General features: G+C 41.9%; 2 protein-coding genes and 1 pseudogene across 2 annotated transcripts; all 3 read left to right on the top strand.

Moving 5' to 3' along the window:
• Nucleotides 1–53,669: 53,669 nt before the first annotated feature.
• LOC131221427 (polyphenol oxidase, chloroplastic-like) lies at nucleotides 53,670–55,866 on the top strand. The gene is made up of 2 exons (XM_058216678.1): nucleotides 53,670–54,279; nucleotides 54,600–55,866. The coding sequence occupies exons 1-2, from the start codon at nucleotides 53,695–53,697 to the stop codon at nucleotides 55,752–55,754; spliced, it is 1,740 nt and encodes a 579-aa protein (XP_058072661.1). The 5' UTR covers nucleotides 53,670–53,694; the 3' UTR covers nucleotides 55,755–55,866.
• A 7,967-nt stretch (nucleotides 55,867–63,833) lies between these two features.
• On the top strand, nucleotides 63,834–66,039 carry LOC131221426 (polyphenol oxidase, chloroplastic-like; annotated as a pseudogene).
• A 3,194-nt stretch (nucleotides 66,040–69,233) lies between these two features.
• On the top strand, nucleotides 69,234–70,715 carry LOC131220091 (uncharacterized). The gene is made up of 3 exons (XM_058215061.1): nucleotides 69,234–69,419; nucleotides 69,525–69,830; nucleotides 69,930–70,715. Exons 1-3 carry the CDS (start codon nucleotides 69,234–69,236, stop codon nucleotides 70,713–70,715), a joined length of 1,278 nt encoding a protein of 425 aa, XP_058071044.1.
• The last annotated feature ends 1,374 nt before the right edge of the window (nucleotides 70,716–72,089 follow it).

Below are 72,089 nucleotides of genomic sequence, written 5' to 3'. Positions count from 1 at the left end.
GTGATGTTTATTTGTCATCCAACCTGTTCGTGAGATCACACAATATGGATGAAAGGAAAACACAAATATCAGATTGATCCAAAACTTGTGGACCCCAAGAAAATTTTCAACGGTTGACATTCAATTCACACTGTTTCCTGTGGTGTGGCCCACTCGAGCTTTGGATATACTTAATTTTTGAGCTTAAGCCTTAAAATTATCTGTTAAAATGGATGCAAGGAGTGGATGGAATATATAAACCACTGAGCCCCGCAGAGTTTACTCAGTACGTAGTCCGCTTCCCCGCACTGACGGGGTGAGAAGTGACGTCACCAAATTTTGTGGCCCCACCATGATATATGTTTTGTATCCACGCCATCCATCCATCTGGAGAGATCATTTTAAGGTAATACCCAAAGAATGAGTCACATCCAAAGCTCTAGTGGACCCCACCATAGAAAACAGTGGCGAGAGTGACGCCACCGTTAAAAAATTCTAAAGGCCACAAAAGTTTTCGATCAAGCTTATATTTGTATTTTCCCTTCTTTAATGTCTTTGTTAACTTTTGAACAGGTTGGATTTCGAAAAAACATCATGGTGGGCCTTAGAAAGGTTTCAACGGTGAGCATCAATCGTCCCACTGTTTTCTATGGTGGGGTCCACTAAAACTTTGGATCTGCCTCATTACCTGGCTCATGGCTTAAAATAATATCTCCAAATGGATGGACGTTGTAGATACAACACATACATCATAGTGGGGTCCACAGAACTTGGAAGCCTGCGGTGGGAATTGGACCGCGCCAAGGTATCCTCCGCGATTTGTACAACAGACACCGCTTTTCAATGACAACAAGTGAGACAGTTGTGTAATTCTCGTTTTTTACATTTCTTCCTTGCTGCTTGGCCAGTAGTAGGTGTTTGGTTCACTGCATGCTTTAGGTATCAAAACAAATAGTTTCAATCCGTAGTTGATAGTCGTGTTATTAACACTTGGGCTGAAATCTGATAACCTTGGTTTGAAAGTTATGGATGACGTAATTATCACTACTTCCCTCTAGACCTAGCTCAATCTATACCATTGGTCTGTTGTATAGCACAATGGACGGATTATCCCCCCAAAATCTCCTCAATATGACAATACTAACATTTTGATTTTGGCTCGTAGATAACAAGTAAGAGAAAAAAATAAAAAAAGGATTACACCAACAGAACATATTTAATTAAAAAAAAAGTCTTAATATTGGTCGTTGGACCTTTCAATTTGGAAGATTTTTGTGGCATGCTCCATCAACAGTTAGACTCAACAGATCGTTGGCCTGGATTCTTAAAAATGGCCCCACTTTCCACGATTCTGAGCCGGCAAATAGTGTAAACATACCGGTCAAGCATCATGTGATAGTGATTTTGTATGCCACCCGTTTTAAATTTCTCATCAAATCTGTAGGGGACTTGACTTTTGTGGCCAACTTTGATATTTCCACTTTCCCATAAGAAAAGAAAAATGCAGTAAACGATTAGACAGGTATTGCCGGTCACTCTTTTTCATGTATGCATGCCACGTGCTTGATGAAATTTCCATTATTTCATTCAATACGGCTAAAAGTTCTGGCCTGTTGTCAACTTCCGTGTGAGCATCTTTCAATGAAGTACTATAGCATTAACTCTACCATTGACCACACTTGCATACGTTCATGCATCTAATCTCTAAGTTTCAATGCTACGAAATAGTTGCTCCCACCAATAATCATGACTGTTGACTTAGAAACCCATATTGCTAAAATTTCTTGCATGTTATCCACTTCCATGAGAGAATCTTTCAATGAAAGTAGTATAGTATCAACTTTACCATTGACCACACTTGCATACGTTTATACATCCATCTCTAAGTTTCAATACTACGAAATAATTACTCCCACCAATAATCATGACTGTGTACTTAGAATTCCTGGTGTATCTTAAAATTAACATCAACTGATCGGATGGCCAAAAACCTTGTAAGATTTTGGGGCCAATGAATGTATCGGATGTGGATTGGCTAGTGAGATTTTTGTATCCCAACAGAAGCTTTTAATGACCAATCACCGCCAAATGAGATTTTTATCTGCTTATTTTTGGGCTAATGTCCTAAAATGAGCTGTCAAAACGGATAGATGGCGTGATATACAATACGTAAATCAATGATGGCCCACAGTAAGAGCTGCACTGTGTTGGGTGAGGCCGGTATCACGCTCCCTGGGTTAGGTGCAGGTCCCATCCCTAGAAAATCAAGTCAGCTGATGAAACCAGCCATGCAGACTCTGGAGAGTCTGCTGTCTCAACGACTTTGAATGCACTCACATGCAAGTGTAATTCAAACCAGCACATGTCCTCATTCACTGAGGCCTATATGAGCAGTCTAATGATCTGAACCATCCATACTTTGGGATATATGTTAATGGGGTATCCTAAGAAACAGGTTGAGTGGATGATCCCTACCATCAATATCTTCAGAAAAAATAGGACTAAGAAAAGAAATTTTCAGTAGTTTGCACTCAACTTTAAAAATCAAAAGCTAGAACCATCATTGAAGCTTGATTATATATGATAGTAGCATATTTACAATAGTGAAAATAAGATCGACGGTTCAGATCACTGGACTATCTCAGCTGGGTATGAGTCGGGACAGTTGCAAAGGACTCAATTTTGAAACCCATGGATGAAAAGTTCCCCATAAGGCACTTGTACACCATCGAGGACGTTCACAGCAAATGCTCCTTACCCAAAAATCTCCCGTCAATTTATCTTGACATACATCTGCAAAGAAAGGAACGGTTGAGAAACTATAACCAAATAGTATGAAACATGCACTAGGGTGAAGCCCTGATGAATCATTCAAGCATGTGCTAAGTTGGTACGTATGGTGTGTTTGCTTACCGTTTCCCTTGTAGATTATATATATTTATTTCTACTGTATATAGTGCCAATAGCTTTAGAGATTATTGCCCCCACAATCTGGCTTCATAACAGCGGTTAGAGGGTAAAGCAGTGGTAAAAATACAATTGATTGGCAATGAATCATTAACAATTTAAACATGTGCATTTCACATTACTTCTCTTCTCTACTGTGCCAGTAGCTCACCTGGAGGGCATGCAACTCTGGGGTACTGTCATGTTACATATATAAAATCCACTTTATTTATTGAGTGAGAACCATATAAAAGACAAGCCAAAATTAAAAATTCACATGGGCAATACCATTTAGAATAATGTATGAGCTGACATGGCTACACCATTTAGAATGTATGAGCTGACATGGGAAACTTGCTCTCCAAGCCGCTAAATTCAGGTCCACCTTGCATTTTCTATTAATCTTGGTGGGTTAGAGCTGATTAACAGGTTTGATGAAAGAAAAACTACTTGGTGTCTCACATACGAACCTATAGTTGGAATTCCATTCCCACTGATTCATGTGGTGTGGCCCATCTTAATTGCGGACCACCTTGTATCTTAGTTGATATGCGGCATAGAATGCATGGTGACCTTGTCACCACTGATGTCCGTGATGACCCAACTTGATAGGATTTCATTCAGCCATGTGTCGCTCACTATGTCAAATTGCGGAAAAAAAGGAATGACTGGAACATTCTACAATGTTTGCCGTTGAATGCTTTTTTAGTTATTCGATGGCAAATGCCGTCGATAATATGAAATTGGATTTAAAGAAAAAAGAAAAAAAGAATCGGGTGAGAAATCCATAATCATCTCTAGTTATTCGATGGCAAATGCCGTCGATAATATGAAATTGGATTTAAAGAAAAAAGAAAAAAAGAATCGGGCGAGAAATCCATAATCATCTCTCTCTCTCTCTCTCTCTCTCTCTCTCTCTCTCTCTCTCTATATATATATATATATATATATCAATTAGTCTAAAAGGCCAATCCTTAAGATATGAATTTATTGTCTTTTTCAAAATATGTTTAATTTTTCTATTTAAAACTTCGGCTTAACTACTTGTTTATGGGTAATTGGGTGCACTCATTTTATGCGTAATACCATATTTCTATATCAAAATTTCAAAAGGTCTATTATAAAAGTGTGTGCCCTCATTACTCATAATGGCACGAGGTGTTCCTAATCTAGACAAAATGTTTTCTTTTGAAAATCACAATATTATTTTGTAGTAATTGGTTTTACATGGAATAACCTCTACCCATTTGGAAACATAATCAACAACTATAAAAATATAAAAATATCCAAAAGAAGAGGAAAATGGTCCAATGAAATTGATGCCCACCAGTAAAAAAATTTAACAATCAAAATTAGATTCAAAGGCATCATATTTTTATGAGATATTCCACCTAACTTTTAATAACACTCACATGCTTTGCAAAATACATAGATGTCTTTAAACATTAAAGGCTAGTAAAAACCGCATTGAAGAATCTTGATAGTGGTTTTCTTAGCTGAAAAATGTCCACCACATACGTGAGAATGATAAAAGGAGACTCGTGTTCAGGAACACACTTCCTTATCATTTGATTTGGAAAATATTAAAACAAATATTTAATCATTCTAGAAAAAGTTGCGCACATCAGTGAAGAATTTCCTCTTATCATATAGAGTTCAATGGTTGAAAATTTTACCTATAACAAGATAATTAGCAATATTGGCAAACTAAGGTGATTGGGAAACTATAAATATAAATAATTATTTATCAGGAAAAGTATCTTTTATAGCTGTCATTTACATGAAATAAAAAAGTACAAGGCGAGATGAGTAATCAACCACTGCATTTTCTACTCCTTTCCTATATCAGATCTTAATGCCAAATTCTTGAAGTAGAAGGATCCATCTGAGCAAATGAGACTTAACATCTTTCGTAATAAGAATATATTTAAGAGACACATGATTGGTAAAAAATAATAATTTTGGATCCAATCAAGTATGATTAAACGTGTCAAGTGCAAAGACCTCAATAAGGAGTTCCTTTTCCTTAATAGAGTAGTTAACTTGTGTACAATTTATAGTTCTACTTGCATAGTAAATAATATAGAGCTTCTTCAAATATTTTTTAGTAAAACTGCCCCAATAACATAATCACTAGTATCACACATGATTTCAAAAGGAATACTCCAATTGGGTGGTTATATGATTGGTTCACCAATTAACACACCCTTTAAGCTTCATGAAAGATTCTCCGATGTAGTTGGATATTTATTAAATGGGTACCTTTTTCTTATAATAACATCTCAACGAGTTTAAGGAGAGTATAACGAAGTGCTTCACGTATGATATAAATTGCATTAGTGAAACAGTTTGGGTGTTCTAGTGATCTTAAAATTAATAGATACCTATTTGCCCGAAGGGTTGTGAAACAATATAATAAGGAATACTGAATACACTAACCTAGTTCAAATGGTGACCTTCTGGACTACCATATACCGATTCACCAGGAAATCCTTGTCTTGACCATCTATGGGCCTAAGTCGGACAATCCCATTGTTACAGCAACTATTTCATTGCTCCATAAGAATGGGCTATCCTTTTGAAGTAGATTACAGAGTGATTGAGAGATATGACTAAAATATTTTATGAATCTCCTATAAAATCCAATATGATATAGAAATGATCAGATATCATATATACTTTTAGTGGTAAAAAAATTTGAAATTAATTAAATTGATATTAGCCTTGTCCACTTCAATTTCATTGGACGAAATTATGTGTCTAAGAATAATTCACTTTCAAACCATGAAATAACAATTCTCTCAATTGAGAACTAGGTTGTTTTCTTCACAACAAGTTAAGACTAATCGTAAATGATTCAAACACTCATCAAACAAACAACTAAAAATAGAAAAATCATCCATGAAAACTTTCAGAAAATGACTAACCATATAAAAAAAAAAAATACTAAGTATGCATCTCTAAAAAATTGTAAGAGAATTACAAAGACCAAAAGGCATCCTTTTGTATGCAAAGGTACCAAAAGCACACGAAAATGTGGTTTTCTCCTGGTCTTCTAGAGCAATTTCTATCTAGTTGTATTCAGTGTAACCATGTAGGAAACAATAGTAGGAATGACTAGAGAAGCTTTCTAGAATATAATCAACGAATGGTAAGGGAAAGTGGCCTTTCTTAGCGATAATGTTTAATTTCCTATAGTCAAATCACATTTTCTAACCCGTAGTGACTCTAGTTGGCCCTAATTTGTTGTTGGCATTGGTAACTATGGTAATTCTAGATTTCTTAGGGACTACCTAAGTTGGACTCACCCCATTGGTTATCTAAAATAGGGTAGATGATACCCACATCTAGTAGCTTAAGGACCTCGGCTCCAACTACTTATTTCTATATGGATTTAATCGATGTTGTGGTTATCAAGAAAATTTAGCTTTCTCTTCGAGATGTATCCCGTGACTACAAATCAATGGGTCAATTACCTTAATATCTACAATTATCCAACCTATGACACCCTTCTGTTTTCAGATAATATTAATTAGTTTATTCTCTTGGCCTTTATCAAGGTGGTAAGAAATCACCACTGGAAAAATATCACCTTGAACCAAATATATATATTGAAGCTCTAAAGGCAATGATTTCAAGTCAAGCTTTGATTGAGGGAATCTTTTCAAAACAAGGCAATCACCGGTTAGTCTTAAGCACCAGAGTGGAATCAAGTAAGGCATTCACTACGTCCAAAATCATGTCATCATTAGAATCAACGAAGTACCAAGCATATTTCTAAGGGATAAAAAAAGAAGTTAGAAAGAGCTCATCCTCCACAACTATATCAACCATATTAACCTTGTGGACCTACTCATCAATCATTTATTGTTTAACAACTATATGTTGAAAACATTGAGCTTTAACATCATATTTTCAAAAGATAATTCCATGACCCCATTCTTACAATTAATCATGACATTTGAAGTTGATAAGAATTAACGTCTAAAAATAATCAGAATCTGTGTAACGCCCTGAAATTCGGGGGTCGAGCATAACTCAGCTCCCAAGTTCCAAAACATCACTTATGCAACATATTTAATGATGGATGTATGTTGTCTGTATTAGTGCATAAAACATGGAATTGATTAAGCCAAATAGCAAATATAATTCAGGGATAAGTGAAGAAAGCAAGCGGAAGACTTAAAGAAATATATGTGTTCATGTGCAAATCCCTGAAATACATATACATACCAGGTCGTACTGACAAGTGTTACTATCAAAATTACAAGTATCAAATTACATCATTTAATTCCTAAAAGACATCCCAGAATCCCGCGCATCAGAACGAAGCTCACTAGAACCCGTCTGAAAACTGCATAAAAGAAAAAACAACCTCATCATCATCGATCTCCGGCTCTGCCTCAAAGGTTGCATCAACATCTGCAACATCAGCAACTAAGACAGAGTCTGGTGGGTGTTTAAACACCGTCCTAGAACGTGGGAGTGAGTGATCAACTCAGTGGAACAATAAAGCAAAGGTTAACATATTATCAGTTCAATCAAGTAGTAATGATAAAGCAGAACAATCAAACATGTCCTAAGTACTCTTGTTAATGCAAAGATGTATGCAGAATGATGCGTGCCCTCGCGCGTACACCTTCAACATCTTCATCTTACGTTACGCATGACATCGCCTCAAAGTGCGCCACGTCTACAAAGCACATGCAAATGCGGTGCATGAATATGATTACCAAGTTGTTATTAGTCCTTTTCATGCAGCAGGATTGGGAAGATAAGGTACCTTCCTCATATCACCATCCAAACAGTGATCCATTCTAGGGTCGTCAGTCCTAGACATCTCATACGATCATATGGTTGTAGGTCGTTGCAAAGGGCTCGTCACCAATCAATACACGCCTATCATACCTTCGTTACCACAATAAGGCTCGTCACCTCAATGCGGTATCCCGGCATGCTCGAGGTCACTATAAAGGGCTCGTCACCAATCAATGTAGGCCGACAGCACGAATATAGTGTCCCATACCACCATAATCGGCTCATGAGTTTGGTTGCTCACTGGTCACTACGGGGAGGCTCGTCACCCCAGCGTAGGCCGACAGCTTGACCACGGTGTCCCATACCACCATGTCCGGCTCATGAGTCTTAGCGGATCAAGGTACCATGGTTAATAGGATTTCATCGGTAAGTTTGGTACCCTAGATTCAAACAGTAACGTCCATACATGGTGAACATACATCGGACAATCGGGTTACTTGACGAACTCAACTAGCACGAGCGCACGTTGGGTTGAACTACATAGAGTGAGCAAACACTCCGCGTGGCCAAACCACTGCCGACAACTCTAATACGACTCGGGTTCGTCTAATCATGTCCTACGTGGCGAAAGCAACCTCAGCCACGAATAAGGCTGATTACCGATTTCCTAGACTATTCATAGTCCCAAACACATTCCACTGTAACAGATATTGATATCAACAATTTAGAATAGTAATGGAACAACAACTCAAATCATATGGTACATGAGCATTTAAAGAATATCAACTTAACATGGAATTTCACATAAGTAATACTTGAAATTAAACAACAAGGAATGTAACTTGCATGAAGGAAATCATACACACAAGTGGGAGAGTTGAGAATCACTTCTCAACGCTCATACTAGGTTGATATATCATGCTTTAGATCATTCAGACATTTCTACAAATACTTAGAATACGTAATACAACATACATGATGTATGTTGAAATATACACATTTAGACAATTCCTTTTACCAAGGAGTTGCCACACATACAATTAGCATAAGTACACGACGAATAATCATGGCAAACACATGTTCATATTTTATACATATACGGTACTTTATACATACACGTAGAATACACAAATCTCAATATATCACATGCATATCAGGAACGCAAAATAAACATAACATTTGGCATGTGAAATCTCATCCATAGCAAGAATAAACCATTCACTGACATTGAAAGCCTTGAAAACCATAACCTATATGATTAAAGTCCGCACCTTAAACCAAAAAAGAACACCGAACTGATTTCAGACGATATGTCTTCGTCAACGGCGACAAGATAACCTAAAGCAAGAATAGAAATGAGCTACAACAACACAAAGACTATTCTAAGCTCTAAAACAGATTAGGGTTAGGTTAACTTACCCAAGGATGAACTCAGAATCGCCGGAATAACGATTCAAAGTGAAGGTTTAAGGATGAAGAAAAACACGAAAGAATCTAAGATGATTCACCAACTTCTCTCTCACTTTCTCTCTCTTTTCCTCTCTCTCTCTTTGCTAGGGTTAGGAAATTCGTATGGAAAAGAGAGCTAGGGTTTTAAGGTCTATATATAGGCCTAACATTGATGAGAATAACCCCAGGGCCAAGGTATACTTAGGGTATAACCAAAACAGGCCTCTCTCGATCCAACGAAGCACTTCCGGTGAGCCTATTACCACGAAAGGTCAGACTTAAGCTCACTGATTATGGATCTAGGTCAAGCTGAGTTTTCGTACCAACCGGATCTTCAGATCAGCCGTGGCGGACCACACTTAATTCAATGGTCACCGAATCTCGATCAGGTCCACAAGCACAAGGACATGCCTGGACCACCTTTCCTGATCAGAGGGTGAAATTGGGTCAGAATCCAACGGTCAGATTGCTTAAAATCGTCGCGCAAGCGACACGACTCAGATTTCATAAAATCTTAATTAATTTTCAACCGTTCACACACTCTTCACTCCGGACTTAATCAAATCGACCTAAAATATCATCTGGACTTGATTTTTGAGGTGATGGCCAAGCCCAACATGGTGACCACAACAGTCTAAGATCATCGCTATCGGACTTTCGACGCGCGGTCCAGGTCCGATCCAGAACTTTCAAAAATTCCCAAGAGCAACTGGATTTAGCGATGAATCCCATATTTCAGAATAACCTAGCGCTAATGATTCTACAGGTTTTGAGTCATGCAGATCCAATTTAAAGTGATTGATGCAAATTTCACAAGCAATCGAGTTCAGCGCTAATTACTCCAAAAAGTTACTAAGGAAAGAATAGAGGTAGTACTCGGGTCTTGGCACAAAATTTTTCGGGTCATTACAATCTGAGTGTTAGAATTCATCACAAGTTGAGTGTCCAAGACAATGAAGTCTACTAGGAAGTAAAATTTATCAACTTAGGCTAACACATCTTCCACTACCCGCCTCGATATCCTCATAGAATGATTAACAAGTTGTAAAGTTGTTTTGGTGGGTTTTAACTCACCAAGTCCTAGTTGTTAGTGAAATTTTTTAGTGGGAATAATAATAGTATATCACGGTGCATGCGAAAGCTTGGTGGAGTTATAAAATTATGGCTCAGTCTTAAAAGGGAGGGGGTGGGATTAAAACCGACTTAAAATTCTACAAATAAAACACATGCTTAGTTAAACAATTTACCAATTTAATTAAGGTAATTAATACTAAAATTTTCAAGTCAAAGTGAGTCCAATCATATAGACTATAAAAGATATGCCAATTAAGCAACTGGTCTAGATATATAGTGAACTTGTATATGCTTAACAAGTTAAGTGCTTAGCATTCATTTTAACTCATGCATTAAAATAATTCATCTAATCAATCGTGTACGCATTGATAGAAATGTAGGTAATTCACAATCACAAATATAAGCATATATAATTACTCGGTTTCCCTACTCTACTCCCTATGGATGCACTTTCCTTAAGTGTACCGGTATTCACTTAGGAGTTTTTAATAGGTTCACCCCTAACCTTTACATGCGTACACTCCTGTCGGAGGACTACACAAGGTCTTACAAACGTACACTAACATCGGAGGACTACACAAGAACTTGTCATATGTACACTCCCGATTGAGGCCTACATAAGGACTTACACGTACTTACCCGTGTTGGTGGCAATACAATCCTACATAAGAACCTATGCGAGCTTTGTTTAAAAACTCTATATTTAATCCTATACAAGGAGAGAGTATGTGGACTCTTAAAATTGACAACTTACTTGTCAAATTAAGCTCCTTTGTAGCATCTTCTTAAGATGCTTAATCGATGCTCTCTCATATTTCAATCAACTTCTCTTGTGCTCCCCCGATCTTTAAAGTCTATCTTCTTTCGCTTCTTTAAATTGGCTACCTTTCACTTAATACTCCAATGAGACTACTAAGGTTTGTAAGGGGTTTGATTGAATCTCCTTTAACTAAAGGCTTACTTGGTTTTCAAATAGACATTTACTTAGATGAGCAATCTAGAGGTTTGAAAGACAAAATGTTTTCCTATTGGATTGGGGTCTATCCTCTAAAGAATGCAAGAAAATAAGATCATGTTCATAAGGACCTTAGAATACCCCAGAGAGTGATTAAACATATGAAAGATAACTTGGATCCATTTGGGTAAGAGCTTAGAAGTGTTGGGAAGTATTGGGATACACTAGGCTTCTAATTAACTAAAAAACCATCTTAGCACAGATCTAATTGTAAGAGATATAAAGAAAAAGCTCCAACGGATCTCTAATGGCTATCCTTGATCAATAGAGCGATGCCTTCGATTGATTGAACTCCCCTTCAATGGAATCAAAGAACAATTTAGGGGCATCGAGAAAATTTAGAAGATTAATATTTAATTACTTGATGTTTATGGGAATCTTTGATTGATCGAGCCTTAAGTTCCATCACTCGAACGCTGACCTCCGATTGATCGAAGGTTCGCTTTAGACATATCAAGGGTCTATTAATGGCATCGATCTTCACTCTAAAACTAATTTTTAGGCATATGTTTTCGTAGCAGCTTTGCACCTCTTTTAGCCTAGCTTATCATGTTCCATTAAAGCTCCTATGGCTATGTGATGATCACTCGAGGTTTACCAATAAACATTAGGATCATCTAGAGGCTAAGGGTATTTTGAGTATAAGGTTAAGGTCAGTAAGGCACCTCATTTACCTATTCTTTACTCCTTGATGCTCCATATCTTCTTGTGTCTTTAATCTTCTGCTTTCAAGGGCTCAAACGACTACATGACACACAGACTCATGTGATTGACAAACATGTGCATAAATCAGTACACTAACAGTTCATATACCGCGTAGCGTATGACTATCCAGATCTTTATATTTTGGGCTAGAGAGTTTCTGTTTGATGACAGCACTAACATATTATGTAAAAAAAATGCATTTTTTTATACGTTAAGCTTTCACTTGACAGTATAAAGATCATTGAGAAACTTGGTGTATGACGGTATTTGTTTTATGGCTTTTAATAAGAGTATGTTGATCTCCACTTGTTGAAAAACTTCTAAAATATCATGATTATAAACCAGAGGTTTGGATGAGAGCAATAACCCCACCTTTGAATCAAACTAGTTAATGTTGAGCTCGGGTAGGAATTCAACTGGGATTGATCTAGCGATGTCATCATCGGCAACGACTGCTAGCTTGGATAGGGCATCTACTCGGGAGTTCTAGGTTTGGGGAACTAGAGTGAGTTCACAATTGTTGAATTGACTGAGGAGTTCTTTTTTCTTCCGGAGATAGGTAATCATCTTTTCTCCTTTCGCTTGATACTTGTCTGCCACTTGGTTTACGAAGGATGAGCTAAGAGTCAGTATGGATTTTTAAAATCCGAGCTCCCATGGCCTTTGTCAATCTGAGCCCTGCTAGAAGAGCTTCAAACTCCGCCACATTATTGGTCATTGGGAATCCGAATTTGAAGGCATATTGAATGCAGGTCTAGTCGGGCACCGATGCCGATAAGCGAGACGAGAGGAAGTACTGTCACTTCCATCACAACCACGACCACTCCACCAGTAATTTCTTTGACCTCGAGGAAGAAATCAAAGCCCTCATCTGCAATGGATATTTGCGGGAGTATGTTTACAGGAGGAGAGAGGAAGTTGTGAGACGCGTATCCTAGCCCGTACCATTCCGTAGGCTTCCGCGGTCCTCCCGGTAGAATTTCGGTGACCAGTGATGCGTATATAGTAGTTATGCTCAACCCTGAGTCATATCCCATATTCCAGAGTCGGTTCGACCCGAGACTTGTACCCTTACGACCGTACCGTCACCGCAGTTCCGACGCCGCGTCTCACACGCTGATGTGATACTCGGGCCAGGAGATGTGGGCCCGCGTTTAGTTTGAGGAAAATGCCGCACTTTGTAAAACCTAAGAGAATCTCTAATCAAATCAATCTCATCAATCAAGTACACATCACATCAAATGTCAAGTACCACATTCCATCCTCAAGTACAAGCAACCCTTACCTCTCTCTTACGTATAAGTACCCTAAAGTCAACTATCTCTCTCTTCACCCTTCACTCACCATTCCTCTCTCTCCTACATCACATCTCTCTCTCATTTCCTTCTAATCTCCCAAGAGCAACCGTCCAAGCTAGCTCCATGGGAGAGAAGCTAGTGTGGCCCACCTTCCTATGTCACGCCCCAAGCTCGGAAATCAGGCTCACAAAATTCTTGATCGCTGAATCCAACGCCGACAGCCTCCGTAGTACCCCATTCTTGGCTCCTAGAGCCCATTCGCCAGCTTCCAATCCTTGGATGCTACGAGAAGGATTTTCAATATCAATTTGATTCGTAATGAGCATAACCAAAGGTATAACCCACAAACAACAACCAAAAACTCCATCACATTTCCACTATGATAAAAAACTTTACAAGTACAATGAGCATAAAGGGAAATATAATGATAACGGGCAAAAAGCTTCAAGTTAATCTGATATGCTCTCCTGCCTCAGCGCTCCCACGATCCAACGTCACCTGCACTCAACGGTCATGCATAAGCTTATGGAAAGCTTAAAGGGTGGTGTAAGTGTGTGCATAAGGTAGTAATACAATTATGCAGTATCAGACCAATGCGAAATATGCTCATGAATCCATGAATGCTATTAGCAGTACCAAGGCCATGCGGTGTAAGGCATGAATGATGTCAACCATACTAGGGCTATGCAGTGCGAAATGTAACTCAAGCATGTGAATCCTCATCTAAGTTCACACATCAATACAGCTCAACTCTGGAATATCACCAGGGTCTAGTACACTCCAACCAAATTACCGCCCCATTGTGCGTAATAAAGTAAGTGGAAGAGACCTCACTATCCGCCTGCCAATATTGGGCTCGACTCGGCTCGTCGATAGCGGACCTATTTCTCGAGCTAGTCAAACTCAGCCTAGTTTTGCCCCCTCCACTCGAGCGGGTAAGGCCGCACCCCCTTCCAACCTACCATGACATAGTGGAGAGTGCGACCTCCTGGTATTCAGCTCTCGGCGCTCATACACCCACTCATTCTAGACGTTGGAGCAACCTCCTACTACCATAAGGGTTTAGGGACTTCCACCCAGAAATATCTATAGCACCTCATATAGAATAAGATTTTTGATATTCAATCTTGCTAACCACGATATGCCTGTGGCGGCTATGGCCATAATATCGCTAGGGCGTACAGTAACCATATCACACAATGAGAATGTATGAATCACACTATCCAGTCATGCAGCAATCCTGCACGTATCGTGCGCTCATGTAGGACGACACCGCCTATCCGGGAGCCCTTAAACAATCTGCCCAAAGGCATATGCTATGATCAATCACTTCTCATATCAAGCATACATATGATACGCATGATCATGAATCATCGAACTATACCAAACATGTTATATGGCGATGAATTCTGTTCGTAACGAAGATGGGCCTAAACGGCCTACATATTACATGTATGGGCCTATCAATGAGCCTTAGGGAGAGTCATAATGCGGACATTTAACCAACACTATACTTGCAATGTGGACGTCAAACCATCATTGCTCCCAAGGCATAGCCCATCGTGAACATCATTACATAAACCATGTTGGGATCACACATTGCAACGGACCTTAGGTACATCCCATTGGGCCTTCAATACACCAAATGGGCCATATCACATGGGCCTTACATTCATCAAATGGGCTGCATTAATGGGCCTCACCAACGGGCCTTATGTACATTGCAATGGGCCATAACCCATGGACCTTAGAATACATCACATGGGCCTTATGTTTATCAAATGGGCCACACCAATTAGGCCCCATGCACATCAAATGGGCCACACCTAACATAAGTGGTGGTGATGATTTCCAGCATTAAAATTCCTAAGGCCCACCATGAAATATGTTTCCCATCCAACTCCTTTTATAATTTACATAGTGATAGATGAAGTGGGAACAATATCAACTTGATGGGAAACTGCTATGGCCCTTGGAAATTTTGAATGGTGGGCATCATTGACCACTACTTTGAATGGTGGGGTCCACTTGAATTTTAGATCTGGCTCATTCCTTAACTCTTGTCATAAAATGAGCTTTTAAAATGGTTGGGTGGATGGGATGCGGCACATACATCATGGTGGGTCCCACTGTCATTGGACAGTGTGAACAAAACACATACATCATGGGTTCCACCGTCCATGGATGGTGTGTATAAAGCACATACATCACTGTGGGATTCCACCATCCACTTGGATAGTGTGAATAAAACACATACATCAATGTGGGTCCCACGTGGGGCCCACCATAACATTTGCTTTCCATCTAACCTGTTGTTAAGGTCGCACGGGCCTGGACGACAGGAAAAAGAAACTCAGAAAAGGGTTTCAATGCTAGACATTCAATCTCACTGTTTCCTACAGTGTGGGCCACCTGAGCTCTAGATCAGGCTGATTTTTGGAGTGGGTCCACTTCAGGGAGTGGCCCACCCGATGAATGGTGTGGATATCAAATATACATCATGGTGGGGCCCACGGCCCCTGCCGTGGGTCCCTGCCAGGCGCTGCCTGCGCCTCTGGCAGCAACAGCGGCTGTTGCTTGTTCTTTTTTTTTTTGAAAAAGAAAACTATTTTTCCACGATTTTTCACACGTAGGGCCCGCATCGGATGAATCTAACCCGCCCATTGGTTCCTATATCTCAAGACAAGTCAAACAAGCCTAATATTCAATATCTTTTGGTGTAACATCAGGTAAATTTTTAACGGTAAAAACCACCGTTTGCTATGCTATGGCTCGCCAGACCATCAGATTGAGTTCATTTTTCAGTTCAACGTTTAAAATGAGCTAGGGAATGGAATGGACTGTATAGATTAAAAACATACATCAAGATGGGGCCTATATGAGTGGGCTACCCCATGAGCTTGGAAACAAGCTAATATTTGTGTTTTACCAGTGACATCCAGCATCCAGGGACACTGGACGGGTTCTCACAGCACATGCATGGAGGTGGGCTTTGCTCAAGTGGGCCACCTCATGATCGATGGTGTGGGTACAACACATATAAGGTGGGCCCCACTTCTAGATGTTTTAGATAAAATACATACCTCGTGGTGGGGTCCATCCGGGTGGGCCACACAACCACATCATCATCACATAAAAAATAGAAAAAGAGGGAGAGAGAGAGAGAGAGAGAGAGAGAGAGAGAGAAGGAGAGTATGACACGCGTGTGATGGAGGGACCCCGACACTATGGGCCCTCCGTTGCAATCAATCATACATCAAGTGGGTCCCATTATATGTGGGCCCATTAATTCAAAAAAAATTCAACGGTGGAGATTCCTTCTCCACAAAAATAGACAGTTTAGATGACCCATATACAAGCTAGGAAGGTAAACATTATGATGGGGTCCATGGAGAATGGCCCCATCATGGAATGATATTGATAATTAAGGTGGGCCATCGACCATATCTTAGGATCCAAAGTAAGATCCATACCATTGATCGGTAGGCCTCACTTGGCCCATCTTAAAAACGTGAAAACCACCCTATAAAAGCACCCACCGTTTGATCTTCTCGGTCTGTTGGAAAGCTAATCTCTTTGTGTCTCACTTTGATGGTGGAAGATGAGGTTTGAATGGTTAGGATGATGGATTTGGGATGGGAAAGTGGGTCACATAACTCACTCTTTTCTCTCTTGAAATGGCTTGGACATGCACTCTCTTCCCTTGCTTGGAAAGTGTGTTGAGAAATGAGAGAGAGAGAGAGAGTTGTAAGGAGAGGTGATGTGTGATGGAGTGATGGATGTGAGGTGATATGATACTTGACATGTATGGGTGTGTAAGAGAGAGGGTGAGAAAGAGTTGACTTTGGAGAGAGAAGGCATGGGTTGCTCTTGTACTTGACATGTAGTGATTAATTGATTGATGGAGTGATTGATGGGATTGATGGATGTGACATGTTGTAGAGATTCTCATGGGATTTGCAATGTGCGGTGTTTTTTTCGAACTGAACGCAGGTCCACATCTTCCTGCCAGGGTATCAGATCGGTATGCAAGACGCGACGTCGGAACCGCGGCGATGGTGCAGTCACAATGGTATAAGTCTTGGGTTGAGTTGACTCAGGTTAACGGTATACGTCTCAGGGTCGCGCGCAAACATCGATTATAGGTCGCAGATTACCAGAATTCGACGGGAAGGATCGCGGGAGTTGACAGAACAGTACAAGCTAGGATACGGGCCTTACATCCTCCTACCCAATCTCACCCTTCATGATCCATCTCAACCATTAAAATTGTTCTCTTCGAGCTCTAACATGCATTAGCGGAAGAAGGAAGAGGAGATCCAACAGTGGGTGTTCATCATCTCAGTTTTTTATTTAGGGCCCACTTGTAATGGGACCCACTTGATGTATGCATTGTATTTAGAGGGACCCATAGTGGCGGGGTCCCTCCCATCTCCACCGTTCTCTCTTTCTCTCTCTCTCTCTCTCTTTCATTTTTTTTATGTTATTGATGATGAGGTGTGTGGCTCACCTGGCGTGTGTGTGTGCCCACCATGATGTTTTCATATCCATGCCATCTAACCCCTGTGACCCACCTTGCTGGACTGTCTAGCGGATGGGGTTGCTGTCCGTCCGTCTAGACAGGCCTAAATGAAAAGGAAAACAAAATATCAGCTTGATCCAAAAATTTCGGTGGGCCACACTCACGTGGACCCTACTTGTTGCTGCACGTGTGGAGCATCCACACCGTCCATCCCAACTCCCTAGCCATGGGCTAGGGAATGAGACAGATTCAAATATCAGATGGACCCACACCATCCACGTGTGGGGCACACCTTGATGTATGCCATGTATCTACACCGTCCACCCATTGGACGTGGACCCACCATAGCAGCGTGTGGGGTCCACACCCCTGTATGAATTACATATCTAGGCCATCCGTCAACAAACGTCCAGGCCCTGGACGTTTAAACCATTTAATAAATAAAATAGTATTATATATATATATATATATGACCCACCTTAATGTATGGGTCTTACCTGCAACGTCCAGCAGGTCTGGACGGTGGGTACTCACCTTGAGCTTTGTGTTTTGATCTAAGTCATTCATCTGTTTTGGCAGCAGATGGGGCCCCACCTTGATGTATTTATTCTATATCCACTCCGTCTAGCCATGGACCCCACTTGCTGCACGTGTGAGATCCACCGTGATCTATGTATTGCATCCACACTGTCCAATGTTTGGATAGTGCTGATTTACATAGACAATGTTTGGAAAGTGCAGATTTACATGGACAAAGTTTGGACAGTATAGATTTACGTAGACAATGTTTGGACAGTACTGATATATATAGACAATGTTTGGATAGTGATGATCATCATTAGTGAGCCATGTGCCCCATAGAATGATAGTGTACAGTGATACACATGTTACACCTGTAACTATTGAAATAATTTTTGGTGTAATTCAAGCTCTCACTTGAGGCCCATTGGTGTGGCCCATCCATGAGGCCCATCTAGATGTATTTGTGGCCCATCCGTTAAGGCCTACCTTGATGCAATTGCTGCCCATGTGATGAGGCCCATTGTGGTGTGTATTAGGTCATGGGACGTGGCCCATTGTATTATATTTCCAGCCCATATGATGAGGCCCATTGTGATGTATTTCCGACTCATTTGGTAAGTCCCATTGTGATGTATTTCTAGCCCATATGATGAGGCCCATTGTGATGTATTTCCAACCCATTTGGTAAGGCCCATTGTGATGTATTTCCGGCTCATTTAGTAAGGCCCATTGTGACGTATTTTTAGCCCATTTGGTCAGGCCCATTGTGATGTATTTCTGGCCCATTTGGTAAGACCCAATGAGATGTATTTTCGGCTCATTTGGTAAGGCCCATTATGACGTATTTCTGGCCCATTTGGTCAGGCCCATTGTAATGTATTTTTGGCCCATTTGGTAAGACCCAATGAGATGTATTTTTCAGCCCATATATTGTGGCCCATTTGACATATATGGGGCCCATGTATTGCAGCCTATTGTGATGTACATGAGGTCCATGAGCGAAACCCAATGTGATGCATATGTAGCCCATAAGTGAGGCCCATTATGATGTGTATTAGGCCCTTGAGAGAGGCCCATGGTAATGTATATTGGGCCATTGTGTAAGGCCATGGGCCCACTATATGTTTAGCTCTATGTGGGCCACTCCTTGGGAGCAATGTTGGTTAAATGTCCACACTGATGGGCAATGATAGGTAAATGTTCTCATTGTGACCTTCCCTTAGGCCCTTTGTTAGGCTGATTATCGATGCCGGTTAGCGATACCGATTATGAGTATGTGATAGGATAGCATCATGATACATGCCTATACGTATCATCCACATGTTTGTTATGAGATGTGATTGACCATTGCATGTCATTGGGCAAGTCGTTATGAGACTCCTTAATAGGCAGAGATTGTCTCACATGAGCGCACGGTATGTGCAGGATTGATACATGATTGGATTGTATGACTCATACATCTTGCATTGTGTGTTGTAATTACTGTACGCCCTAGCGACATCAGGGACGTGGCCTCCACAGGCATGTCGTGGATGGCCAGATGGGACACCGAAAATCTGTTACTGGCATCGGGGCGTCATAGATATCCCTGAGTGAAAATTCTTAAACCTTCGTGGCCAGGCAACGCCCTAACGTCTAGACCGAGTGGATATATGAGCGCCTGAGTGCCGAATACCAGTAGGCCGCATTTTTCACTGTGTCGTGGTCGGTTGAGAAGAGGTTGTGGCCTTACCCACCCGAGGGTAGTGGGCATAAATAGGCTAATTTTGACTAGCTCATAATTGGATCCACTATCGACATGCCATGTAGATATTGGCTAACTACTGGCTAGGCAGATAGTGAGGTCTCTTCCACTTGCATGGTTACGCATCCAGTGGGCGGCAATTGCATGTAGAGTGTACTACACCCTGGTGATGATCCCCGAGATGTACTGTGTTGATATGTGGTCTTATTGAGTAGGAGTTGTATACTCAACATCTTACTCATTCTTCCATTTATTCACTATCCACTCGGGCTGGTGGTGCGTAACTAATTTGATATGTGTACCTTCGCAATGGCCAGGATTTTAGTTAGGCGCGCGACTAACCTGAGATCAGGAGTCTACCACATTGAGTCTGGCTATCCAAATTTAGGTATGGGACTGGTTTAGATAAAGTCCCTTGTGATGGATCCCATAGTCTGCGATACTACGTATTATCATCCCGACCTCACACTCCAGCTTGGTCATTTCATTCGTATCACATATTACATTACATCCGCGGCATATGACATTTTGGGTTACTATGTTGCTGCACTTATGTGGCATAGACGGACTTAGTAGGATTTGCATTGCATCCTCAGTATATGATATTTGGCTCATTATATCTCCGTATTGCATAACTGATCTACATTGCTTCCTCAGTATATGATATTGACTCATTATCTCTTTGTATCACATAGCCTTGATACGGCTGATAGCATTCATGGACTTACCAGTATGTTTCCGCTTACTCTGATATCGTATGATTTATGGCATTATATTGCATACTTGACACTTACCTTGAGCACACACTTTCACCACCCTCTAAGCTTTTTATAAGCTTATACACGATAGATGAGTGCAGGTGGTGATAGGTTGCAGCAACATTGAGCTTGGAGCGTGCAACGAACTTTTGGAGCTTTGATTATCGATATATATATTTTCCTTCAAATACTGTATTCAACTGTTTATATTAATGGATATGTGATGATGATGTTACCTTTGTGATTTGGGTAAGCTTGTGGTTATGCTTCTAATGAGACAAATGCACATTGAAAAATCCTCCTTATAGGATCTCAGGATCGAAATTGGCGTATGGGTGCCGGGAGCCGAGAATGGGGTACTACAGAGGCTGTGGGCACCGGATTCAGCAATTGAAAATTTTGTGAGCCTAGTTTCCGAGTTTGAGGCGTGACAAATGCTCAAACCAGAGAGCTAAACAACAAAGTCATCGCAGAATGACAACAAAGCAACATGAGAGATTCGTACCATATTCGGTGGGCTTGTAGGAGGAGCAAATTTTAACAGAGCACATCAAGCTCACACTAGGAGCATAAGTGGCAGCGGCTCGGAACACCATGTTAACCTCACCTACAGACCCCTGAAGGAATAGAGGATGACCCCTTGCAATTTGACGTTTGTCAAAGAAGATCCCCAAGGAATCCATCACCCACACGATGATGCCCTGGTAATGACCATGACGATAGCTAATCGCAAAGTACACCGCATGTTGGGGGACATGGGCAGTTCGGTTGATATCCTTTTCACCATCGCCTTTGACAAGATGGGAATCCCAAGATCTTGACTCCGACCCGTCCGAACTCCCTTACTCGGATTTGCTGGAGAAAATGTTATCTCCGAGGGGAGCATACTGCTCCTAGTTACCGCAGGAGAAGGGAAAAACTAAATGACAACAATGGTTGACTTCCCGGTGATTGTCCTTCTGTCTAAAATGTCATTCTCGGATGACCATCTCTCAATGGTATGAGGGAGGTAGTCTTGACTTACCACCTCATAATGAAGTTTTCCACCGAGCACGACGTCGAACGAGTCAAAGGCTACCAACATGAAGCCCATCAGTGTTATTCTATGGCATTAAGGGCAGGAGGACGACATAATGTAGCGGCCGTCACAACCTTAGATCCTTGAGATGAGTCCCTCGAAAGAGGATGCCTAATGGAAGAGCTAACGATCGTACCTCTTTGCGAGAACGACTCATCCCGAACTATGTATGTCAACTTGTTATTGGCTCCAGGACCACGGGATAAAATTATTGACTTGTTGAAGCAACACACCAATATCTTCGCATGGTCCCACCTGGATATGCCTGGCATTAGGACAAAAATCATGGTCCATAGATTGAATGTGGACATTGACCACCGACCTGTGAGGCAGAAGTGGCGAGTGTTCCAGCCAGAACGGTATGCCATCATTGGGGAAGAGGTCAAGAAGCTCCTTGAGCCCGGGTTCATTGAAGAAATCTACTTCCCAATTAGATTGCAAATGTCATACTAGTGAAGAAGTGCAATGGGAAGTGGAGGGTATGTGTCGACTACACGAACCTAAACAACGCATGCCCCAAGGGTAGTTTTCCTCTCTCGGGGATTGACCCCGACAACACATGTGTGTGCTTCATGGACACTTACCCAGGTTACAATCAGATCGTCATGCTCTAGTATGATAAGCAAACGACATCCTTCGTCACTGATAAGGGACTCTACTGACATAAAGTCATGCCCTTTAGATTGAAGAATGTCGAAGCCACATATCAATGACTCGTGAATAAGATGTTTGCTCGGCAGATCGGGCATTCCATGGAAGTATACATCGACGAAATGTTGGTTAAGAGCACCAAGTCAACAGACCATGTGACTGACCTCGAGGAAATGTTTGTCATATTAAGGAAGTATTTGATGAAGTTAAATCCGAACAAATGTGCCTTTGGGGTCAGCTCGGGAAAATTCCTCAGCTTCTTTGTCAACAAGAAAGGAATCAAGATGAATCTCGACAAGATACAAGCTCTGTCGAATATGAGGTTGGAACTTGGGCACGATAAGCTTATCAAATGTCACCGATCTACCCTCGTATCTTTCTGAGCTCTGCCTCCTAGGGGACCTCGTTCTCTGCCATCTCCTCAGGAGCCTTGCCGTGCCTTCTCTTCTCCAATGTGTGGTGTAGTTCGGATTTGGCTAACGCGGTAGTTCCCACGGTAAGGGTGTGTTCTTGGCTGTGCGGCTTGGGCTATTGCTCAGCCCTGTGTAGGTCAATCGACGCCTGAGGGGGTTGGGAGAGTTTGGTCACCGCAGGCACTTCCCCTCTATGATTAGGAGGTGAAATTTGCCTTTCCAATATCTGCATTAGTCGATTAATATTATCGGTTAAGGCTTCAACCTGATTCTCTAAGAAAACAAGCCGGCCTCCTTGATTGCAGGACCTCTGCATGGGTGTCGTAGGGGCGGAATTGGCTTGGTGTTGCAAGGGTGGATCTTAAAGTTCTACAGACTTCTCGGCCTCGGTTAGTGCGGGAGCAGTTGCAGTGATTACGTTTAAAGCCATCTTTCTTCCTTTCACGATCGTAAAGCAACGTAAGGTGATAGATGAATTGGGAATGTCTTTATTGTCATTCCCACATACAATGCCAAAATGTTTATGTTATTTTTTAGTCATCTCTTTTAGACCACCGTGTACCTACAAAATTGAATAACAATGGGGACCCTGGGCTGTGACAAGGGACCCTCTGATGCCAAAGTCAGATTAGGCACTCTGGGTCTAGTAGGGTTATGCTCTTTTTGTATGTACCTTTCATTATAGATAAGACATTTATTTATAGTTGTTTAGTGCTAAATATGTAAATGATGATGAATTTGCAATTCATTTATGTATCATAAAGGCGATTGTCCTCGGAACCGAAGGCATTATTCTCGGCTTAATTCTCAATGAAGATCTCAGGGACTGATCCTCCCTATATTGAAAGGAGATCTCCTAGTGGTCGGCTTCCAAGGAGATTGCGATAAACTGTCCAGGCTAACCTCCAGGTCGGATTGGCAGTGGTCTTATAGACTGAACCGAACTGTTGATCGTGGTTGGGCCTTTCTTTGAGGTAGGTCGGGTCGATACTTACAATCGTTCATTGGTGGTAACAGCAAGATGTCGACCAGAGCCAAACCCAGCCCTGCTGGTTGATGCTCAAGATGATTGTCGAGGTCATGCTCAGTTATCGGTGCCGAGCTCTTATCCGACCTCCTTTACTTATTCCTTGTGTTCTTTCCCATTTCCATCCACTTGGTTAGTCTATTTTCACCCATAAAAACAAACATAACTTTTCTATAGTAGAATACCGCCTCTCAGTATATAATAATATTTGAATAAATAATAGATCACTCGCTCTTTCTGACATCATCATCTTATGCCAACAAAGCTCCAATCGACTCTGTAAAAGCTGAGATGTACAACTTAAGCGGCCGGCTTTTCACTAGTGGCATTAACATCATTGGCCAATCGAAGGCCAACTGATGCTCTATCTCTCATTTGAACTCATCTCCTTGTTTTAGCTTCAATAAAGAAGAAAATACATTAGTTTTTTTAGAGCAATTATAAATAAATCACCTTATAAAGTTAACTTTTTCGAGAAACCTTCGTAATCTTTATGATAATCGATCTCAATTACTCTCTATTGTACTAAAAAGCCCAAAATTTTTCCAGCCAATAAACCAAACGTCCATTTAAGAGTGTTCATTTTCAATTTATGAATTCTCATCCTCTAGAATGATTGTCGTAAATGATTGATATGTTTAATCACACCGGCCAATTAGACCACTACGTCATCGATATAAATTTATATGAACTAGCCAATCCATATGCTGAATGACCATCCATAAAGGATATTTGTAAGTGCTTATACTTAAAGCACATCTTAATTTGTCAAATTTCGTAGTCTAGTTACAATCTCAAGCTCGACTGAAGACAAGCTATCAACTTGATCAAGCAATTGGAAAGAAGGCTCAACATCTTAAAGAAAGACCCTTCATGATTCGAAGTTCAGAATACTTCGTATGAGTTAACCTACAGGTGGTATAAACCTAGTTGGACCATAGGTTAGGTGTATTTCACTCATGCATATTTTAAATTATATTTTATGTTAAATACACACTAGTTAGGCCAGCCTGACGTCCAGTTCGACCAGCCTAACTACTTAGACCAACCATACAAAATTCAGACAAAATTTAGATCACATAAGATCTTATTTTGCATTTGCAGTAGGTTCGGCTAGCCCAAGGTGGTTCGGTCAAGTTTCTAGGAATGGAACGACTTTAAAATCTATGGCAGTTAGGCCAGCCGAACTTGAGCTTAGACCAGCCGAATTGGGTGTTTGGCCAGATGAACCTGGGCTTAGGCCAATCGAAGATTTGAAAGATTTTATCCCGCGATTTTTAGATTCTGATTGGAATGTTATCTTTGGAGTTCGGCCAGACGAACTGAATCTTGGGCCAGGCGAACTACACAGATCTTTAGTTATAAATAGAGGCTTTCTCTTACATTCTAAACTACAAAAATTCATATACTTTTATTGTGTTGTAGAGAAAGTCCCTTCAAGCCTCTTTAAGCTATTTTGGTTGTAATTCATATTTTATTATTAGCTTATTCTATTCTCATTTTCAAAGTTAGATTAAATCATTTTGATAAGAGTAATTCATACTCTACTTTGAGAAGAAGGATATTTGAATATGTAGTAATAGGGTTTCATTCATTTCATTGAAAATGTACTAGATCCCTTTGCATCTTTTTAGGTTGAACTCATACATCGGCTTCATTAATATCTCAAGAAGAAGATCGATGCACTCAAGCTACAGCTACGACTTCGACTGCCAAATCGAAGATAAGTACTGTTTATTTTATTTTATTTCAGTTTTGAGTTTTTCTGAGATAGTCCAAAAATCTCAGCGGGTTTGTTTGTGGTGATCCCGTAAAATCACAGTGGGTTTGTTTGTGGTAACTTCGTAAAATCACAAAGTGGGTTTGATTGTGATAGCCTTGAAAATCACAATAACTATATAAGGTTGTTAAAGTGACCCTGGAAAACCTTGAAATAGTGAAAGCCAAAATTGCGAGGGTAGTAATTTTGAGAGTGGAGTAGGTTGCATTGATGCACCAAACCATTATAACTCTTTTATGTATTGTGGTGATTGGATTTCATTATTTGTGTTATTGTGCTTTATTTATTCATTGCAATTAGTTTGATACTTTGATTTCAAAGACGTTGTGAAATAAGGTTGTCTTACCTAAATCTTTTAGGTGTAAGGTTGACTTACGAACTATTTGGTATCAAAGATTTAATATTTTGCAATATTGTATTTAATTGATGCATTATTCCGCATTGTATCGAATTATTTGGCATTGTCCTATTCACCCCCCTCTAGGACATCTATAGCTCATCCTTTTAATATCATTTAATAGCCGACTGCCCGATCGATCAACTGATCGGCCATATGCATATAATACTCATCCTTTAGTGTGGCTCGATTTAGATTCTGAAAATCAACACATAATTTGTGCTTACTATTTTTCTTGATAAGTAACACTATTTTTGAAAGCTTCTTTCAAAAGCCGCTCGATTTCTTCATTTATCTTTTATGTTACCTTGGTCGTCATTCGCCTAGGCGGCTGTTTGTGTGGCCAATATCCCTGTCAATCCAGTCTAGGCAAGTCATGATAATCCCGAGCAAAAAAATCGGCAAACTCTTTAAGTAAATTAAAAAGTTCAGATTGTGTTTGGGAATCTAACAATCAACTAATAAAAATAAGTTTGGGATGTTATTCTGTTCCCAAATTTATATCATCAAAGGGTCTTGAACTTGAGACTGAGAATCCTCCAATTTTTCTGGAGCTGGCTTCAAATCCTTCATTTCAATTCCATCTTCAATTTCCTAATCGACCTGTACAACTATATCGACCATATCAACAAAACACTCATTATCATAGTTTTGTAAACTCTTTTCGAGTTGCCAATTCTGGCCGTGAATTCCGCCTTGATTGATATTACTTCATTATGAAATTTCTTCAATTGTACATTTTGTAGTCACACTGAAAGGAACTATAGCTTTTAGCAACTCTTTGTTTAACCAAATCATAGTAGCAATATCCTGGACGATATTATCAAGGTGGAGTCTAACATCAATCCCGGTTTGTTTACCATTCTTGTGTCACCTAGTAAATCATATAGTTCCGATCTCATCTCCATATAAATAAGCATCGGCTGCATTAGACATAGATAAGATCAATTATCCGCTAAAACCAGTTCTACTCTTTCTTGATAGCCTAGTAGTTATTAGCCTCATTGGGCACGCCAAAAAATGTTATCTACTTAGTTTGTTTTTAATTATATAGGTGTGCCAGAATCGATAAAGTAGTTCGATTTAAGCCGATTAACTTTGACCCCAAGCGTCAAAATAAGCCGTACATCCAATATGAATGTATATGACTAGATTATGAGCAAATCAATCGCTTACTTAGCCACTTGCAGAATTTTATGGCGATTAAGCGATAATTGAAGGGTAGGGTTCTTCTTCTAAATATGGGTTACTTTGTTCCTTTCATAAGAAAGGACTTTCAAAATACCAATGCAAATCAAATAAAATGAAAAAAAAAACTCACAATTAGTTACTAAGAGCAACTGGAAGAATGCGTTTCTTGAAAGAACTACTTGATATTGCATAAAGGACAAATCTAGCATATAAGCGTAGACTTGAATTATTGTAACATCTTGAATTTTTGCAGACCAAGTGTGTACTCGTGCCTGAGAATTTCGGGTATTAATAATGAAAAAATTGGATGATTCAAAATCGTACTTTGTTTTTTAAAAAAAAAATTAAAATTTTATTTTTAAATCACATTCAGTTACATTCGCGAAAGTAACCATTCACGAGAGTAAAATCAATTGTATTTATTATTCCATTAAAGTAAAAGAATTCAACAAATCATCTAATGCCCTCTTAATGGGAGCTTGTTACATTATCAAAGTTTACAGTGAAAAATAAATAAAACTAAGCATGCACTATTCTTCTTCTCTATTTGAACCCGTCTTTCACAGAACAGTCGTCGTCTGTTACATCAACCTGTGATTCACCTGCAACGTCAATGCCCTACTCATAGTGATGGTTATCCTTTAAGATTAACAATAATTAAAAAAAATTTATAAGAATAATGTGAGGGTTTTGATATGTCTTGTACTCCACCACTACGAGTGATATCGGTATGCATAACCAATCTACATGAATGCATGCCTAGCATAGTGTATGCGGTCTATCATATGTAGTTGTCATCACAATGTGGAATATAGTTCATAGAAAACCTGGCTCGCCCCGCATCCTATACTACGGAGATTCGTTGGCGTGTCCAACGTAAACGTGAATTTATGCGAACATCTAAAGGCAACACAACAATGTGATTGAGGGATTTACGTGACACGATATGTTCATGGAGCGACTATTTGCGACATCCAATCCCGAGAAGTGATATAACACATGACGATTTACTTATATCGATCGTGCACCACTCACCAACCCACAGAATTACGTGTCGACCAAGAGGCCGCTACCCGAAATGATTACGTCCACGGTAATATATATGAACCATTATATATGAGGCTTATAACACATCACTTGCATCAATAGAGAAATAAGTCGAAACATGAGGATTTTGAAATTTCAAGACACATGCCCAAGCCATAAAGGAAGGTAGCGCAAGGTTAATTTAATAAACGAGAAAAGTAGTATTAAGTTATCTCAATAAAAAAAAGAGTAGCAATTAGGCTAACTCAACAAGAATAAGGGAAGAGGAGCAAAAGGCCAACTCAATATGGACTGGAAGCACATGTCGCTCTCAAAATTGGCAAAGGGCAAGGCTTGTATTTATTACTCCATATAAATTCATAAAGATCACGTATAATTAAAATCATACCTTAACCATAATTTTCAAAATGATAAATAATTGATAATGGTAAATTAAGCAATTGCATGGAAAATCATAATAATATGAAAGTATGCAACAAAAACAAGATAAATCATATAAACTCAAATTAGTATAAGCTTAAAGGAATCACTTACCTTAGTCTTAGATATAAACCCTGGGTAGATATCCATGTAGAAAAACTTTTACATGAATCACGACATCACTTGAGCAAGAGAGAAGCACCACATGCGTGGAGAAGAAAGATGATGATGGCCGTCTAGGCTTCTCTTTCTCTTTCTCTTTCTCTCTATCTCTCTTTCTCTTTCTCATTCTGTCTCTCTCTCTCCTCTCTCTCTCTATCCTCAGACGTTTGGGAGGTCATGTGTGAGTAGAGAAGGGAACATACACCCCTTCTTATAAAAGGATTGGACGTGTAAGAGAAGTGTGTTTCACATCCCACTTAGATTGGATTTCTCCAATTTGACCTTTTCTGGTGATCTTTCTTTAAATCTAATTCGTCCAATGTGTCGAGGTCATCGAATAGAGTCGGGACATATGATTTTCTTGGTGATCTGAAATTTAGATTGACCTATTTTAAAAATTCTCCTAACGGGTGCTAAAATTTAATGATCAGGGCTCAATTTTGGGAGAAATGTGTAGTCAGGATAGGCAAACGATTGGACAAAATTTGGTAATTGATCGATGGTGGAAAAAACCTAAATCTAAAATTTCACCTTTCGTATTAAAATGAAGGAACTGACTTCAACATTCAACGTTGTAGGATCATAGATCGAGGTCTAAATTTTGTATAACCTCGTAGTCATATGAGACCCAAGTGTGGTCCAAATTTGAGTTACGATGGACGGCAGGAAGTGGTTAAATCGAAAGATCTATATTTATAAGGAGTTGGTAAGCCTCGAATGAATAGCTTCACGCCTAAGAAAAAACTTACCAAAGTGGGGTCTTCATATTTCTTACTTGGTCTATATTATGGGCAATACAAGTCATTCATATGAAGAGAAATATCCTATTACGGCTACCCACGAGGTTTCTTTACTCGATAAACACTAAAATCAACGGTTATGAGGCTGATTTGTCAATTGGGTCACTTTTAAAATGATCTAAAGGCTAAAATTCAAAGTGTATGGTTAATTTATAATAAATAAGCATGGTATAAAATTTTACACGAAACAGATCGTAAGAACCATGTGATCTAGAATTCAAAGATATAAGTTAATGGCATTAAGTATTTATGATTTTGTCATCTTTTATATTTCCAACTTCCACCATCTATGACGTCGGACTACACCATGCAAATACATTGAAATTTGACATACATTCTTTATTTTTCCTTATCTTTCTATCTACCAAATTTGGGCCTTGATCACTTATAGATGACCAAGATTCCCTTTTAATGGGCTATATTGCTTCAAAGTCTAAATCAATGCTTTTATATATCTAATAGAGAAGTCAACCGCTAGTTGTGGTATATACCTAATGATCTTCGAATTGAACTATTCATTCTGATATTTAGGCAACTCGTTTGGCAGATCCCAATATGATGGACGGTTAGATGACATGTTAAAAATATAAAAACTTGATGGTTAGTAATCTGATCATGTATGTAGGTAGTTGTACGGTCGATTTTGTAAATGGATGAACACAAGTGGGTTTTTGGAGTGATCAACCTTGATCTAGAACATGTATACGGTTAGATTCAAGTGACTTGTTCACATGTGTAAGTTTCTCTGATTGTAGTTCCGATCGTGGATTAAGCATATTCCTAGGTGGTGAACAAGATGAACGGATCAGAATCTCAACTTGATATATGTACGAGTGGATGTGGATATCAAGTAGTTAGTTTACTATGATCGGGTGGTCGAAACTCAAAGTGGATGGTCAGATATCTTTACGTATCGGTGGATGGTTGACTGAACGGTTGGTTATGATGGACAAGTGAGAATATTTGGATATATGATTATAATGTCTTAAAATCAACGGTCGGATGGCTTGATCTATGGATGAAAATCATTCTCTATGGTCAGATTCATGTTGGAAACTAGATGTAAGGTTATGATAACTAAATTGGTATCATATACATGTACATACTAAGTTAAACTTCATGGTGACACTCGAGAACTTTCAATACTCGGGTATTGAAAAGTTCGGGGTATTATAATTATAATTAAAGATTATATATAAGAATGACTACTATTGGATTATCGCTACTCCTAAAATAAACTGAGATAAATGAAATTGATAGATAAGTTTGATTAGTGATTTGTTAGTTTTGAGATTTCATATATTTTCTTCTATCACATTCCTTTGCTATATTATAGAGTTCTAATATGGCTTATTCCTTCATATCGTTCTTTCATTACTACAATGGTTACAGCAATCAAAAAGCATCTCTCTATATCATTCTCTTACTACGTTTCTTTTTTGCAATCTTTCCACTTCCAAACACTTCTTGTCAGCCAAGGTTTTATTTTGGTTGTCATCAGCCGCCCTTCATATCCTTAAACAACTTGACTACACTTCTTGTGCATCGACAATAACATTTTGTCGATCATTCTCTGACGTGTACAAGTAAACTTACGTCAGCTATAATCCCTATGAAAGTGCTTCAAATCTTTAAAGACATTTTTTTACACAATGCCACTTGTCATTCTCCTATTATTTTTCTCAAAATTGTCAAAATTAGGATACAACACTAACTTAAGTGAAAATTTTAACTTAATTACTTAATATAAGAAAGTAACTTATTTGGTGGTATCCAAAATAAGCCTCAAAGTTACACTTTATTTGATTACATGACTATCAAGTGATTGGATAATGCGGTCGATTTAAGAAGAGTTTCAACACGAGATCATGGTAGAAGAATCCATTGTGGTGAAATTGTCATATGAGTGCGTTCTATATGGGATTGTAAGGGTCTCTAAACTAAATAAAAATTCATCCGTCCGTCGAGAATGGTCCAGAGCTTAAGATTACATACATAAAATATGGTGGACCCAGAGCTTAGGATTATATGCATGCATTGGGAAGCGTATAGGCTGATATAGCACACACCACCGACCTAGCTGGCATGGTACGTGTCGTGCAACGACGAACGGTGCTAACTATTCAAAGTAGGTCAAAGTTACATGGCCCTACAATAATGTATTTATTATATCCACACCGTTCATTCATTTGGCAATATCATTTTAGAGCACGAGGCCAAAAATATGTCATATCTAAAGCTCAAGTGGACCACACCATAAATAACAGTGGATACAATGATTCTCACCGTTAAAACATTCACAGGGCCCGCATAACGAGTATTTTCCAGCTAATCTGTTACTAAGGTCACAAAGAACTGTATTAAGAGTTAAAACAAATATCATATTGATCCAAAACTTCTGTGAGGCCGAAAGGGATGGTAGACGTTAAATATCCCACCACTTTTGTAAACCACTTGATTTCTCCATCTGTCCTACTTTTTGGCTCAAGCCTTACAACAAGCTCTCCAAGTGATGGTTTGGATATCTCGTGACGGTCTCACAGAACTTGGTGAGTACATCAGCCACTCCGCTTCCCATACATTGGGACTCGGATTGAGGTGTGACCCTGTACCACCCTGCTGGCAGGCGGAAAAGATCACGTACGAAAAATTGAAGATTATTGAACAGGTTGGCAAATAAACGTTGTGACGGCCTTGATAAATTTTCATTGGTAGGCATTCAATCTCAACTGTTTCGTGTGGTGTGTGGTGAGATTCACTTGAGCTTGGGATCTACCTCAATTTTCAGCAACCGCCCGAAAATGAGCTCAAAAAATAAATTAATTACGTAAAATAAATAAACAGATACGTCATGGATTGGCCCACAAATCTTTTCCAACAGCCAGCTAGGTGGCACAGGGGTCACCACCCAATCTAAGTCAAACCAGTGGGGAGCAGATTAGGTGTGCCCAGCCACAGCCGACACCATGTGCTCTAACCATAGAGGCCACCTTGATGTGAGATTGTATATATATCTATGCCGTTCGTCCATCAGCTTTTTCCAGGTCATTTTTTAGCATAAGTCCTAAGTAAAAGCATCCAAATCTCAAGTGGACCACACCATCGTAAAAAGTGGTGATTAAACATTCACCATTAAAAACTTCCTGAGACCCACCGTAATGCCCAATATAATGTTTATTTGCTATCTAACCTGTTGATAAGGTCACACAGATGTGGATCCAAAACTTTTGGATTGGGGAGTGACCCTTGCCACCCAGCTGTTTGGTGGAAAAGATCACATAAGAAAAGGTGAAGATTAATAAACAGGTTGGTTGGTAGATAAACATTGCCAAAGGCCTTAATTAATTTTCATTGGTAGGCATTCAATCTCTACTATTCCGTGAGGTGTGTGGTGAGATCCACTTGAGTGTGCAATCTACATTAATTATCAGCTACTGCCCAAAAACGAGCTGAAGAAATGAATTAGTAATATGAAATAAATAAACAAATATGTCATGGTCTAGCCACATATCTTTTCCGACAGCCAGTTGGGTGGTGCAGGGTCACCACCCAATCTAAATCAGACAAGTTAGGAGCGGATTAGGTGCACCCAGCCTCAACCCGGCACCATGTGCTCTGACCATAAAGCCCACCTTGGCGTGTGATTGTATATCCATGCCATCCACTAGTTTTTACCCGCTTATTTTTTAGTATAAGTCCAAAATAAAAGCATCCAAATCTCAAGTGGACCACACCATGGTAAAGAGTGGTGATTAAACATTCACCATTAAAAACTTCCCGAGGCCCACCGTAATGCCCAATATAATGTTTATTTGCTATCTAACCTGTTGGTAAGGTCACACAGGTGTATCCAAAACTTTTGGATTGGAAAGTGACCCTTGCCACCCAGCTGTTTGGTGGAAAAGATCACATAAGAAAAGGTGAAGATTAATGAACAGGTTGGTTGGCAAATAAACATTGTCAAAGGCCTTAATTAATTTTCATTGGTAGGCATTCAATCTCTACTGTTTCGTGAGGTGTGTGGTGAGATTCACTTGAGTGTGCAATCTACCTCAATTATCAGCTACTGCCCAAAAATGAGCTGAAAAAATAAATTAATAATATAAAAAAATAAAAAAAATAAACAAATACGTCATGGTCGCCACATATCTTTTCCAACAGCCAGCTGGGTGGTGCAGGGTCACCACCCAATCTAAATCAAACAGTTTGGGAGCGGATTAGGTGCGCCCAGCCTCAACCGACACTATGTGCTCTGACCATAGAGCCCACCTTGATGTGTGATTTTATATCCATGCCGTCCACCAGTTTTTACCAGCTTATTTTTTAATATAAGTCCAAAATAAAAGCATCCAAATCTCAAGTGGACCACACCATAGTAAGAAGTGGCGATTAAACGTTCACAGTTAAAAAGTTCCTGGGGCCCACCGTAATGCCCATTGTAATGTTTATTTGCTCTCCAACCTGTTGATAAGGTCACACAGATATGGATCCAAAACTTTTGTGTCCATGAGAAGTTTTTAATGGACAATCACTACCGCATGAGATTTTTATCTGCTTCATTTTTGGGCTAATGCCCTAACAGAAGCTGAAAGAATGGATGAATGGTGTGGATATATCATATATACATCAAGTTGGGCCCTACTGTAAGGGCTGCACCGTGTATAGCGAGGACGTACGGTGGGGCACCTGCTCCTCTCCCCGGGTTAGGTGCAAGTCCCATCCCAAAAGTCCCATCCCCAAAAAAAATCAGGTCAGCCAATGAAACCAGCCAAGCAGATTTACGGAGAGCATGCAGTCTCAACGACTTTCAACTAACTCATATGCAAGTTTCTTTGAAAAAAAAAAATCACATGCAAGTGTAATTCGAACCAACAATAGCCCTCATTCACTGACGCCTATATGCTGAGAAGTCTTACTGATCGGAACCATCCGTACTAATTTGGGATATATGTTAATAGGCCATCCTAAGGAACAGGTTGAGTGGATGATCCTGACCATTGCAGAAAATTTAGACTAATGAAAAGTGTTGGGGATAAAAAATACAAGTCCACAGACTCGGACTTAATGCCTCGGGTCACAGAAGGATGTGTCAAGACCGAGGCATGATTCGCTAAACCGAGACAAAGGTTGAGTCGGTTCGGACAAGTCATCAGCGTCCCGGGCACGCATCGGGCGGACCACCTTGCCAGACCGACCATCGCTAGGACGAGTCTCATCCCGGATATCTCGGGATAAGATCTCCGACCCCGAAGTTCACGGGATCGGATGAAGGCTCAAGATGGGCACGATCCTATCTCCGTGATCCCAGGAGAAGATCCCGCGCCCAGTATCAGGAAGAGAATCCTTGTGCGACAGAACGCCCCAGTAGCTATAAAAGAAGGACCCCGGTCACCTTGAGAGGTACGAAAAAATTCCTTCCAAAAACCTTTCAATACATTTAGACCCCGAGTCCAGGCCTGACTTTGGCATCGGAGGGTCCCATGCTCGAGTCAGGGTCTCCTTTGTCCTCTTTCTGTGCAGGCATACAAGGGTCTAGGAGGACGAACCAGATATTTGCATCAACAGTTTGGCGCCGTCTGTGGGAACGTACAAAAAGCCATCTCACATCTCTATACTGATTCCAATGGTGATGACTAGAAGGACGGTCCCAGAAGAAGATTTGAATGAGAACGCGATTACAGGGCCAGCGGGTCCAATCGCCGTTCCCCCAGCCCAGAACCCACCTAACAACCGCCGACGAGGGGCGACCGGAACAAGCAACAATCAGCGGGGTCGCGACGATGGGCGGTTGGACAAGGAGGTTCAAGAGATCCGCCCCGATATGAATATGATGAAGCAGATGCTGGAACGAATGTATCAGCAGCAAATGCAGCCACTCCCGCATCCTCACGGGGAGACAGCGCACGTACCGACGGCGGCGGTTGATCCTCAACCTTCCGCGCCGCAGTCTTTCCGGCCGAGCCAACCCCTAGGCGGATCAGAACCATCTCCAGCGCAGTCAGCCAACGCCTCCCTCCCCCCGACTGATCTTCGGCACGAAATAGAGCGAAGAAGGCGCAATCGCCCTTCCATGGAAGGCACGGCAGAAAGCAGCGAACCTTGGAAAGCCGACATTCAAAATTTCAAAAAAGAAGTGCGGGAAGAGATGGCAAAAGAGATGGCGGACATAAAGCACGGCCGGAATGTATATTCAACCGGGTCCGAAGCGAAAGCGTCCCCCTTTGTGGACTCGGTACTGAAGGCCCGATTGCCCGAAAGGTTTCGATTACCTCAAATCACTCCTTTCACCGGCAAGACCGACCCGACCGAGCATATTGAGTGCTTTAGAACTTATATGGAACTCCACGATGCCTCGGATGCAGTAATGTGTCGGGCCTTTTCTCTTACGTTGACTGATGTAGCTCGACTGTGGTTCAAACAGCTGAAACCAAAGTCCATCAGTTCATTCGTTGAGCTGAGCGACGCCTTCCTCACCAACTTCATCGGCGGAAAGAAGAAATTGAAGCCCCCTGCACATCTGAAGAACGGAGCTCAGAAGCAGGAGAGCTATTGAAAGATTACATCAAGCGTTTTAATTTCGAATCCCTTCAAGTTCGAAAACATTCGGAAGAAACGGCCCTCAATGCGCTCATGCAAGGAGTTAGGGATAAGCCATTCCTGGCATCTCTAGACAAAACTCCGCCTGATACTCTGGCGGAGTTTATGGCACGATCCGATAAATATGCCAACGCCGAGGAAGCGCGAATCCTGCGTGAAACTAAAACCTCGGCCAAAGAGTCGACCAAAAAAGAAGCCGACTCGGCCGGAGGAAGGAAACGCAAGGATGATCAAGCGCGTGATGAGCGAAGGTCAGGTAAACGGTCTGATCGAAGATTTTCCACATATACTCCCCTGAACAAGACTCGGGAAGAGGTATTGATGGAAATAAAAAATGAAGGCTTTATTAACTGGCCCAGTAAGCTCAGGAGTAATCCTAATCGGCGAGACAAGGATAAATACTGCCATTACCACCGTGATCACGGGCATAACACCGGTGATTGCCGTCACCTGAAAGAAGAGATCGAACGACTCATAAAAGACGGCCGACTCAGAGAACATATGTTTAAAGCTGGGACAGCTGAGGCACGCCCGACCGAGAGTCAGCCTATGGAAGAAATCCGGACTATTATCGGCGGCCCACAATGTGGGGGGGACTCAAACAATGCGCGAAGGAATCATGCAAGAAAACTTAGCCAGCCTCAGTCCGAGCTCATGATTATAGATCGGCCACCGAAGGAAAAGAAAAGAGAAAGATATTGCATATCGTTCACTGAGGAAGACGCCCGAAGCATCCATCACCCCCACGATGATGCGTTGATCGTCTCCTTGACGATCGCTAACCGAAAGGTGTTCTGAATACTCGTCGATACGGGGTCGTCTGCAGACGTGTTATTTACCCAGGCGTTCGACAAAATGGGGATCGAACGATCCACACTGCGCCCAGTTCGGACCCCGTTGATCGGTTTTTCCGGAGGACAGGTCCTGCCTGAAGGGATTGTCTCGTTACCACTCACTGCTGGCAGCGCCCCATGTCAGACGACGATGATGGTTGACTTCCTAGTCGTCGATCAACCCTCAGTATACAACGCAATACTCGGCCGACCTTCATTGAGTCTCCTCCAGGCCGTGGTATCTACGTACCATCTTTCAATGAAATTCCCGACCGAGTCGGGAGTCGGGATTATCAAAGGAGACCAGCAGGATGCGAGGCGATGTTACATGATAGCCGTAAAAGGAGCTGCCGATAAAAGTCCGACCAACATATTAATAATCGAATCGTTGGACCCTCGGGCCGAGAATTATGAACGAGGACAGCCGGTCGAGGATCTTGTCTCGGTCCCCTTGGTCGAGACAGATGGATCAAAGACGGTACGAATTGGCTCGTCTCTGCAGTCCCCTTTGAAAGAAAAGCTGATAGCCCTGCTCCGTAGGTACGCCGACATCTTTGCCTGGGGTCATGAAGATATGCCCGGGATCGACCCCTCTGTGGTGACTCACGGACTCAACATCGATCCGTCGTATCGACCGATCCGACAGAAGCGACGACCGCTCGGCCCTGAACGATACGCTATCATCGAAGAAGAAATCAACAAACTCCTCCAAGCTAATTTCATAGAAGAAATACACTATCCAGAGTGGGTCGCGAATGTCGTGCTTGTAAAGAAATCCAGCGGGAAGTGGCGAGTCTGTATTGACTATACCGACTTAAATAAAGCCTGCCCCAAGGATAGCTTTCCGCTTCCGAGGATAGACCAGCTAGTAGATAGTACAGCCGGACATGAGCTCCTTAGCTTCATGGATGCATATTCAGGATATAATCAAATTGTAATGCATCAAACAGATAAATCAAAAACGACCTTTGTCACCGACAAAGGCCTTTATTGTTACCGAGTGATGCCATTTGGTCTGAAGAATGCCGGCGCAACTTATCAAAGGTTAGTTAAAAAAATCTTTGCTCGGCTTATAGGCCGAACCATGGAAGTATACATCGACGACATGCTCGTCAAAAGCATACACGCGGCAGATCATGTGAATAATTTGGAAGAAATGTTTCTAATCCTACGGAAGTTTCGGATGAAGCTAAATCCAAGTAAATGTGCTTTTGGAGTAGGCTCCGGTAAATTCCTCGGTTTCTTGGTCAGTCAGCGAGGAATAGAGGCAAACCCTGAGAAGATAAAGGCTCTGATCGATATGGAATCCCCCAAAACCATTAAGGACGTCCAAAGGTTGACCGGACGAGTCGCAGCACTTAATCGGTTCCTGTCCAGAGCAACGGATAAGTGTCTCCTTTTCTTCAAACAATTGAAAGGAAGACAAGCGATGGATTGGACGGAAGAGTGTGAGGCAGCATTCCAGCAATTAAAATCATATCACGGTTCTGCACCTCTCTTATCAAAACCCGAACCGGGGGAGTCGTTGCTCCTCTACCTAGCTGTATCCGAGGCAGCGGTTAGCTCGACTTTGATACGAGAATCCGAAGGAAAGCAATTGCCGGTTTACTACGTCAGCAAAGCGTTATTGCCAGCAGAAACGAGATACCCAAGCTTGGAAAAAGTGGCCTTGGCTTTAATAACTTCCTCTCGGCGACTTAGGCCGTATTTCCAGGCCCACACCATCATTGTAATGACCGACCTTCCGCTTCGCCAGGTACTGCAGAAACCAGAAGCTTCCGGCCGACTCACCAAATGGGCTATCGAGCTGAGTGAGTTTGACATTCAATACCGACCAAAGGCAGCAATCAAAGGGCAAGCCGTAGCTGATTTTATCGCCGAGGGAACGTCTTCAACCGAACTTTCGGTAAATGATCCACCGAAGGACGGTGCAGTTCCGACCTCAACCGCTCCCCCTTGCCCTATTCCGTGGAATCTGTATGTCGACGGTTCTTCCAACTCGAAGGCCAGTGGGGCTGGGGTTGTGCTGGAAACCCCCGATCATACCTATATACAGTATGCCTTACGACTTGGATTCCAAGCGTCGAACAATACGGCGGAATATGAAGCGTTGTTACTCGGCCTCCGACTCGCCGCTAGCATGGAGGTCACGCACCTAAGTGTTTTCAGCGACTCTCAGTTGGTTGTTAACCAAGTTACCGGTGTATACCAGACACGAAAAGACCAGTTAAGGGCATACATGCAGAAAGCAAAGGAACTTATCAACGGATTTCAACTCTGTCGTGTCACTCGGATCCCTCGTACGGAAAACAGCAAAGCCGATTGGTTAGCAAAGCTCGCCTCAGCCGATGAAGATGAGATACCCAGATCCGTCCCTGTCGAATACGTTGACAAGCCAAGCATAGACGAACCAATTAGCGAGGCCGTTAATACAATCGACTCGGAACCTTCCTGGATTGATCCAATCCGCCAATACCTTGACGAAGGAAAGTTGCCCGAGGATCGTGCCGAGGCTCGACGAATTAAGATTCGAGCCTCCCGTTATACCATATTCAACGGAACCCTCTACAAGAAAGGTTACTACGCCCCGTTGCTGCGGTGCCTCAAACCCAGCGAGGCAAACTATGTGTTACGGGAAATTCATGAAGGAATCTGCGGAAACCACTCTGGAGGGCGATCCCTCGCCTACAAGGTCCTACGACAGGGATACTACTGGCTCACTATCCAACACGACGCTCGCGAGCTCGTTCAAAAATGCGACAGATGCCAACGGTTCGCGGCAATTCCGAGGCAAGCGCCCGAAGCACTAACGCCGATGACTGGTCCCTGGCCTTTCGCACAGTGGGGCATCGACATCATAGGACCGCTCCCTATGGGAAAAGGTCAGACCAAGTTTGCTGTGGTAGCGGTTGACTATTTCACGAAATGGGCCGAGGCAGAACCATTAGCTAAAATAACCGAGCAGAAGATCACCGAATTTGTATGGAAAAACATTATCTGCCGATTCGGAGTACCCCGTACCATCGTTACAGACAATGGAAGGCAATTTGATAATAGAAGCTTTCGTGGGATGTGCGACAACCTCGGAATCAGAAACGTTTACTCTTCGCCTCATCATCCTCAAACCAACGGACAAGTTGAAGCGGTTAATAAGATTATCAAACAACATCTTCGGACCAAGCTTGGCCGGGCCAAAGGAGAATGGGCCGAAGAGCTCCCGAAAATTCTTTGGGCCTACCGAACCACCGCTCGAACAGCCACAGGGGAGACTCCGTTTTCACTAGCTTATGGCTCGGAAGCCGTCACTTCCGTTGAAATCGGATTACTTTCGGCTCGAATCACCACATTCAATGCAGAAGCAAACGAAGAACTCCTTGCACTCGGACTCGACCTTCTGGACGAACAAAGAGAAGTGGCACGGCTGCGCACGGAGGCGAGGCAGCGACAAGTGGCTCGGTTCTACAATACCCGAGTTAGGATTAGAAGATTTCGAATGGGAGATATGGTTCTTCGGAAAGTGTTTTCTAACACCAAGGAATTTGGGTCGGGTACACTGGGACCCAATTGGGAAGGGCCCTACATCGTCTCGGGCACCATTAGACCGGGAACGTATCAGCTGGAAGATCTAAACGGACAGCCATTGCCTCACCCTTGGAACGCTGAACACCTCAAAGTCTACTATCCCTAGTTCTATATCCAACGATTAAAGACTCTGAACTAAGAAAGGATAAAGTCAAATCAAATAAGTAAAGATGGGCATTTCTCTTCCATTCATCAAAACATATGTATGTACAAAGCGAGCGAATACATCAAAGCAAAAAAAAAAAAATATGTCCAAGGGCCCCGGTAACGGTCCTCATGCACCGGCCTCGTCCCCAACAGTATCTTCAGCAGTGGCGTCCGGGTTCTCGGATCCCGAGGCTGCTCCACCCTCGATTTCTGAAAGGTCAAGGTCAGGGAAGGATTTCTTTATGTCCTTGACGCATTCCAGATATCCGCTTTGGAACAAGCGGTCCCTTTCATCCTCGAACTCCGCCGACTCGAGGAATGCTTGGACGGCTTGGTCCCTAGCCTTCTCGGCCTCCCGAGTCTTCTCGACGGCCTGCTGAATGTGCTCCGCCGCCTCAAGCTTAGCCCGAGCTAAGTCATCCGCGCACGAAGCATGGACTGCCAGAATTTGCTGATTCTCTTCTTCAGCTTTGGAGAGTAAAGCCAGTGCCTGAGCGACCTCTGCCTTCGCTTCGTCCAGGGCTCTTCTGGTGGAAGCCACCTCTGCCCTCGCGTCTTCGGCAGCTTTCCGGGCAAGGGCCGCCTCACCTGTCAGGACGCCGACCCGGATCTCGGCCTCCTCGCGTCGACCTACGGCCTCAGACATAAGAGCCTGCAGCCGATGAGTTGAGGATAGCTCCTTGCTGGCCTTGATCAAGCAAGGAGCGAGTTCAAAAAGCATCCTGGCAGCGTGGCTGACGGTCTGCGACGACGGGGCGTTGTAGAGTTTCACGAACTCTCTTTCACACCCATGGGCCAGGGCCCAAGGGACCATCCCCGACACCACTTGCTGCAGGAATGACGGCCCCTCCTGGTTCGTCTCCTCCCCTCGGGAGGACGCGGTCCTCGTCTCTCCCTCCCCCCTGGAGGACGCGGCCCCGGTCTCTTCCTCCCGACTCGGAACATCCGTCTCAACGCGTGCCGAGTCAGGTGCCGCCTGAGGCTCCGAAGCAGCAATCGCCGTCTCTTCCGCCCTTTCGTCCGGGTCGGGAATCACGACGACGGAAGGGGCAGAAGAGCTCGCTGGCTCTTTCTCTTTCCGCAGCACCCTTTGCCTCTTCGGCGGCCGAGGCTCCGAAAGAAGAACTGACCGCGGAGGAGCCTTCAACTTCGTGACTGGCCTAAGGGCAGGACGAGCTCCAGTCATCTCCGGTTCGAGGATAATTCTGAGGTTGGGACGAGCTTCGGATCCGAAAAAAAAAAAAAAAAAAAAAGAGAATAAGTTATGGCGAGGTAAGTCGGGGGAAATTCGGAAAATCCAGAAGATTCATTCTCAATTACCTATAACTTCCGAGTCCAGACCTGCAAGATGAAGGCGCTCCGGCTGCAGAAGCACCTTCCAAGACCTGTTCCTCGAATCCAACGACCTCAGCTCTTTGATCCGAGCCGAGGCACTGGCGCCGAGCCTCGGCCGCTTCTTCGGGATATCTGCCAAACACGAGCTCGTCAGACTCAGAATATTACAAAAATAAAAATAAAAAATAAAAAAGGGGAAGGGGAGAGAAGACCCAAGTCACCTGCTCTTTGGAACGCCCGAGGGACACGAGCCTCGCAGGACCCGGACTCATCCGTTTTCCAGCGACCACATGCCCAAAACCAACGCTCTCTCCAGTGTTTGTTGGAAGTGGGAGGATCGGTTATCAGGGAACCGCCTCCGCCTCGCCAAGCAGCGAAGACGTAGAAGCCGGGATAGTTCGGATTTACTCGCACTTGATACAGGTGGAGAAATTCGTCGACTGTAAGCGGTGGCTGTTCCATCTCAGCCCACAACACCGCACATCCGAGTAAGTTCCTCCACCCATTCGGGACTATCTGTCCCGGGGCAATCTGTATGCGAGACAAAACTCCCTGGACGATGGTTTGAAGGGGCAGACGCAGGCCGCATTGCATCGACACTTGGTAAATCGCGACTGCCCCGGCAGGAGGGTGATCCGGCAAGTCATTCGGACGGGGGAGATAGGTGATGACCGACTCGGGAATATGATACCCGACTCGGATTCTGTCCAAGTCCGTCTCAGTCAAGACTGAGGGAACCGGACCACTTAAATCTCCCCCCGATCCTTCTTCTTCAGACTCGGCTTGCGCCGGTCCACCAACAGGAGCAGGATCAGGGGTTCCTTCGGCGATTAAAATTTCATCTTCTTCCTCCTCATCTTCCTCCACGTCCCTTGGCAAGTTAGGCCTTCCCGGGCGGGTTAATAGAGACGACCCGCCCCGAGAAGGAACGACGGAAGCAGGGCGCTCCGCCGAAGCTTCTGTGACTCTCTCAGATAGAAATGCAGCGTTGGCATCCACTGCTATCTCCGTCAGTAAGGAAGGCGATTCCGCAACATTCCAAAAATGTTGCGCTTCGCCTTCGTCTCCGGAAGCCCCCCCCTGGGGACTTCGAGCACCCCTATCCGCCATTATTATCTAATAAAGAGGAAGGAGAAACTCACCGGAGGGAGAAAGGAAAGCGGAAATGGCGGAAGGAGGCGCTGACGGTTGAGAGAGAGGAAAGGAAGAAGATGAAAGACTGAAAAGGCTCCAAAGGGAATGAAAAGTAGGAACGACAATAAAAGTTCAAAATGCGGGACCCCCTTCAATTTATAAAGTTGCCATACGGCGGGAGTAATTAATGAGGAAATGATTCGACGCCTGCATCGATCCCCCCACTCGACACGTGGCGCTCGTCGACTGACGGTAATAATGTCCTTGTTACGTGTCCAGCCCTCATTGGCAGGATGGGCGACTTGACGGCTGACGGCGCATGAGATGTCAGGAACCGAACCGCCTCTCGTCAGAGGCGGCATGGAACGCATTAAATGACCACCTGCTGTCTCGGACTGGGTTATGAACCGACTCAAAACTCGCTACTCCTAGGTGTCATATGAAACACACGGAGTAGGGGGGGCTTACTGTTGGGGATAAAAAATACAAGTCCACAGACTCGGACTTAATGCCTCGGGTCACAGAAGGATGTGTCAAGACCGAGGCATGATTCGCTAAACCGAGACAAAGGTTGAGTCGGTTCGGACGAGTCATCAGCGTCCCGGGCACGCATCGGGCGGACCACCTTGCCAGACCGACCATCGCTAGGACGAGTCTCATCCCGGATATCTCGGGATAAGATCTCCGACCCCGAAGTTCACGGGATCGGATGAAGGCTCAAGATGGGCACGATCCTATCTCCGTGATCCCAGGAGAAGATCCCGCGCCCAGTATCAGGAAGAGAATCTTTGTGCGACAGAACGCCCCAATAGCTATAAAAGAAGGACCCCGGTCACCTTGAGAGGTACGAAAAAATTCCTTCCAAAAACCTTTCAATACATTTAGACCCCGAGTCCAGGCCTGATTTTGGCATCGGAGGGTCCCCTGCTCGAGTCAGGGTCTCCTTTGTCCTCTTTCTGTGCAGGCATACAAGGGTCTAGGAGGACGAACCAGATATTTGCATCAATCATACAAGGGTCTAGGAGGACGAACCAGATATTTGCATCAACAAAAAGAAAAATTCAACCGCTTGCACTCAACTCTAAAAATCGAAAGCTAGGACCATCAGAGAAGCTTGATCATGAGATAATAGCATATTTACAATAGTGAAATAACATGGACAAATCAACGGACTGTCTCAGCTTGTGGGTCCGGATGGCTGGTGACACACAATGGGTATGAGGCGGGACAGTGGCATAAGACTAAGTTTGAAACTCACGGGTGAAAATTACCCCATGCTTTTTAGAAAATTATCCACGTGAAAATTTGTGTGCCACACGCTCCGGCATGTACTTTTGTCCTGGCGAGTCTCAGCACATGTAACATGTTCCGTAGTAGTGATGTAATGGCCTTGATTTTTCAGTTACATAAGATTTTGGAGTAATCGAATTAAGAATTTAATTTTGTGATTTATAAGAAAAAAAAAAGACTTAGCTCAATGGTAGAGATAGTCCTGCTATAAGGTAAGGTCAGAGGATTGATTTCTAACACACATTATACATTCAACGAGGGTAGCTCTGCAAAGGAGCCAATAAGTTTTCTACAATTTTTCTATTTTTTTAAATTTTTTTTCTAAATTTTCAATCTAAAAAACCAAGATCTAACAAATGAACAAGGTTGATTAACCCTACATCCATTGCATTGATATATGAGAAAGTTTAGAAGAAAATAGAATGATTTTGTGTGAGACCTCGTATTGTATGAGATCAACTTTGAGAAATACAATCATATCAATTTAGAAATATTCGAATTAAAGGATTTTAAAGTCGAATTGTGTCAAGACATTGAATCCTAAGGTGATCCGACGGAGGCATCTCCCACAACGATCTACAAATAACATAGGCGATGATAGATTCTGCCGTAAATCAATTTTAACCAACAATTGTACATCCTTGCCATTTGGAATTTAAGGAATCTTTTAGTTATTTTGAATTTGTCAATAAGAAAATCATTAGATGAGTTGGACCCCATTCATGAATCAATTGAATTCACAAAAGTTAAGAAAGTGTAGTAGAAACCTTAAGATTTTTAGAAAATCAGATTGTGTAACAAGATCTAGCCGATTTCGATCGATTGATTGAACATGTCGATTTTTATCTAGCAACCAAAGTAAAAAATTCATAACATGCTTCGATTTTATCCAGCAACCAAAGTTGAATTTGTCAATGAGAAAAATTCAATAGCTTGCACTCAACTCTAAAAATCGAAAGCTAAGACCATCATAAAAGCTTGACTATGAGGTAATAGCATATTTACAATAGTGAAATAACATGGACAAATCATCGGACTATCCGAATGGCTGGTGATCACACAATGGGTATGAGTCAGGACATTGGCATAGGTCAAAGTTTGCAACTCATGGGTGAAAATTGCCCCATGCTTTTTAGAAAATTATCCATGTGAAAATTTGTGTGCCACACACGTCGGCATGTACTTTTGTCCTAGTCTTAGTACATGTAACATGTTACTCACTAGTGATGTAATGGCCCTGATTTTTTTAGTTACATAAGATTATTTCAGAGTAATCGAATTAAGAATTTAATTTGTGATTTATAAGGAAAAAAAAGAAGAAGAAGGACTTAGCTCAATGGTAAAGATTGTCTTGCTATAAGGTAAGGTCATCGGATTGATTTCTAACACACATTATACATACAGCGAGAGTAGCCCTGCAAAGGAGAAAACTCTGCTAATAAGTTTTCTACATTTTTATTTTTATTTTTTTAAATTTTCTAAATTTTCAATCTTGAAAACCAAGATCTAACCAATGAACAAGGTTAATTAACTCTACATCCATTGTATTGATATATGAGAAAGTTTTTGAAGAAAACAGAATGATTTTGTGTGAAACCTCGTATTGTACGAGATCAACTTTGAGAAATGCAATCATATCAGTTTAGAAATATTCAAATTAAAGGATCTTAAAGCCAAATTGTGTCAGGACATCGAATCCTAAGTAATGATAATTATTTATGAATGAATAAAGTCCCAAATGGATGGATGTAGTCGAATTTCAAAATTAGTGAGGTAATTTGAGAATGTAATTGTTGTAATAATGGAAAGGTATAAGTTCGTATAGCCTATGTGGATGTTTAAATGTTTAATATTAGTGAGAACATATAATACATAAAACTATGCTTCTTATAAATTCTATGATAAGTGAAATTATGTACACTTGGTGTATGAGTCATGGACCGTAACTTGGGTCTGGGAGTGCACACTCTGTATCCAATTTTCAGAGTGTGACATAATGGTTTCAGAGAGACATTTTCCTTAAAACTAGTGTGACATGTGGGTTATGTTTTCCTGTATACTTACATAATTGGTAGATCCCTAAAATTAGAAACTTTATACTTAGCAGTTATCCTTGATTGTAATGCATAACAAAACTTAGAAACCAAGTTTAGATGCTACCTATATTATGATGTATGTGTGTGTGTGTTATGCGATAGCTTGAATCGAAGATAAAATGTAAACATTCATCCACGGACCTGTTAAACAGGAATGGACAGCAGAAACCACACTTAATTATAAGTTATAATTTCCTCCCTTATTATTACATCCGACTTTAACTTAGGGAATCACCTTCTTAAGCCTATAACTTTGTTGTGACCTCGGTATAAATCTAGAACAGATATCTCTCAGGATTTACATGAATATGATCAATCATTAGTCCCCGCTGCTTTCTGGGGTGTGGTCCACTTGAGCTTTGGAAGTGACTCAATTTTAAGCTCATACATTAGAATAATCTTAAAAACTTGATGGATGGTGTGGATCTAACAAATATATCATGTTCAGGCAGGAGAAATTCCACACGGTAAAAGTTTGGTTGTGCAGCAAGCAATCCATTCGCGGGAGAGAATATAATCGACAGAAAACGGGCGTATTTTGTGAGCTAGCCGATGACGTATACCAATGGAGAAAGAGTGCGGATCCTCTGTGTCCTGGAGGCAGGAACTCCCTGCCTCCAGCGTTTTCATTGGTCAACGTCACTGTTAGGGCCATGTCATCAATTTTTTAAATATATTAAAAAAAATACATTTAATGAGGACTATAACGGAGACGTTAACGGAAGCGGTTTACCTGCTGAGTAACGGACGCGGATTGCGTCCTACCCCCGCCCGGACGGGCAGGGCTCTGTGGGGCCCAAAGTTATGTAAGTATTTTATCCATGCCGTTAATCGCTTATATTAGACCATTTTAAGTTGTTACTCAAAGAACAAGGCAGGTCCACAACTCCAGTAGACCACACCAAAGGAAGCTTCAGTGATAATGACACCCACCGTTGAAACCTTTATGAGGGCCACTGTAATGTATTTTTACCATCCAACCTATTAATAAGGTCATGTAGAGGTGGATGAAGTGAAAACACAAATATAGGCTTTATCTGAAACCTCTCTAGCTCCCAAGAACTTTTTAATGGTGGAAGTTCAATCCCCACTTTGTGGTCCACTTAAGACTTGTACCTGCCTAATATTTTTCATCATACCTTAAAATGATCTTAGAAAAACTAATAACAGCGTGGATAAAACACTTACATCACTTACATCACTTTGGTAGGACGGAATCCGCGTCCCTGAGTAACTCAGTATGGTAAGGGCCTGTTTGGCCCATGCTCTAAAATGATCTCGAAAAATGGGTGGACGGTGTAGATATAGCCCACACATCATGGTGGGACCTACACAACTTGCTAACAATGAGTGATATTAGCACGGACCGATACGATTCCATCTAGCCTACTTCAAGCTTTTCCACTCTTCCCAGACATGGAGTGGAATTGGCACGCGACCAGATGCACTTCCATCCCACCTAAGCCCACATAATCCAGCCGGCCAAACAAGCCCTAAGCGTAATGAGTAGACCGTGGAGCCTACCGTCATTGTCATTCGTGCATTGTATCAACTCCATCCATCTCTTTTATCATCTAATTTTAGGATTTTACAACAAAAATTAATCATATCCAAAGATCAAGTGGACCACACCACCTGAAACAGTGTGAATTGAATTCTACCGTTGAAAAGTTTTTGGGGCACACAAAAGTTTTATATCAAGATGACATTTGTTTGTTCCATTCATCCATGTCTTTGTGATCTTATGAACAGTTTGGATGGAAAATAAACATCATTGGGGGCTTAGAAACATTTCAATGGTGAAAATCAATACTTCAACTATTTCCTTTGGTATGGTCTACTTGAGCTTTCGATATAATTCAGTTTTGGGCTCAACTTCTAAAATGATTTGAAAAAATGGATGGATGGCGTGGATAAACCACATGAATTCACAGTGGGCTCAATAGAATTTACTCAGTACGATAAGACTCGGTATGCAATCCGATTTCACGACGCGGATTTCCTACCAAAGCCTTTTGCAGTAAGATCCTGAACAATTCCGGATGGGCCCACTGCGACGTTTGTGATAAATCCAACCCGTTCATCCATTTTTAGATATCATTTTAGGACATCATACCAAAACTAATATATATATATATAACTCAAATGGGCCACACGAGAGGAAACAGTGGGGATTTAGTGTCCACCGTTGAAATATTTATATGGCCACAAAAGTTTTGCATCGGTCTAATATTTTGGTGTTTTCACTTCATCTTAGTAAAAATGACCTTATAAACAGTTTGGATGGCATATAAACATCAAGCGGCCCAAGAAGGTTTCAACAGTAGGAATTTCTTTCTCCACTGTTTCATCTTGTATAGCCCAGTTGAGTTTTTGATCATCCTAATTTTTGATTACATGTCTTAAAATGAGCTTTAAAAATGAACAAATGGATTGAAATTCTTGTAAACATCACGGTGGACCCCACGATACATCCCAACGCTGGAACTTCATGCAAAAGGCTTTCCCTAGTGAATCCGTGTCCATGGTTTCCATTGGAAACGTATTGGCTACTCCCCTGCCACTTGGTGCTATGTGGACCCACTATGATGTATGTGTTTCATCTATGCCGTCCATCTATTTTTTTTAGATCATTTATGGTCTGAGACCAAAAATGAGGTATAACCCAATCTCAAGAGGACCACATTACATGAAACAGTGTTAAATGAACGTTGACCATTACAAAAAATTTGGGGACCATAAAAGTTTTGGATCAAGCTGATCTTTGATTTTTCCCTTCACCTGAGTCTTTATAACCAAACCAATAGATTGGATGTCAAATAAACAGTACGGTGGGCCTTAGGAGGACTTTAATGATGGATATCCAATCACCATTGTTTTCCTATGGTGTGGTCCATATGAGATTTATTTCCCTCTCATTTTTGGGATCAACCCCTAAAATTATAAGTAAAAATAGATTAACGGAATGAATGAAACACATATATCATGGTGGGGAAGTGATGTCACCCATTTATATGGGTCCCACTATGATGTATGTTTTGTATTCACACCGTTCATCCATTTGGAGAGATCATTTTAGGGCATGAGCCAAAGAATGAATCGGATCCAAAACTCGAGTAGACCCCATCATAGAAAATAGTGGAGAAGTCACGCCCACCATTTATTATGACTGAATCCAATCCGAACTTGGTCACTTTGTCTACTGAATCCCGTCACTTTGTACTGCAACCCCGTCACTTTGTCTACTGAACCCCGTCACTTTGTACTGCAACCTCGTCACTTTGTCTAGTGAACTTCGTTACTTTGTACTGCAACCCCTTCACTTTATCTACTGAACTTCATCACTTTGTACTGCAACCCCATCACTTTGTGAACTTCATCACTTTGTACTACAACCCCGTCACTTTGTCTACTGAACTCCGTCACTTTGTACTGCAACATCGTCACTTTGTCTAATGTACCCCGTCACTTTATGCTACAACCTCGTCACTTTCTCTATTGTACCCCGTCACTGTGTGCTGCAATCTCGTTACTTTGTCTAGTGAACCCCGTCACTTTGTACTGCAACCTCGTCACTTTGTCTACTGAACCCCGTCACTTTGTAATGCAACATCGTCACTTTGTCTATTGTACCCGATCACTTTGTACTACAACCCGGTCACTTTGTCTACTGAACCCCGTCACTTTGTACTACAAACTCGTCACTTTGTACTACAAACTCGTCACTTTGTCTAGTAAACCTCGTCACTTTGTACTACAACCTCGTCGCTTTGTCTAGTGAACCCCGTCACTTTGTACTACAATCCCATTACTTTGTCTAGTGAACCTTGTCAATTTGTCTAGTGAACCCCATCACTTTATACTGCAACCCTGTCACTTTGTCTACTGAACCCCATCACTTTGTACTGCAACATCGTCACTTTGTCTACTGTACCCGTCACTTTGTTTACTGAACCCCATCACTTTGTACTGCAACATCGTCACTTTGTCTACTGTACCCAGTCACTTTGTGCTGCAACTTCGTCACTTTTTCTACCTTACCTCGTCACTTTGTGAAGTACCATGTCACTTTGCGATGGGGTTTTACTAGACAAAGTGATGGGGTTAAGTAGGGTTACTGGACAAAGTGATGGGGTACAGTACACAAAGTGATGAGGTTGCAGCACAAAGTGACTGGGTACAGTAGACAAAGTGACAATGTTGCAGTACAAAGTAATGTGGTTCAGTAGGCAAAGTGATGGGGTTGCAGTACAAAGTGACGGGGTTGCAGTACAAAGTAACGAGGTTCACTAGACAGTGATCGGGTTGCAGTACAAAGTGACAGGGTTCACTAGACAAAGTGACGAGGTTCAGTAGACAAAGTGATGGGGTTGCAGTACAAAGTGAAGGGGTACAGTAGACAAAGTGACGAGGTTGCAGTATAAAGTAATGAGGTTTAGAAGACAAAGTAACGAAGTTGCAGTACAAAGTGACGGGGTTCACTAGACAAAGTGACAAGATCAAGACAAAGTGATGAAGTCATGAGACAAAGTGACGAGTTGTAGACATAAAGTGACGGGGTATAATAGACAAAGTGACGAAGTTCGGATTGGATTCAGTCGTAATAGACAAAGTGACGGGTTCACTAAACAAAGTGACGAGGTCGACAAAGTGACGGGGTTCAAGAGACAACGGACTGGTCATAGCTCAAAGTGATGGAGTTCGCAGACAAAATGACGAGGTTTGGATTGGATTGATCGTAATAAATGGTGGGCGTGACTCTCTCCATCTCGTGGTGAGGTCCACTCGAGTTTTGGATTTGATTCATTCTTTGGCTCATGCCCTAAAATGATCTCTCCAAATGGATGGACAGTGTGGATACAAAACATACATCATAGTGGGACCCATATAAATGGGTGACATCACTTCCCCACCATGATGTATGTGTTTCATCCATTCCGTTAATCTATTTTTACATATAATTTTAGGGGTTGATCCCAAAAATGAGAGGGATTTAAATCTCATATGGACCACACCACAGGAAAACAATGGTGATTAGATATCCATCATTAAAGTCCTCCTAAGGCCCATCGTATTGTTTATTTGACATCCAATCTATTGGTTTGGTCATAAAGACCCAGGTGAAGGGAAAAATCAAAGATCAGCTTGATCCAAAACTTTTATGGTCCCTAAAAAGTTTTTAATGGTCAACATTTATTCAACACTGTTTCATGTAATGTGGTCCACTTGAGATTGGGTTATACCTCATTTTTGGTCTCAGACCATAAAATGATCTAGAAAAATAGATGGACGGCATGGATGAAACACATACATCATAGTGGGCCCATGAGCACCAAGTGGCAAGGGAGTAGCCAATACGTTTCCAATGGAAACCGTGTACGCGGATTCACTTTCCAATGGAAACCGTGTACGCGGATTCACTGGGGAAAGCCTTTTGCATGAAGTTCCAACGCTGGATGTATGGTGGGGTCCACCGTGATGTTTATAAGAATTCCAATCCATTCATCCATTTTTAGAGCTCATTTTAAGACATGTAAACAAAAATTAGGATGATCAAAAACTCAACTCGGCCATACAAGATGAAACAGTGGAGAAAGAAATTCCTACCATTGAAACCTTCCTGGGCCTCTTGATGTTTATATGCCATCCAAACTGTTTAAAAGGTCACTTTTTACTAGGATGAAGTGAAAACACCAAAATATTAGACCGATGCAAAACTTTTGTGGCCATATAAATATTTCAACGGTGGACACTAAATCCCCACTGTTTCCTCTCGTGTGGCCCATTTGAGTTTTGTATATTCATTAGTTTTGGTATGATGTCCTAAAATGATATCTAAAAATGGATCAACGAATTAGATTTATCACAAACGTCGCAGTAGGCCCATCTGAAATCCTTGCGCAGGATCTTACTGCAAAAGGCTTTGGCAGGAAATCTGCGTCTAAAACGTGAAATCAAATTGCGTACCGAGTCTTATTGTATTGAGTAAACTCTATTGGGCCCATTGTGAATTCATGAGGTTTATCCACGCCGTCCATCCAGATTTTCAGATCATTTTAGGAGTTGAGCCCAAAACTAAAGTATATCAAAAGCTCAAGTAGACCATACCAAAGGAAACAGTGGAAGTATTGATTTTCACCATTGAAGTGTTTCTAAGCCCCCAATTATTTTTATTTTTCATCTAAACTGTTCATAAGATCACAAAGACATGGATGAATGGAAAAAACAAATATCATCTTGATATAAAACTTCCGTGGGCCCCAAAAACTTTTCAACGGTAGAATTCAATCCCCAAAAATTTTTCAACTGTAGAATTCAATTCACACGGTTTCAGGTGGTGTGGTCCACTTGATCTTTGGATATGATTAATTTTTGTTGTAAAACCTTAAAATTAGATGATAAAAAAGATAGATGGAGTTGATACAATGCAGGAATGACAATAACGGTGGGCTCCACAGACTTTACTCGTTACGTTTACCGTACTGTGGGACTCAGTGCGCAAACCGCTTCGGTTTAACGTCTCCGTTACGGTTCTTATTAAATATATTTTTTAATATATTTAAAAAATTAATGACGTGGCACTTACAATGACGTTGACCAATGAAAACGCTAGAGGCAGGAAGTTCCTGCCTCCGGGAGGCAGAGGATCCGCACTCATGGAGAAAATAATTCATTGAAATGGGGCGTGTTTTGTGAGCTGGCCGATGACGTAGACCAATGAGAAGTCCACTGAATTTGTGTCTGTCAACACAGACTATCCGCACATCAAGGCTGTCCACACAGTCAGGATCGTATCATTTTTTTGTGAGGCCACGTCCGTACCTACACCCACTCTCGGAATGAAATCCGCGCACGCCTTTCGCCAAACCTTTTTCACGTGCCGCATGTGCACCCTCCATTTTCATTACAAATACATCACAACAACAATTCACAGCATCACAGCAATGGCGTCTCTCCTCAACACCCTCCAACTCTCCTCCTCTCCCTCCTCCTCCCACCACCAGCGATGGAAGCACCGTATATATCCTGCTTCCATCGGCATTAACAGACACCTTCGCAGCTGCCTTCCAAACATTACATCATGCAATGCTATCAGAGATGAAAACCATAGAGAAGGAGCGTCGGGAAATATCGACAGGAGAAACATGCTCATCGGCATTGGAGGCTTGTACACCGCCACTGGCCTCGGTACCCTACCAACAGCTATCGGAGCTCCAGTATCTCCGCCCGACTTATCCAAGTGCGGGCCCGCAGATCTACCGACCGGTGCAACCCCGACGAATTGTTGCCCGCCCTTTGATCAGAAGATCATAGACTTCAAGCTTCCATCGCCTTCAACACCCATGCGCACGCGGCCTGCGGCCCACTTGGTGGACCGTGAGTATGTAGACAAGTACAAGAAGGCCATTGCACTCATGAAGGCTCTACCCTCCGATGACCCACGGAATTTTACGCAGCAGGCCAATGTGCACTGCGCCTACTGCGATGGCGCCTACGATCAGATCGGCTTTCCCGACTTGGAGCTTCAGGTCATGCTCACCTGCCCGCCTACGCACGTGCAGACCTTTACACACATGTCATGGTAGTCTAATCCGAACGGTCCATGTGACGTGGAATCCCATGAAACTCCAAGTGATAAATTTTCACCCTGATCTAAAATTGTTGTGGGCCATAGAAAAAAAGAAATGCAAAGCAAGTGAGGAAACTGTTTTCATTTTTTATAGCCCATCAAAGTTTTTGATCAAAGTAAAAATTAAATCTCTCACACACACACACACACACACATATATATATATATATATATATTTCTCCAATACACGGTCATAACAGTGGCATGTCTGTTTTTCAGGTGCACAACTGCTGGCTATTCTTGCCATGGCACCGCTACTATCTCTACTTCTTCGAGAAGATACTCGGCAAGTTGATCGGCGACAGCACATTCGCTCTTCCATTCTGGAACTGGGACGCTCCCAAAGGCATGACACTTCCTGCCATTTACGCTGACTCGAATTCGCCCCTCTACGACAAGCTCCGGGACGCCAAGCACCAGCCACCGACGGTGATAGACCTCAACTACGACTTAACAGATCCCACCAACACCGAAGAGCAACGGATATCTGACAACCTCAATATCATGTACCGACAGGTGGTCGGTGCCAAGACAGCCCAGCTCTTCATGGGTGCTACCTACAGGGCCGGGGACGCTCCTGACCCTGGCGCCGGTACCTTGGAGAACGTCCCACACGGACCAGTCCACATCTGGACTGGCGACCGCAACCAGCCTAACATAGAAAACATGGGCAACTTCTACTCGGCGGGCCGTGACCCTATCTTCTTCGCCCATCACTCGAATGTCGATCGGTTGTGGAATGTATGGAAAGGGTTGGGAGGAAAGCGGAAGGACTTCACTGACTCGGATTGGTTAAACTCGGCCTTCCTCTTTTACGACGAGAACTCCCAGCTCGTGAGGGTGAAGATTCGCGACTGCCTGGATTCGACAAATCTCAGATACACATACCAACCAGTCGATAACCCTTGGATTAATGCCCGCCCTACTTCGGTTAAAGCCAAGGTATCCGCTGCAACAGCAGCCGTGAAGAAGAGCGAATTCCCTCGAGCTCTTGACTCGGTCATCAAAACCCGAGTTGATAGGCCGAAGAAGTCTCGTAGCAAGAAGGAAAAGGAGGATGAAGAAGAGGTTCTGGTCATCGATCAGATCGAACTGGAACGAGACACGTTTGTGAAATTCGACGTGTTTATCAACGTCGAGGATGAAAACTCGACGGGTCCTAGCGCGACTGAGTTCGTTGGAAGCTTCGTGAATGTGCCGCACAAGCACGGCAAGAAGACAACGAAGCTGAAGACGTGTTTTAGGTTGGGAATCACGGACGTTCTGGATGACTTGGGTGCTGATGCAGATGATGACGTGGTCGTAACCCTAGTGCCACGTCAGGGGAAGGACGTGATCTCCATTGGACGGATAAGGATAGAATTGATCTCCTAGAGATAGTTCAACGTACCTTCACGGGACACGTGGAGGTTGATCTAGTAATATGAAATGTCCAATTAGAGGGCCTGGAATAATAATCTGATTAAATCATTTAAGCTTTTCATCATTTGCTGTTTGTTGAGATCCGATCTAGATTATCACTAAAATCAATGTATGGGATTGTGTTATGAGTATTGCTTTTATGTACTCAGCCGATCTAGGATAGTGGTAACGTTAGGAAGGGTTCGGATTTATACTTGCTTTTTCTTTAACGGTTGGTATGGAGAAACGAGTCTACCTTATTAAGTTTCTACCGATTGTACCGAATCATTTACTTATGTGGGAATGAGCGAACGAAATAAGAGCATGGATAGAAAAAGGTGTCATGTGATTTTAATTACGTTATCGATCCCGGACCACTTACACTGCAGAAACGTTCGAATTTTTCTAGCTGTGACGAGTAGAGAATCTAAAATCGATACCACGGCTATTCCTGGGACGCGGATTAGGTTTGGTTCGAAACAATTAGAGGAACGGATGCGTCCGTAGGATGCCTTTTTGATTTTCGCTGGCTGGAAACTTATTCCGCAAAAAGCGACCTTTTCTGGTTCGGTTGGGCGAATGAAATTAGCGGGTGATCCCTGAGGTCTATACGCCTCAAGATCCCGTTAGGTTTTATCCGTGTAGAGGGACATGGATTGCGTACATACTAACTAAACTCAGTTGGGCCCACTGTGAATGTATGTGGTTTATCCACACCGTCCATCCGTTTTTCCATCTAATTTTAGATGTTGAGCCCAAAACTGAAGCTTATCCAAAGCTCAAGTGGACCATACCACAAGAAACAGTTGAAATAATGATTTTCACCATTGAAACCTTTCTAAGGCCCCACAGTGATGTTTATTTGTCATCCAAATTGCTCATAAGATTTAAAAAACATGGATGAATGGAAATGAATAAATATAATCTGGATCCAAAACTTCTGTGGCCCCAGTGAATTTTTCAACAGTGGACATTCAATTCACACTGTTTCCTGTGGTGTGGTCCATTTTAGACTTGTATATGCTTCCGTTTTGAGCAAAGGCTCTAAAATTATCTTGTAAAATGGATGGACAGACCGGATAAAATACATAGATAATGTTGGACCCCACAGAGTTTACTCAATACGGATTGGGAATCCTATTACGTTTTATCCGTGTAATAGGGACACGGATTGCGTTCTACTCCGCGGTCTTGATCTAGGACGGGTAGGAGCTTTGACTGACCATCGTGGTGTATGAGTCTTACCCACACCGTCCATCCATGTTTTTGGTATAATTTTAGGCTGGGGCATAGAAAATTATCAGCGGTGAGAATCATTATCACCACTGCTTTTTGTGGTGTGGTCCACTTGAGCCTTGGATCTGCCTCATTATTCATTTCGTAACCTAAAATTATATGAAAAAATGGATTGACTGTGTGGATAAGACCCTCACATTACGGTGCCCACTCAAAGCTCCTGCCCGCTCCCAGCTGGAGATGGGTGGGGTAGGACGCCATCCATGTCCGTGTAACAGATATTGCCCTCACTGTGGGGCCTATCTTAATGATGTATTGTATATACATGCTGTTTATCCATGTTACCTGTCCATTTTCGGATGTGGTCCCAATAGTTAGGCAGATCTAAATCTCACGTAGACCACACTAAAAGAAACATCGATAATTCTAGGATGTCCCTAACATTTACTTTCCATCCAACCGGTTGATAATGTTGAGATATGTGGTTTTTTGAAAATAAATAAATAAATATTCAAAATTTTAGGATTTCGCCGCCAAAACATTTTTTAGGAATTTCAATTCGAAAAGTGTGGTGTGTATTTTTGTCCCACATCAGAAATGAAAAGAAGAAAATCATGGTTTATATGAAAATGTTTGTGTAATATTCTTGCTTGAGCTTTGGAGATTGTGACGCTCGGGTCTACACATTGGAATACGTGCACGCACACAGAGTATGGGCAGTGTGGCTGTAGTGGCACTAATTGGCACACTTCGCGCGTGCGCATGTCACAGAGGGGTCGCTCCCTTGTGACCTTACACGAACCGTCACGAGATGGTGCGAGCAGTTTAGTATGAGCCTAGGTGCAATGGGTATGCAATGAGTCAGGGCTTTATAGGCGACTGAAAACGGTTAGATTATTAATCCGAAACGGTCAGCCGTTTCTCAAAATGAATAGCTGTCTTGAAAGCCATAATGGTTTGAAAACGGATGGACTATGATGATCCGACAACCAGAAATGACTGAATTTCTCCAAAACTTATAGTGGGCCCATGACTATTTTAGCAGTGGCCATTCAATAACACTGATCCTGTGTGGCCCACTCAAAATTTGGATCTGATTCATTTTTGGGTCCACTACCTAATTGATCTCGTAAAATGGGTAAATAAGGTATATTTGCCACAAGCATCAATGCAGGCTCTATAATTTTTTCAAGGAACGGTAAGTAGGGGTGTACATCGGGCCGAACTGAGTCGAACTGGGCTCAACCTGTCCTGGCCCGGTCACCAGCTAAACTAGCCTGAACCCGGCCCGGTCAGCAATCGGGTGAGTTCGGGCCAATTTCAGACCCACAATTTGAACAGCCTTGATTTTTTGACTCTGCTCCATCTACTTCATGGGAAGAGCTTTGGCAAGTAACTTGAATGGCCTTGATTTTTGAAAAGGGCTTTTATCATAGATTTTTGGGACTTTGCTCTATCTACAAAGGGACCCACGATTTGAACGGCCGGGATTGCTGTAAATGGTTATGGTAAGTGGGTAAGAATTTAGGAATATATATATATATATATATATATATATATATAGATATATATATATAGATATATATATATATAGGCTGAGTCGGGCCGAATTGGAACCTATCCGAACTCAGCCTGAACTCACTTTCGGGCCGAAGAAAATGGCCCATCCCAACCCGAACTCAGTTCCGGGTTGGGCCCAGTCGAGCCTTTTCGGGCCGAGTCGAGCGAGTTAATTGGGCTAGCCCGGTTTATGTACAGCCCTAACAGTAATTATGGAACAAAAAGAAGAGAATCAACATCCAACTATTTCCTTTCATGTAGCCCACTTGACTTTTGGATTGCCTCATTTTTTGGCCCACCTTCTAACATGATCTGAAGAAAAAGGGTGAACGGCGTTTATTTTACAAAAAATATAACAGTGGGCCCACAACAGTTTCACTGGTGGGACAATTTCTTGGCATGTGGTCCACTAGAGTTTTGGATCTGACTTATTTTGGGTCCACCCCTAAAATAATCTAGAAATCCTGGTGGATGAGGTGGATTTTTCACAAACATCATGGTGGCCCTGGGGATTTTTAAGGGAGAGAGGTTCAGTGGTGGGCATTGACTATCCATTGTTTTGTGCTCCGTGGCCTACTTGAGTTTCGGATCTCTTTCATTTTTGGGCCCACAACCTAAAATAATATGAAGAAAGTGGTGGATAGGGTTGATTTGTCACAAACATCATGGTGGACCCATGAGCTTTTCAAGGGAGAGAGTGATTTTGAACTATGGATATTCAATACCCACTGTTTCATGTGGCCCAACTAGTTTTGGATTTGCCTGATAGTTGAGCTAGCCCACTCTCTAAAATGATATAACTAAAATGGTAGACGGGATGGATTTCTTAAAAAACCACGGTGGGCCCTGACTCCTGAGTGTTTCAACGTTTTCCTGCGTGTGACCGACTTGAGTATTCGATCCACCTCATTTTTTGTGCTCATTGCATAAAATGATCTAGCTAAAACGGTGGATGTGGTGGATTTAGCCCCATGACAAGATTTGTCACCACGGGCAAGGGCTTAGGGCCCATTGGCACCCCTAACTGAAGGGTTTTTCAGTTGAAAGGAATGATCCAATGCTCTGAGAGCACTATAAATTGTAAGTGCTCTTATCTGCATCAAGACACTTGTATTGTCTTGTTGATAGGTTCAATCTGTCCATGAGGTCCGTCACCTTCATGGGCTAGGTTTTTAAAAAAAATAATAAAAATCACACCGATCAGATCACCCAATCCATCCATGAGGGGAGTTTATTTTTTAACCATCATTTCCAACCATGGTTGGGATCGTTAGGATTGGCTATGACGGACTCCAACATATCAATGGCTCTTGCAGTTGATTCATTCTATTTTTACAAAAGTACATTTAGACCAAAATTTTTAGAGGATATTGATTAGAATGGTCTCGTCAGGGTGATTTCTTACGGTGGCCCCATGAATTGAGTGTTGGATCTTATAGACAGTCCAGATTGATATATTCAACTAGTCTTACAGTATGTGCAGAGCAACAGATAATTCTAATACAGAAAGGTGCTATAGCGCTCTTACAGCACTATAAGTTATAGTGCTCTTAGTTTAATCAGTTCATTTGGATAATCCAGATAATTCTAATAAAGAGAAGCATTATATAATTTATAGTGCTCCTAGTTTAATCAGTTCATTTGGACAATCCAATCAATTGATCTAACTAGTCTAGTAACTTCAAAAGGCATTTTATTGACTACCTCATAAAATTAAATTAAATTGGGGGGATGTGTTGAAGTGATAAAGTCCCATGATATACATTGATACACCACACACTCACACCACTTAAGCTTTTAAAGTAAATGGTTGTTTGACATGCCTTTTTTGAACGGATCATATCATGGAACAACTAAAAAAGTATATTCACGTTCAATTATGGATGATTCAATCACTAGGATAGAGGATTCCATAGAAAAGGTTTGGATAAATAAGATTCGTGGCATCTTTCCTAACGGTTACTGAGAATTTGAACAAAAAATGGATTTATTTAATGGAGAATCATTATCGACAGACACTGGTCATTCCTTGACCTCAATCAGTGAATTAGCTGGGGAATCAACACCTAGTTTGAATTTGAAAGGATTTGCTCTATTGCTCAAATAAAGAAGACATGATTTAGAAAATCAAACGAAATGTTTGAAATTTCTATCCAATATAGTTACAACTGATCCAAATGATCAAATAATTCAAAATAAATAAGAGTAATTGGTTGTTTGATATGGTATCAGAGCGGAAGGCCCTATGTTCGAATCTCAAGAGCAACAAATATTATTTATTGTGTGAGTGTCCCTTCACCTTTGTCACTATCTTCTTTGCAGGGTGACGGGATGTTCATGTTGCATAAAAGATGATTTTTTAGAATAATAAGCAATACGATGGGCCCTTAATAAATAGATGGATGGACAATTTATGTGCCCTGCCTACATTCTGGATGAAGCGGATGGTTTCCAATGACCTTGGTATGGACAGCTACATTTTGGACACTTCGTGTAGCCCACCTATGTTTTGGATGGAGGGCATGGTCTCCAATGGCCTTCTGTAGCCCACTTACATTTTTGACATTCGTATACCCCACCTACACTTTGGTTGGAGTGGATGGATCAAAAACTCATTTCAATGGGCCGCACCAAACTTAATATCCCACCTTCACATGCATGCCAAATTGCAGAGAGCCTCTCCATATGCAATCAGCATAATTGAGTAAAATTGTTTCCACACTGAGGTCTTCGTATCAATTCCCTACTGGGGGTGGCTAACAGTGAAGTGTGAACTGACAGTGGGGTGTACTAACAAGCTAACATAAAAAAATAAAAATAATAAATAAATAAATAAATAAAATGGGAGCATCTCTATCATTTGTCAAATATAAAATCATGAAAAATTAGTGAATTGGTAATATCCGCGGTAGATTAAGGTCCGAGCTGTCGATTTCGTAATCAACGTTTACTTTTGTTAAAGGTCTTTTAATCCAAGCCGCAGTAAGCAATGCATGCACCTACAAGGATTAGGTAAGCAGCCTCTTATAATAGTTTAAATTAAAGTAGGGGCCGGTTCTGAGTCCATGGCCCAAAAGGCAGCCGCCATATGGAGAAATCATTGAAAAAAGCAGGAATTTTATGTACCTCACCTTTAATTTTGGGGCCCACTGTGATATGTACATGAGATCTACCCGGACCATTAGATGTGTAATTCCAAGTAATGCTCATGGACACAAAATTAGGCTAATGTGTGATTAAGGTGGGCCATCCCAATGGAAACAGGTAAAAGAAAGACATCTACCTTTGATTTTAACCGAGCACACTATGATGATTATAAGAAATTCACCTCAACCATTAGATGCCACACCAAAACTTATGCCTGATATACAAATATCAGGCCCAAATGTGATTAGGCGGATCACACCTAAGGAAACCGTTATTAGGGTGAACATTGGCATTTTTACAGGGTATACTATGATGTTTATAAGTACGGGTGTACACCGAGTTGAACCATGCCTCAGCTTGACTCAGCTCGGCCACTAGCCTCGAACTCGGCTTGGCTCAGTCCACGAGCCTGATTGGCTAGCTCTGCTCAGTTTGATTAGTAGCTCGGGCCAGTTCAAGCCGAGTTTGAGCCAAAACCAAGCGTCTGCGGCATTTTCACAAACACATACTATGCACTTTCAATTTTACAGTACATGTAAACTAGCAATAGTTGTTTACAAGTATTTCTTCAAACACTTTACAGGCAACATCAAAATCAAGGAAAAATGGTATTTATTTCATATACATACCTTCCTTGCTACTAGCCAATCGTTTCATCAAACACTTGGTGAGTAACATTAATATCAAAGTAACCAAGTCACCGAACTAGTTTGATCCAAGTTTGATTCGAGTTGAGTCGAGTCGAGCTCGAGCAAGCTCGAACTCAGTTCAAAATTTTTTTCGAGCTCAAAAAATCAGCTCGACTCGGCTCAAACTCAACTTCGAACTGAGCCGAATCGAGCTTTTTTGAGTCAAGTCAAGCAAGCTAACCGAGCTAACTCGGTTCGTGTGCACCCCTATTTATAAGGCAACAAAGCCATTTATAAGAACATTCTAATTGGGATGAACTGAAAATACAAATATTAGCCTTATCCAAAACTTATGTGGCCTCGCAAAGGTTTCAACCTTGGGCATTCAATCCTTACCGTTTCTATAGGTTTCAACCGAGTTTTAGATCTTCCTATTTTGCCAATCATGTCCTAGCATGAGCTGGAAAAATCAATGAATGGGGTGGATTTCTCGTAGACATCTGGATGGGCCTAGCTGGTGGCAAAAGCAACTCACCGCCCTTTAGAACATTATCCGCGTGAAAATTTGTGGACCACACTGGCCGCAGCCATTTATGACCTAGTCTAAGTGTTGTTTAAAGTATTAGTTCCTTGGCTCAATATTCTACCCCGTTCGTATCAAGTGAACAAAGCAGACGCAAAGAAAGGGACGCTTGCGGAAACTACCACCAAATATTTTCAATGGCGCCGCCTCCATACAAATGGCCTGATTCAGGATGATGAAACATGCACTAAAGGTGGCACGCTTACGAAAGTGTCAGAAGTTGGCACGTATGGCTTGTTTACTTTCGATTTCGTTGGTGGATTATATCTTTATTTCTAGTAATTAATGTATATGGAAGCTAATAGCTTTTGATAATTTTGCCCTTGCAATTAAGTCTTCACAATTGTAGCTAAGAGATGATATACTCTCATAAAAATGTAATTGGTTGGTGAGGAACACTAAATATTTTATCACATAGGGGACAGGCTGTAGCCCCATGAAGAAAAGATTGTGCGACTCTATACGGTCCAACATGTTGTATGTAACATCCATTCCATACAGGTGGTGAGAACCATTATTTAAGCCATGCAAAAGATAAACCCGCTTGAAAACTCACATGGGCCACACCAGTGAGGACAATGAAAATTTGCTTCCAAAACCACTAAATTCACAGTGTGGCGTACCTGAGTTTTTTTATCAAGCTGATTTTCTATTAATTTTCTGTTCATTTTAATGAGTTGGACCTGATTAATGGATTTGATGAAAGATATTTCACGTGGCTCAAACAAACTTATGGTTAGCTTTCCATTGCCACAGTTCCATGCGATATGTTCTATTTAGTTGTAGATCTGGTTGATTTTTTATCTTAGGACCTAATATTAAGTATAGAAACTAATGGATGGAGTGGATTTTACACTGAAACATGTTGGTCTCAAAGGACCAAATATTAAGTATAAATACCCCCTAACAAGCATTCACAGCAACACGACAATGGCATCTCTCCTCTACACCACCCAAATCTCGTCCTCTCCCTGCTTTTTCCACCGCCAGCGATGGAGGTGCCCGGTATATCCGGCTTCCATCAGCATTCATAGACACCCTCGCCACTGCCTTCCATATATTACATCATGCAACGGGAGTATCAGAGATGAAAACAACGGTGAAATAGCACAGGGAAAGATCGACAGGAGAAACATGCTCATCGGCATTGGTGGCCTATACACCACCACCACCCTCAGCCCCACACCAACAGCAATCGGAGCTCCAGTAGCCCCACCCGACTCAATCAAATGTGAGGCCACAGATCTTCCCGCCGGTGCAAAACCAACGAATTGCTGCCCGCCCTTAGATCAGAAGATCATAGACTTCAAGCTTCCATCTCCTTCAACACCCATGCGCACGCGACGCGCCGCTCATTTGCTTGATGGCGAGTATGTAGACAAGTACGAAGGCCATTGCACTCATGAAAGCTCTTCCCTCCGACGACCCCCGAAATTTTACACAGCAAGCTAATGTGCACTGCGCCTACTGCAATGGTGCCTACGATCAGATCGGCTTTCCCGACTTGGAACTTCAGGTCATGTCCTGGAAAACATTTTAAAACCCGTTGTAAAGGAATTGATGTAGAGCGGGCAGCGGATAATTTCATGGCCAAGATGGAAGGCCCGATTGCAAGCTTTTGTGATCCAAACCGTCGGGACCTTAAATCGAGCGTATCTCGTAATCCAGAATGAGTCATTCAATGTACTATATATGATTTTGGGTAGTACGAGCTAATTTAGTCACCCAACCCCGGTTTCCATTCCGGTTTTATTTTCGTTTTTACTATTTATAATAAGTTTCAGTTTAAGTGTAACTATTCATCTTGCTCGCCTTGCGTCCTTCCCTGCGTCAGGAAGGATCATTCCAACAGCCTTTATTTCTCAGTAATAACGCTGGTTTATTTGTTTTTCAGGTACACAACTGCTGGCTTTTCTTCCCCTTCCACCGCTACTACCTCTATTTCTTCGAGAAGATTCTTGGAAAGCTGATAGGCGACAGTACATTCACTCTTCCATTCTGGAACTGGGACACTCCCGACGGGATGAGAATGCCTGCCATATACGCCGACCCGGACTCGCCACTCTACAACGTGCTCCGAGACGCCAAACACCTGCCACCGACGATGGTAGATCTCGATTACAACGGAACCGATCCCACCGACACCAATAACCAACAGATTGCCAGTAATCTGGCGATCATGTACCGAAGTGTAGTCTCTGGAGCCAAGACAGCTCAGCTCTTCATGGGTTCTCCATTCCGAGCCGGGGGTAATCCTGACCCTGGCGCCGGGTCCATGGAGAACGTTCCCCACGCGCCACTCCACGTCTGGTGCGGGGACCGCAACCATCCTAATACTGAGGATATGGGGAATTTCTACTCAGCGGCTCGCGATCCAATCTTCTACGCGCATCACTCGAACATCGACCGGTTGTGGACTGTATGGAAAGGGTTGGGAGGAAAGCGACAGGATTTCACTGACTCGGACTGGTTAGACTCGGCCTTCCTTTTCTACGACGAGGATGCTCAGCTCGTGAGGGTGAAGGTTCGAGACTGTCTTGATTCGAGAAATCTCAGATACACATACCAACCAGTCGATAACCCTTGGGTGAAGTCCCGACCTACTTCGGCGAAAGCTACGTCAGCGGCTCTGGCGACAGCTGGGAAGAAGAGCGAGTTTCCTCGAGCTCTTGACTCGGTTATCAAAATCCGAATTGATAGGTCGAAGAAGTCTCGTAGCAAGAAGGAAAAGGAGGATGAAGAAGAGGTGCTGGTTATCGACCAGATCGAGCTGGAACGAGACACGTTTGTGAAGTTCGACGTGTTCATCAACGTCGAGGATGAAAATTCAACGGGTCCTGGGTCGACCGAGTTCGTTGGAAGTTTTGTGAACGTGCCCCACAAGCGTGGGAAGAATCTAGCGAAGTTGAAGACCTGCTTTAGGGTTGGGATTACGGACGTTCTGGATGATTTGGATGCTGATGCGGATGATGATGTCGAGGTTACTATTGTGCCACGTCAGGGGAAGGATGTGGTCAGCATTGGAGGGATAAAGATAGAATTTCTCTCTTAGACATAGTTCAACATACCTTCACGGGACAAGTGGAGGTTGATCTGGTAATCTGGAACGTCCAATTAGTAGGCTTGTAAAAAATAATTGGATAGAATTATCTACGTTTTAAAATATTGCTAACGGGATGAAGGGTTCGGATTTATATTTTTTTTTCCTGTCACGTGTGGTATGGAGAGATGAGTCTACCGTATGAAGGTTCTACCGACTACACCGAGTCATTCGCTTGCGTGGAGAAATTTACGACTGTACGACCCATTTATGGCCCAATTAGGAGACTAAGCCCACCTCATTTTCCTTTGCCAGAATACGCCCCAGCTGTACGGACGCCTTTCCAAAGGTCGAAAATGCCCCTCGTTTTTCAATTTTAGCCCAATGTCTCATTTACGCCCAAAAACACGTCCGGACTCGTGTCTATCAACCCTCTCTCTTCTTTTCACCTATTTTCTTCACTAAATCGCCATACGATCTTCATTTTCTTTACTAAATCGTTATATAATCTTCATTTTCTTCACTAAATTGCCATATAATTTTCATCATATTATCACATTACATATTCCCTGTTACATTCTCCTCGAGCTCAAGCGCATTCTTTTTACGAATGCACGTGAAATCTTGAAGACCTCTCTCCAAAGAACGTGTTTCACATCAACGCACTCTTACTCTTTTTCTCAAACACGGATTTCACTGAGTGTTAGGGAGTGATTGTAGTTCGCGGTCAACTACCTTGAAGTTTAAATTTTAGGTAAATTTATAATTGTTTACATAGAAGACCATGGTCAATTTCACGTGGCCAATATCATGCATTGCTGAGTCAAATTTACGTGACCATCCAATTAGATGAAGTATCGTGGTCAATTTCACTCACTTTTCGATCAATATACTGAATTGATCGGTCAACTTCATACACTACTTGGTGATTTTCACGCAATTTACTATTAAATTGTAGTACGTTTCTGTAATACGACGTTGAATCTGTAGTGCATTTAGTGTAATACGTTTGTGAATGTTATATATTGAATACATCCATTACTTTCTTTGAGCCTGTTTGGTTTTCCATAATCCAGGTAAATCGCCGTAAAGAAGTAATTATTACATTTTTTCACTTATTTGGAAACGAGTGAGTATTTTCACCTAGAAAACCAGTCTGAAAATGTTGCCTTAAATCCATGGGCCCACTATAATGTATATAATATATCCGTGTCGTCCATCTGTTTATTTAGAATATTTTTAGGCTAGATGCGAAAAAATTTGGAAGATATAATGTTCAATTGGCCCACATGAAAGGAAACAATGAATTTAATTTGTCCACTGTTGAAAGTTGATTCTTTTACTGGGCCCACATTGAGGTTTATTCACTATCTAACCCGTTCACAGGATCACATGGACATGGATAAGTGAAAAGTATAAATATAAGCTTGATCTAAAATTTCTAAGGCCCTCAACAAGTTTTTAATGGTAGGCATTCAATTCTCATGATTTCATGTGGTGTGGTCCACTTGATGTTTTGATTTGCCCAATTTTTGGGGTCATGCCTTGAATTCATTTGGCATAATGTATGGGCGGTAAATTCCTCGATTTATGAGTCAGCATTGGAAAAGATCTAACCTTGATAAATAATGATTACTCATTTACAAGATAATTACACTTGAGCCAGAAAACAAACAGGCCCTGAAATTGCGAATTGTTATCACTACGATTCAAATTTCCAATTAGACATTCATTTGACGGTCAATACCATTCATTTGACGGTCAATCCCCTTCACTCCACGGTCAATTCCACGCATTTGTACGGTTAATTCCATGTACGGTTAATTCCATGCGAATCCCCCTAACCTCACGGTCAATGCAATTCATTTCGCGGTCTACATTGGGAAAGATATTGTAATTACATAGGTAAATAATTATTACTTGTAATTACATGGTAAATACAAGTGAGCCCAAAAATCAAACGGGACCTGTTCACTTACTTTGCAGTCATTTTCAATCCTTTCAGGACCCAGAATTGAATGATAATTCATCGCGAACAATGCGAACATTCCCTGGATGTGAGTAAAATTGACTGTGAAGTGAGTAAAAATCATCGCAAACTGAGTGGCATACATTCCCGTAATTTAAAACTTTGCGAATCTGACCGATAAGCCTGTCATATTTGAGCTGGTACAATGGTGGATTTCCTACTACTCGGTCAAATCCACCTATACATGTGAACACTAAACGAGTTATATTATTGTGTTTGTTTTCAGGAAATGGCTTCAGTAATCATCCTATGCTTATATGGTGGGGAATTAGTTTGTGAAAATGATCGTTATACGTACAAGGGTGGAGAGTCGAAAACTACAGCTGTATGTGTTGACATTCCATATGAACAGCTTCTATCGAAAATGTACAAAATTGCGAAGAGTAGAACTGAGGATTACGATATAAGGTTGAGGGTATTGTATCCTTGCACAAACCAATCAGTCTCTCCAGTTGTAATTGAAGACGATGACGATGTGAGAATATTCTTGACAGCACAACTGAAGCACCCGGATCACTACATCCCTTTATTCATCGAGACAATGCAGCGCGTTAATGAACCAGCACTCGAAGACCAGGTTGGTTATAGTGGGTTCGAACATGACACCCCAGCAGTAGAAAGTTTGGGTGAGGAACATATCTTTACTTACAAATATCAGTGTTCACCTTCACAGGTTCCTCCAAGCAGCACTCCGGTACCCGTGCCGGCTCATACACCAAACTTGATGATAAGTCAAGGTCATACATCAAACTTCATAACAACTCCAGTGAGGTTGTCGGCTGACGTGAACCTTAAACTTGAATACATGGTAACACCTTCACTTACGAGAGTAGATTTGCCCTCAACATCCAACATCGAAAATGTGAGTGGAAGAGACATTTCATTGCCTGAGTAGGGTCGATCATTGGACTTCACCACCAGGCTTCCCATCGTGCCTTTCGATGATGCTGGTTTCACCAATGCGGACTTGTCACTGTATTCATGTTCTGTTGATGACCCAATTGATATAGCCGTTAACCAAACGTTCGAGGACAAGAGCCGGTGTTAGTATATTTTGAGGCAATTTGCAATCCGCAATAACTTTCAATACAAGGTGTTGTATTGTACAAAGAAGAAATTCGCCGTGGCATGTATGGAAGATAAGTGTGAATGGAGGGTGCACGCATCTAGGGTGAACGGTGCGGGAATATTCAAGATTAAGACCTACAAGGAAAAACATACTTGTGGAATGTCATGGATGAAGAGTGATGATCGACAAGCAAGCAGTAAGCTGGCCAGCGAACTGGTTGTCAATCGCATTAAGCAACGCATGGGGTTAAGGCCGAAGGACATAATAGTCGCAATGCAAGATAAGTATAATATTGTTATTAACTATAATAAGGCATGGCGCGCTAAAGAGATTGCAATCGATCGCGTAATGGGGTCTTATGAAGACTCTTACAAAGAACTCCCAATGTACTTGCATGAGTTGAGGATAGCGAACCCGGGGACTTTGACTTCTCTGCTTGTGAATCAACAGGCGATGAGGTTTGAGAGATGTTTTGTTGCGCTCGGACAGTGTGTTAGAAGTTTTCAAACATCTCTGCGAAGGGTCTTGGCTATTGATGGGATGCATTTAAAAGGTAAGTACAAGGGTATTTTGTTTGTTGCTACGGCATTGGATGGTGACAATCACATCTTTCCAATCGCTTTTGGTATCGGAGAATCAGAGAATAGCAACAGTTGGAACTGGTTCCTTACATACCTCAACGATTCGTTAGGGAATTTACCTGGTCTTATTATCATATCAGACCATCATAAAAGTCTGATGAAAGAAGTTCCACAGGTCTTCCAGGCAGCAATCCATGGGTACTGCGCCTACCATATATACTGAAACTTGGTGGATACGTTCAAAGACAAGTCATTGGAAATCTACTACTAGCAGGCTGTAAAGACTTGTAGGAGGGCTGATTTCGATAAATTCATGCATCATATCGAACTTGCCAACCCCCCAGTACATGCATGGCTAAGGGAAATAGGTTATGAAAAGTGGGCATCTTCGCATTTCCCAGGAAAAAGGTTCAATTTGGTGACTACAAACACAGTTGAGTGTGTTAACGCTCTATTCAAAGAAGCACGAGAATATCCAGTGACTATGCTGATAGAGACGGTCAGATTGAAAATTCAAGAGATGTTTTGTAAAAGAAGAGAATTAGCCTCATCATTTGTTGGACCGTTGACACCGTGGGCTGAGAAACAAATAAAGGATCTCATACCGAAGGCACGAGATGTTCGTTGCCACGCAATTTCCCAAGATGAATACTATATTGTGGGAGACTACAATGATACCGTCAAACTCAATAAGCTTTCATGTACATGTCGCGAGTTTGAAGTAAAGGGTTTAGCTTGTTTTCATGTTCTTTCAGCATGTATAAACTACAATCTTCTTCATTACTCGTATTGCTCCCCGTTGTACACGGCGAGGAATTATCAGATCACCTATGAAAATTCGGTGTACCCAGTACGGGACAAAAGTCAATGGGAAATTTCTCCTGCATTCAAGGAGTACTATTTGAGAATCTGGCCCCCGCTACAGATGAGGTCAGCTGGAAGACCAAAGAAGGCACGGATCCTTTCCCGTGGAGAGGAACGAACTACAAAAATATGCGGACGTTGCAAACAAGCGGGTCATAATCGTCGGAGCTGCAAATTTCCAATACCTTCAAAATAATGTAATTTGAAGTGCATTTTTTGTAATACGACTGTAAATGTTGTTTATTGAATACATCTGTTGCTTTCTTTGAAATTGTTAGAGTATATTGAATTATGCCCATTCACTTCATGTTGTGAGAGCACTTCATGGTCATTTCAATGCATATCACAGTCATTCCTCCCTATTCCGTGTTGATTCACGGTCGTTTCGAGGCATTTCGCGGTCCAATCGCCTCACTTCATGGTCAGTTCCATGCATACCACGGTCATTCCCGCCTATTCCGTGTTGATTCATGGTCATTTCGACGCATTTCGCGGTCATACATCTTCATTTAACGGTCATTCTTACCTATTCCGTGGATGATGTATGTTCTAAAGGAACAACAAGCATGGTTACTGGTTATCTTGTAAACAATTCCCTGTTGATTCACGGTCATTTCCAGGCACTTCATGGTCACTCCCCTTCACTTCACGGTCATTTGCGTGCACTTCACGGTTCACGGTCATTTCCAGGCATATCACTGTCACGCCCCTTCACTTCACGGTCATTTGCAGGCATTTCATAGTCAATTCGCTTCAATTCATGATCATTTTCATGCATTTCACAGTCATTCCCAAACAATTTCGTGTTGATTCACGGTCATTTTCAGGCATCTCACGGTCACGCCCCTTCACTTCAATGTCATTTGCATTGCATTTCTTCGTCAATTTGCTTCAAACCATGATCATTTCATTTCACGGTCAATTCGCTTTAATTCATGATCATTCCCATGTATTTCACGGTCATCCCAAACAATTCCGTGTTGATTCACGGTCGTTTCGAGGCATTTTACGATCATGGAAGGGTATTGAAGTCAGATGGAATTGAAGGAGCCTTTCTACTTTTAGCAGCTCTCTCTTCATTTGCAATAATATCCACCATCATTGTGGAATGATGCTTCTACTACATCAAAACTCTTTCTAGATCTAGTTTTGTACTGGGAGGATACTTCCAATACTAACTTCTTCGTATCTACAACATTGCATCTAGTCCCAGATATTTCAACATCACACGAGCTCAAAGAAGCACTTCTACTTCTTGCAGCTCCAGGTAATGCACCTCTTGAGTTTTCAATGAATTACCTGAAATAAGATATGGATAAACTTCAGGTAAAACAAATCTCTCGATTGCTATCTGTAGAAACAATTGAGAGATTTGTAGAAACAAAATTGATGTAAAATCCATGCCTACTACAAAAACCAGTCATTGAGAATAAATACTCTTGAGATCGGATCCAGGTTCGAATTCATGCCTTTCAGACTGTAGTAAGAAACAGATAAGCACACATAAAACAGTAAATTTACTTCACACCACTTTTGTTGAAGGGCCGTCTAAAAAAAAGAGATTCATTTA

Source organism: Magnolia sinica, chromosome 12 (assembly GCF_029962835.1).
Source record: "Magnolia sinica isolate HGM2019 chromosome 12, MsV1, whole genome shotgun sequence".
Classification (NCBI taxonomy): Eukaryota; Viridiplantae; Streptophyta; class Magnoliopsida; order Magnoliales; family Magnoliaceae; genus Magnolia; species Magnolia sinica.
Note: the sequence above shows the minus strand (reverse complement) of the source record. Positions and strands in the feature narration are given on the sequence as shown.

Coding starts and splice junctions, on each gene's coding strand:
- LOC131221427 (XM_058216678.1), top strand. CDS start 53,695: ATGGCGTCTCTCCTCAACACCCTCCAACTCTCCTCCTCTCCCTCCTCC. Junction 54,280..54,599: donor TTCCCGACTTGGAGCTTCAG/GTCATGCTCACC, acceptor TCTGTTTTTCAG/GTGCACAACTGCTGGCTATT.
- LOC131220091 (XM_058215061.1), top strand. CDS start 69,234: ATGTCATGGATGAAGAGTGATGATCGACAAGCAAGCAGTAAGCTGGCC. Junction 69,420..69,524: donor AAGAGATTGCAATCGATCGC/GTAATGGGGTCT, acceptor GTGAATCAACAG/GCGATGAGGTTTGAGAGATG. Junction 69,831..69,929: donor TGATGAAAGAAGTTCCACAG/GTCTTCCAGGCA, acceptor TACTACTAGCAG/GCTGTAAAGACTTGTAGGAG.